Source organism: Mustela lutreola, chromosome 1 (genome assembly GCF_030435805.1).
Source record: "Mustela lutreola isolate mMusLut2 chromosome 1, mMusLut2.pri, whole genome shotgun sequence".
In the NCBI taxonomy this organism is placed as follows: domain Eukaryota; kingdom Metazoa; phylum Chordata; class Mammalia; order Carnivora; family Mustelidae; genus Mustela; species Mustela lutreola.
In genome coordinates, this window is record NC_081290.1 from 255,754,847 (window position 1) to 255,826,935 (window position 72,089).

Sequence of the window (72,089 nt, forward strand, 5' to 3'; positions counted from 1 at the left end):
AGTGAAATAGTAATTCTTTTATGTCATTATTCTTCCTCAAAAACATATCAAGGTCTTCAGTATTATTGACATTTCCTTGGAAAGAGAACACTTTTTAAAATGAAATCTTTTCTCCTAAGGCCAAGTATCATATATCCTAGACTTCCTGATGGAGATGGTAGAAATGAGGCAGTGGAGGGAAACCAGAAAAGGAGTGTAGGCTCACCAGGTGTGTGTCAGCTCACTACAGATGTGTCATTCAAGTAGCTAATCCCATAATAGCGAAAACACACCTAACCAGGTCAGTTTCTTCAAATTAAATATTGAGTCATTTTCTTCAAATAATTATTTTTTGAGCATCTACTTCATGCCAAAGTGCGCTAGGCTGTATAAAAAGAAATACACGTTTTAAAAAGATGTCTTTATTTATTTTACAGAGAGAGAAAGAATGAGAGGGGGAGGGACAAAAAGGAGAGGAAGAGAGTCTTCTGCAGACTCCACGTGGAGCGCAGAGTCTGACGTGGGGCTCGATCTCACGACGCTGAGATTATGACCCGAGCTGAAACCAAGAATGAGATGCTTAATCATCTGTACCACACAGGCACTCCAGAGTTGGATGCTTAACCAACTGCACCACCCAGGCGTCCCAGGCAATAAATTTTATTCACAAAAATAGATAAGATTTACAGAACAGAAACCATTAAGCACAGTGGCCAAGTGCATGGAGCCAGACTAGCTACTCAACGAGCTGTGTGACTTTGAGCAAGGTATCTTAGGTCCTTTGTGTAAAGTGGGGCTGAATAGTAGTTGCTGTGAGGTTCCTGAGTTTAAAGAATATCAGGTGCTTACTGTGTCTGGCACACAGTAAGTGCCATATTAGGTGTGATTTCACACGTATTTTCTGAGTGTCCCAGCAACCTTACGAAGTTGGTACCATCCACCTTTTACCGAGGAGCAAACTGAAGCTGAGAGATCAAGTAACCTTTCCAATGTCACCCAGAAACCAGTGGCAGAGCCAGGATGGAAGCCCAGGTCTGTCTAATAGCTGGACTTCATACCCACTGTGCCCTGTGCTACCCTCAGAAGCAGATCTTGCTCTCAGGAAAGCACTTATTATGTTCTAGGAGCACTATCGCACTAAGTGCCTCTAGGGAGGTCAAACCCAAGTGGGACAGAGATTGTTTCTAGCCTAGGAAATAGGAGAAGCTTCAAGGAGGAAGTGGCATTGGAGATGAGTCTTGAAGGATTTATTTATGCAGACTCAGGAGTGAGAAAGGACAAGAAAAGGGTCAGGGGTGGGAAGAGCATTGTAGAAGTGGGAAGCAGGTAGTGGCTGTTTCAGTAAAAGTAGATCTTGGGTATGTGCAGGAGAGCAGAGAGGGACATGGCTGGAAACCCTCAGTGAAGCCAGATCACAAGGGGCCTCAAGGACGACGCTAAAGAGTGTACATCTAAAGTTGAAGATCCCTAAAATGGCTCTTAAAAAGACCAAATGGGAAGAGAATAAAAATTTGAAGTAAGACCTAAGCCTTAGAGACATGGTGAATGGTTATCAGTAAGAATTGGCAAAATATTTTTCTAATCAATTATCTTCAGAAAAAGTTACTTTAGTTTACCAGAATAAAACCTTTTTCTTTTTAACCACAAAGGGGGCTGCCTTTGCAAACACCATACTTGTTCATCTGAAGAGCTTTCTCTATGAAATATAATTTGTGAATTCCTTGGCTCCCTTCTTCTTCCTTTCTTCTCTCCCTTCCTTCCTTCAGCTTGCATTTGAGCTTGGTCCACAACTTGGTTCTTCGACAACTGGTGTCTTGTTGATCTTCAATTCTTATCACTCCTTCATATTATGGATGTTGTCCTACACTCAAATATTACATTCATTGTGACATAAACCTTCAGCCATTAGGGCACCCAATGACTCTAAAATGGCCGAGCTGAAAGGGATGGTAGAAAGAATGTACTCGAACATCAGATGACAGCTAAGAAGAACAGGACCCAGAGAGGGAGTACAACTTTTTCCAGAACACAGAGCCAGTTCAAGATGGAACTGTGTCCTATCCAGTGCTCATTTGGATGCACTGTTTGAGCACATGTGTGGGAAGGACTTGAGGGAAGAATTTTGTTTCTTAAGAGTGGTTCACAGGGTCTCAACAGACCTCTCATATACTGTGCCAAGACTTAAAATCCATGGAGCATTTAGAGCTTGAAGGAATTTTAAGATCATCGAATTCAGTGTGTTCCTTTTGTAGAGGACATGACCAAGGCTCAAAGAAGTAAGGTGGGGATTCCAGATCACACAGCAGGAAGGGCAGAACAAGGTCAGGGATTCCAATCTGCTGACTCCCCGGCCCGTGTTTTCTCTCTGTTCATGCTCATCCTTACTTTTCGAAGTGTCCTTTTCAAGAATCCATCTCTTTACAGTCACATACACTGAAAGGAATTCTGCTTCACAATGGCTGGAAGAGCTTCAAGTGGAATGTAGCCAAACCAGAAGGTTGCCATTTCCTTGGTTATTCTCTGGTTAGGTCAGGTTGGTGTGTGGTAGGGATGGAGGTGTGGAAAGCTGGCCAGTTCTACTTTAGTGAGGTTTTTATCCTTTCAAACCCAAAATGTATCACCATGATTGACTTCTTGGTGAAACCCGAAACCAAAAGAGTTGGGAACTGGTGGAGCAATGCCCAGCCCAACCAAACCCAAGACTGCATGTTTGCATAGCACTTCCGTAGTCCCCTTGTTCTTCATACTCACAAGGTGAACACCTAGCAAAGGCTCAATGGCCAGAATGTGCTGTAGGTGTGGCATGTGTCTATATGTGTGTGAAAGCTCTTTGTAAACTGTAAAACACATACAAAAGGAAAACAAAATAAAACAGAAAGCCATAGCTCTCCCTCATCTTATCCCATTATCTCTTCTGTGTCTTCCATTAGACCTAGAGAACTGTGTCAGTCCAATTCTCTAGAAACCAACCATAATTTTCAACCTTGCTACCCAATAAAATCATCTGGGAGCTTTGAAAATAATATGGATGCCTGAATCCCAAATATTTTAATTCGCTTGACCTGGGTTGTTGTCTAGACATGGTGATTTTTAAAAGAAACTCTCCAGATGTCTGACATGCAAATGGGAAGAAGAATCACTCAATTGGACTGTCCAGTAGCTTTACCTGGCTGCTGGGATTGGTTCCTTATGCTCCTTTTTTTGTAGCTACATAGAGCTAAATGCATTTAAAATGTGTGTCACATTGCGTCATTCAATTTAATTGATGCTTATTGAATACTTTCTTGGGCATAGCTAGGCACACTGTGGTGGGTACACACATGAATGAAATATCCATGGCCCTAGAGAAGCATGGGGTATGACAAGAGGTTTAATCACCTATACAAGTAACTACTGCCTGGGAAAGGAGAAATTCCCTTTTCCTAGGAAAACCCTAAAGGCCTCATGGAATCGAACTTTAAAGATTCTATAAACATGGGAACACTTTTTATCTTCTTAGTAGATGGTTCCTTTGTATGGAGGGGCATGCTCAATTGAAAAGTTGCTTTGGTAAATTCACCATTGTGTGCAAAACAGCCTTGGACCATAGCTTGGGTTTGGAAAATGGAAGCTTCTCTGCATAATAAAGAATGGGAACAGAGCTGAATGCTACATAAGAAAGAGGTCAGAAGAATATTTGGTGACTTTTTGACCAAGAACAGAGTATCCTGAGGCCATTTTTAGTAAGAACTTTTGAGACAAAATGTGAGGTATTATCGAATGTAAACTCCATCTTCCATATTTACTAAGAAACCCGCAGTAAAATACACATTGTTTACCATGATTTGGTGAGAGTGAATTCTGTATGGAAAATACAAAAGAGCGCTGAACCCCACTTTGAGATGGGCAGAGTAAAATCAGAGGATACATATATGGTAACATCTTAGGAGTAGTTTTGCTAGATTGGTCAAATAAAATTGTGAGGCACAGAGTTAAATTTGAATTGAAATAAACACAAATGATTTTTTAATTTATATATGTCCCATGCAGTATCTGGACATACCTATATTAAACAATTACTCATTATTTACTTGAAATTCAAATTTACCTGGGCATCCTGTACTGTATCTGGCAATCCCACAACAGGTTACGGTTAGGTGGACTTTCTACAAATAGAGAGGAAAACCGGAAGTGCACAAAGGCACAGAAGAGCAAGAGTACAATGTGCATGGGAGGATTGGGAGGGACAGTGTAGGGACTGTTGGGAATTGTCTGGACAATGAAGGAGGAAAATAATGTAAAACTACATCCTAGAAGGCTATGGAGGTCAGTGTGATGGATTTCTGCTTTGTCAGCGATGGAGAGCCCTTCACTATGTAAAAGGGAGGGAAATATGCTCTATCCATTCATCCCCCCACGCATCCATGGAGCCATCCATCAATGTATCAGTATGGTGCACTGGAAAGCATGTGTCCTTTAAATACGTGTTTATGCTGTGCACTCACTGAGTGATATTTGGCAAGTCAACTAGCCACTCGTGTCCTCAGTTCTTTAAGAAATGGGCCTGATTAGATCTCTACCCTACAATTCTTACCAGGATCATCATAATGACATACAATTGCAGAGCAGACAAGCCCACCTTGAATGCCTTTGGAAGATTTGTTTGAATTTTCCAATACTGTGTGCACAAATTCATCGCCTTGTTACCCTCTCAGTTATTCCTCTCAGTCTGTCTATTTCATTGTTTTGCAAAAGCCCTGGACTTTATCCCTATGTCTTCACCCCCGAGGAAGAACTGCATCCCCGTCTCCTGCCAAGTCAGCAAATTTGTATGTAGGTGGGTGTTGCTATTTGCATCGTGTGTTGCAAAGCGTTTTCACATTCGTTATTCCCATTGAAACGTGTTATCAGGAGAGGGTAGACTGGGGTAGGGGGCACAGATTAAAGGTAGAGAAACCCACAGAGGGTGCTGTGAGAGTCCAGGAGAGAGCGAATGAAGGCCTGAACTGGAGTGGTGGGAAGGTAAACTGAAAATGAAAGGAACAGATGAAAAGAAATGACGCAGAAATAAAAACAAAGGGAAGTTGTGACACCCGCGTTTTGGTCTCCTTGAGATCGCTTCCATTTTCTCTAGGTACGTGTCCTGGATAAGGGTGAAACCGGATGCTCCCTGGCAGTTTCAGATGACACCCCTGACTTTCCACTGGATAAAGGATGCCCAAAATAGCCTCTGGTCCCACAGCCTGGTGGTTACTGGGACTCTGATCCCTGTTCTGAAAACATGGGGAAAAAGCCAGGCACTTGCCCACTTACCTTCTAACCAGCTGACCTGGGGCTTTCGCACCCTGGTGCCTGCTGACGCAGAGCATTTGCCAATTTCGAGATACTGATTTAACTTACCCAGGGTGTGGTCTGGGCATAGTTTTGTTGTTGTTGTTGTTTTGTTTTAATTCCCTGATTCAAATATGTATAGATCAAGATCTAGAACCACTGGTCTGGTGGTTAAGATTAGGGGCATTGGCTTTGTGCCGTGACCTTGAGGGTATCATGCCAAGTGAAATAAGTCAGACAGAGAAACACTTAGACTGGATGCTCTTACTTATATGTGGAATCTAGGAAATCTGAACTCCTAGAACTAGACTAGACTGGTGGCTACAAGGGGCTGGGGTGGTGGGGGGAGAGAACAAATGTTGGTTAAAGAGTGCAGACTTCCAGCTCTAAGATGAGTAAGCTCTGGGAAATCAAATGTACAGCTTGACGACTGCCATTAACAACCCTGCATTGTCTACCTCAAAGCTGCTAAGAGAATAGATCTTTAATGTTCTTAGCATGAGGATGAGATGGTAATTACGAGAGGGGGTGTAGGTATTAACCAACACTATGGTGGTAATCATTTTGCAATGTAAGTGTATCAAATCATCGCCTTGTGCATCTTAAACTTTCACAATGTATGGGTCAATTACATCTCAGTAAAGCTGGGAGGTTTGGGGGGATATGCCAGAAAACATGGGGTTACACTGCAAATGCTAAGAGATTATTAATATAAAGGCAACTGTAAATTTACCAAGAATTTTTAGATAGGACATAAACAATGAAAGAAAATTAAAAATGCTGATGTTTAAAATATCGGGGACCTTGGGATCATAGAGATGTGGATTCAAATCTGAACATGACATTTATTACTGTATGACCTTGGGGCAACTTATCCGGGATTGTGTGTTGTTAGTTTCCTTATCTCCTTAATCACTCCCATATCATGATTGACATGCATTTTAGATAGCATGCAAATCATCTACCACGGTATCTTGTACAAAATACTTGAGGGATATAATATTACTGCCTATTGCCAGACTTTTTTCCTTGTGTTCAGCCACTTCTTCATGTCATCACCCTTTCCTGGGCTTCTCACCTTTGGATCATCTGCCCAAAACCCATGGATACCACTCTTTACATACCTGGAGAACATTCTTGACCCTTTCACACCCCAATTCTGCTCCAGCCTGCTGGGCACATTCAGACCTTGGCACTTGACTTTGTTGCTTGATCTATCCCAGTACCTATGGGATCTATTCTTGCGAAACTGAGGAAACCAGGACAGCCAACGGAGTTCGTCTTTTGGGTCAGTTACATTCAATTGGCAGTGACCACACAAAGCCCCATTTTGAGGATTCTTCTTCCAACGAAGCTCAGCGAGGACTTATTAGTGGTGTCTGCCATACTCAGAAGGGGCAGGGTGATGGGGAGGGGGTGTCTGGGTTATACCTGCATCGTGTTGTCCAAGACTGTTGCAGACCCTGCAGGGTCTGGGCCGGGCCCTTGCTCTCCTCCACCCATCTCAAACACAGTAACTTCATAAGTGTTTCACCTGAGGGAGAATGGGGGCGTTCCTGAGTTTAGCAAGTGGTTCCAGAAAACTCTGTCCACCCACGCCAGGCAGCTCACAGGAAACCCTTCCGATGTGCTATGAGGTTGAAGGGGGCGGCAGCTGCCCCATTTCCAGGTATCGGAAACAGCTGGCCCAAAGCTCTCGTAACCCTGCCCTCAGATTGTTTAGCACAGAGCAGTGGCCCGTCCACTCGTGAAAGGGCCTCTGTGCAACCCGAGACTCTGCACATTAACCCTTAAAAGAGCCAGCCAGTGATCTCTTGAGAGCTAGAAACTAAAAGCACCACTAGGGCTCTTCCTTTTCCATGGAAACCCAAATCTTTGAAGACACACAGCTACTTTCCATTTCTTTTGTTTCTGTTTTCCCCCAGTGTTCTTTACACTCTTCCAATGTTGCAGCTATTAGGCAAGTAGCTCCGGATTGAGACCGCGTGAATTCCGGGTCCTGCTCTGCTTTTCCCTAGTGCTGTGATCTTGGGCAACTCCGCGGAACTCTCTGCATCTTCCCCTCCTCACCTCTAAAACGGGAGTACGAATATTGCCACCTAGATCTGCACACGGTGCCTGGAACCGTGCTTGCTTAAGGACAGCATGAGTCCTTATCACTGTGTCATGGTCTGGGTGACCAGAGGCTGAAGGACAAGATAGGATCCTCCTGACGTGCCATGGCTATTTTTAGAAACGTGGCTGTGGCTCCTTGTTTCTCCTTCCGACTCCGTGAGTTCATCCACTTTGCCCTGGCTTCAGTCCGTCCTGTTCAGCTGCAATGGACACTTAAGGATAATGGGTTTCATTTGGATTGTACAGTCTAGAAAAATGCCTTTTATTGTAGCGTGTCTCCTCCATTTGCCTAAGTGTGTGTATTGGCCACAGCTTAACGGCCAAGGAGTACTGTTAGTGGGTACACAAGAGCTGCCTCTCTCTGAGTTTTCCAGAAAAGACAAAGTGCTCCGGCTACTAATGAAACACAGATGGAATGGGATCCCCTCTAAGAGTCGGAGAATATCAGAGAAGAATCTCTCATGTCTGGGGTAGGTGAGCCCAGGTCATTGCCGATCAATAGAATAAGAGTTTGTAAAAGCTTCTTGAGACTTTTGCATGGGCCCATCATTTTTCTAAGTGTTTTGTGTGTATTAACTTATTTGTCACAAAAGTCCCGTAAGGTAGGTGGTAGTATTTTCGCCTGTCCTTTAGAAGGAGTTTGGGGCACAGAGAAGTTAAGGAACTTGCCCACAGAAACACAGCCCTATTAGCAGAGCTGGGATTCAGACCCCAGCAGTCAGGCTCCAGAATCTATAGTCTTAACTACCCTACTATGCTCTGAGAGGTGAGAAGTTGGATTCTGGAAGAAACAACCCCTTGGGTTGCTCGGAATGGAGGATGGGCATACACCGGGAGCAGAAGCAGATTGAACCAGAAAGAAAATACAGGTTTCTCAGAGATTGAGGCCTAAAGGACTCTAGGTCAGGAATAAGCCAAAGTTAGGTGGCCGGCATGAGGCCTTCCAGACTCTCCTGTGCCCAGGAGATTTGTCTCCTAGACTCAACTTGGAACCACCATCCCTCAAGGTTGGCTCTGCAGAAGTGTGCTCTTGGGTTTAGCGTTGCCCTGGTTTATCACTTGACACCCTTGTCTTCAAGGCCATTGACTCAAGAAAGAGGATATATCCAGAGTGCTGGTGCGGCTGTGAGGCAAGTTGATCGCTGCATGTCACTGTTGAAGTGACAAGCCCAGCAGAAAGGAGATGCAAGCCCTGTTTGTTTCGGGGTTCCATACACAGGGACTACGGGAAGCCAACCCTGACACTGGCCCCAGGGTTTCCTGACAGCCACCGTAGGATAGGAAGTGGCATAAAACCAGCAACTATGACTCGTCTGGCTTTGAAGTGAAGTTTAGAAGAAGTTTGTACCTTGACTGATATTTGGGCACCTTCCCCAAGGGATTTTCTGTCTGATGGTCAAACAGCTGGTAACATTCTCTTAGTCACAAAAACCTTCCCCGGGGCCTGTTGCCACTTCCTCAACTCCCGCGCATACCCAAATGCCTCTTGATTTCCACTTTGTGGCAAGTGGCCAGCAGCAAGGGCCTCAGTGACGGACACAGGAGATGGGTGGTGAATTCTCATCTTGTTCCCCACCTTTAAGTGCTTCCTCTTTAATCTCTTTTTACCACAAGTAATAAAGTAGGGAGAACAGGATGGCAGACTCTTGGAGCTGAAATTTACCTCCGACGCAGTCCAATCTGTTCCTAGGACAGATTGAGGGAAGGCTTGAAGGTTCAGAGACCAGACATGGCGTGGCTGACTTGGTTAACTGGAGCTGCTGGGACTCCTGGTCCCTCCCGCAGGCTTGCCGGAATTCAGGTTTCCACATCGCCCAGTCAATGGGTAACATATCTGGACACCTCCACCACAGCCCACAAACCAAAAACCTTCTAATGCTCTTGGTGGTGTCTGAAATGTGCAGGAATGGGCGCACACACAAGACATACACGTGCACACAGCAATGGGGAGGGCCTGGGAATACATGACTCTCCAGTCCTTGTTTCCAGAAAACAGTTCCTACAATCAGGAAAAGGCTGGCCACAAAGCCTGGAGAAGCCCTTTTTGTTTATAATCTGGTCATTCTGGAGGGGTGAACCTTGGACTCCTCAGCTGGGTGTTAATAGCTGATTAATTCAGGAAGCTTATTTAATTTGTGACCAATATAGCTCTGTTTCCCAGAGAGAGGGCTGTGTTGGCAGGTGCAGAGCCCAGCTCCCCAGATGGAATAATCTCTTCCTTATTAATTTGCTGCGTGTTGCTTCTCATTTCTCGCAGTCGTTCCAAATGTGTTACAAACGACTACATGCTCTGGGTCCTTAATCCACGACTGCTGTAGCTTTGAAAGGAAAGAAAAAAATTGTTGACTATAAACTGTGCTGAGCTTTCCCGGCACACATTTACGTGCTTGCTTTGAAATCATTAGTGTCTTCTTCCAGCGCAGAGCGAGGCTCTGCCTGGGAGCACCCACTGCTCTTGTGAGGAAATGAAAAGCTCGATGGTTTGAAGGATGTTTTCGGGGTCCTGGAAAGAGGTAGTAGCATGCTTGGGATTTGAACTCACAGTTCCAATGTCTTGGGCTGTGCTATCTTCCTATGATTTAGAATATGGGGTGGGGTGGGAGGTGGGGGGCGGTGGGCTGGAAGCTGATTGCCTACATCCCTTAGTCCAGTGATTCTAAACGTGTGGGCCTGAGCTGCTCCTGGAGGGTCTGTTAAAAACACAGATTTGCTGTCTCCACCCCCAGAGCTTATGACTCTAGCAGGTCTAGGGTGGGGCCTGGGAATGTGCATTCCTAACACATTCCCAGAGAACGCTGCTGATTGCAGAGCCTGAGAACCATGGCAATTAGTCCAAGTAGACCACAGCATGGACCCCCTATCTCCAAGTGGTGGTCCTGTGTGATACCTGTTGGAGGTCTCCCGTTTAGAGTTTCGACTTTGCTTTATGACTTTTCCTCTTTCCCCGCTAGATATACACCAAATTCCAGTCTAGAAAAAAAATTTTTTTAATGTTAGGTAGGGCTCAGTGGAGAATGTAGCTCAACTAAATTAATTTGAGTATGTACTGCAACACTTGATATGGATTTTTCCAAAATGTGAGTACTTAAGCGAGACAAAAATATTTCCCCTGGGTTCAGCCATTCTATGCAGACCAGCTCCTGGTTTCTAAGGAACCGTCTGAACAGAATACAATCCCAAAGTGCTGTGCTGCAGACGCATCCTTATGATGATTTCTAAATGTAGAACATGCACTTCCAGCTCAGTCTTCCCATCAACATTTTTTGGTCATTTACTGGCCTAAGACATGCCCCGTCATTAAGCTGCAGTGTTTTGTGCGGGATATTTTAGGACAGAAGGAAGGGCTTATTTTTCCAAAGGGAAAACACATTTGCTTTTCCAGATAGAAGAAATTAGTGACTCACACAAATATATAATGAATGTAAAGGTCGTGTGTGTGTGTGTGTGTGTGTGTGTGTGTGTGTATGCACGCATGATAATTAGAAGACACTATCCTTATTCAGACAAGCAAATGCCCGGTTGGGGAGCCCCTGATCCAGGGTTTTGTGCCTAGCAAATAATTAGAGGGGTTGAGGTGAGGGCCTATGCAAAGCCTACACTGTTGCAGAAAGAGCTCTTTCTTAATGAGGAATATAATGATGTGTAAGATCATAATTTTTTTCTTGTTAATATTTAGACATTCTTCAGGCAATTTACTGCATTTAGTCACTGATCAAAAGATGAGGAGGTGGTCTTTCTGCTTTTCTATCAAGAATTAAAGTGGTGTCTGGAATTGGGGGAGTGGATGAAGATACTCCGGCCTGGGAACAGAGGTGAGGGAGGGGAGGCATTTATTAGTTGCAACGTACAGAGGCTGGCTGGTTCGGAGAGGCTGCACCTGCTCTAGTCGCTCAGCTTGGCTCTTAGGTGATGATTCACGAACCCATCACCAGTTGGCTTAATGTAACCAACAAGAGTCAGATTCCCAACCCTCCTTGCCCCCAAATTGCCAACCAACTAACCTTTAAACCAAGAGTTAACCCACAGCTAAAAAAACCCCCCAAAACAAAAACCAAAACAAAAAACCAAAAACTGAAAACCAAAAATTTTTCTAAAAGGGCCCACATTCCATCACTAATTTTGCTGTCCAACCATTTGATTTTGGGTCAAATCCATGGACGAATTTTCTCCAGGCTAAATACTTTGTCTATCTACATGTATGTACATAGATTATGTCTTGCTTCACAGCAGCTTCTCAAAATATGCAGCCGCTTCAACTCGGACGGACTCCTAGAACAGGCTTGATGAGAGAATGCAGAGAAGGTACCTATGTTTTGCAGGAGACCCCAACATATACCCCAACGCTGCCTCTGTAGTGGCTGAGCTGACCCCATACTGAAAACCCTTTGGTTGCAGTTAATAAGGTGTTAGGCATCTTATCCAGAGTCTAGTAATCATGTAAATGAGTAAGAGAAGATGTGGCATGGACCCACTCTAGTCATCCGTTCAGAATGTCCCAACTGAGGTAGCATTCACGGAATTAGTACCGCTGGTAAGAAACTATCATAGATGCTTCCAATAACCACAGAGGGCTCTCAATATGGTGAAAAACAATGGATCTGAGAAAGCAAAGATTCTGGGTTATTTGTAGGCCTCCCAATGACTGAACAGATTTAACTGCTTGTACCCGATGCACAGAGTACAAATGGACTAGTCCTGTCAACTCCAACTTGGTTAATTTGGTCTATCCTCCGCTTTTTGTTTGCTTCTCTGGCCTCATCTTCTTATGAAAACTCCCTGTACTGTTTACCACACCCCTTTAACTTCAAGCACTCTGAAAGCCGTACTTCCTTCTCTTCTTTTTACAAAAAATATCTTAGTCTTCCTCCACTATGAAAATTGGTGAAGCCTGAGGTTTACCCAAGATCTCATTCCACTGCTGGGCTCATGCCCTGGCAGCCAGGCAGGGTCTTCCCTTAGAGTTTGGAGTACTTTGCAAGCTCCCTGGACAGATTAGGATCGAGTAATTCATCTCATTGGATCTGTTCTTCCATATACACAACACAAGTCAATGTTTGTTATGACTTTCTTGATCCTTATTTATAAGACAATACAAGAGGAAACCATGTGTGTATATTTGAAATAGAAATGATACATTGCACAGATATAGTTCACCACGTTCTGGGATGCGTTGTCAGTGTTCAAATGGGGAGTCTGAAGAGTAGGAACAGATGCTTTTTTTCCTTAATGGCTCTTTCTCTAATTTAAAATCCTTCCATTTATTTCCCTAAGATTTAGTGATAACTTTAAACACTTTAACTAAATTACCCAGCGGCTTGGCAGCCATCACAGAGGCAAATCTTTTTAGAAATCCTAGCAATCTGTTAGATCATGGGTACTATGATACAAAATCTGCATGCTTCACATACAAAAATTAAATCAGTGCAATGGATACAAATACATAATGCAAATGGCACCATTTCCAAACTGAGGGTACATGACCTGCTTCCAAATATTGAATTTCTATGTTTTCTTTCCGTCATTGACTTTCTAAATTTGGGCCAATTTATTCTCATTATTCCTAAGTAAACCTACTTTGATTTTTTTTTTTTTAACAGTTATTTTATAATCAAATAGAGCCAGCCAGCCCTGATTCATGGATCCTGAGGTTGCTAGGATACATGGTTTCGTACTCGATGAAAGTGTATCACTTCAAAGGAGAAAACTTTCAAGTGTCCTAGAATATGACACGCCCGTCTTCCACTGTGGAAGACAGGCCCAATCCTAGAGCTTCTTGGAAGCTCACAGGCTGTAGGATTGGCCTCCCCTGCTTTGAAATAAGCATCCTCTCTGGGGGGCTGTGCAATTGCTAAAACTAGTCAGGTTGGTCTTCAAGCAAGGAACACACGTATTTATAATAAAACACGTTTTCATGTTTGGTTTTACAGTGAAGAGAAAAAACCCAGAACCCCCAGATTTTATGTACTTTGAAAATATATTTAAAAACATTAAAAATTCTATATTTAAAACATATATTATATGTTAATTAGTACACTTAAATAGAACTTATATTTACAATAGGCTTCTGATGCGGTTAAGTTTTAATGCCAATTTTTTTTCAATAACATAATTATATAAATATACTAAAATACAATAAATATTTTTTTGTTTTGTTTTACATGGTGAATAATATCTTTACCATAGAGAAAACAAGGCCACAGACATTTACTTACATTTTCAATGGGAATCACCATAAAAAAGCAACAGGCCTGCTCGCATGCATGAAACACTTCTGCCACAAAGAGACCACAGCGAGACTTAAAAAAACAAAAACAAAACAAAAAAACAGAACTGAACAGAACAAAAATGAACGGCAACAGAGAAAGAGTTTAACAAAATAAATCTTAGGTCAACATAAGCCACCAAGCATGTGACTGTGATATATCCTATGGGGTAAGGAGAGAGCCAGTGACCACACAATTGCTCAGTGTCTCCTATCAACCACCTAACAGATCTGGCCTTTGCCAGGACTTTGCAGGACTTTTGAGATTTTGAGACAGGGACTTCCTGTTTTATAATTTTGTCCCTCAGAAGCAAGCTGCAGAAACTTAACGTACAGCAAATATGTGTTACATGTCAAAAATAATTACAAAGAGTATTTTCAAACAGCACAAAACAAACCTCAACTAACATCTTCCCTCTTTTAAAGGCAGGTGTTCAGATGGTATCGTAAAGGATAGGTTCGGCTTGTTCTAAATGAAAGGCTGAACAAAGCAAAATTATTTGCTGATGGCATCTTTATTCCCTGGGTCATGGTGGATGTCCGCTTTTGCTGACCCCTCACCCAACTAAGAGCAGCAACTTCTGGAGGTTTTATGTTATTCAAGGACACTGGTCTAGGACATTTTCAGATTTGGATAGTGGACTGATTGGGTGAGTGGGTTTAGCACTATTTCTCCCAGGACCACTACTGCAGACCCCAACTTTACTTCTCCAAACCCAAGACGGCAGAGGTGAGGCAGGGACCCTCTCCATGGACAGACAGAATGGGTAGGAGGTTGCTGAGGTCTTCACTGGGGAGCAACACTTTGTCAGCTCTGTCCTGGCCTCTTCCATCGAGCAAGGCACCTTTCCAAGCCTGCGGTGTCCTAGATGTGCAGACACCTTGTTGAAGTCTTGTCTCTGGATAAGGTTTTCTGTCAGTAGCCTTGGTCATCCAACCTGAGTTTTGGGGCTTTTTCCTGTCCCTTCCCCGTTACCAAAAGTTCTCAGAAGACAAAACCCTGGTTTCCTCAAGTCTAATTTCAAAGCTTAAGTAAGTGTTCAGGTCACAAGGATATTCTCTTGCTTTGCATTAGTCTCAAGATCACAATGCCACATTTGGTTCTGAACCTGCTCCAGGCTTATCCAGCTTTAGGACAAATTACCCAGGGGTGGAGAGCATAAATCAGCCTGAGTGGGGTCCTCCAGCGAGAACCTCTTAGCACAGTTAGATAATGTAGGCACTTAAAGCGTGAGGTCCAAGCAACTTGACATAGTCATTCCAGAGCCACCTCTGAAAGGTCCTTCAGAGGCCTCCCTTCTGGAATGTCTCAAGTACCATTCCCCACCCTCACCTAGACCTCAGGATGGCCACTCAGAAATTCCTCCTGCACCACCCAGAAATGACATGTCAGCTCCACACAGCCTCCATAGGGCTGTTCAGTCTCATTTCACTGGCAGTGTGGACGCCTACCCTGATCTAGGCATTTCTGGGTCCTTACAGAACTCCACCTTTTGCTTGCAAGACAATTTGTAAGCCTTACCATGATTTTGTGAAGCCTTACAATGATTGACTGAATGTTTACCCCTCGTAAAAAAGAATCTTCGTTTTTATATTTTGTTGTTTTTTTCTCTTAAAAAAAAAAGGAAAAGAAAAGAAAAAGAAAAGAAAAGAAAAGAACGAAATCACTATTCTCCATGCTTATAGGAGTACGACAAGGACAAAATTGGTTCACTCGTTCATAGCAGTGGTAAAATATTTCAGAGCGCGCAACTGATTTTTCTTCTGAGAGAAAACAAAACAAAGAGGGGACCCAAGGGGGAGGGAGAGCAAAGAATGTGCTCTATGAAAATGTAGGTCTTTCTGATAAAAGGAGCCTCCCCTGACCAAGGCCCAAAGGGCGAGTGGGAGCCTAGGAGGTGCACTGTGGGAAGTGGGAGTGAGCACTTTGTTCAGTTGCCTTAATTTTTATTCATTTGCCGGTCATCTGATTGATATTGCAAACATCTTTACAACATACAAATAAATCCCTTATCAACCAGAATATATAGTTAAAGAATTCTTTCCCCATCCCTACTCCCTAGGGGAACTAAAAAACAAAACAAAACAAAACAACAAAACAAACGGAAAAAAAAAACACACAAAACAAACAAAAATATAGCCCTCCCATCCCCCATTCCCTAAGCCAGTAAAGCGATGACAACAGCACCTTGACATTGTTTTAATTCCAACGCTATCAGAAGTTAAAAGCAGTAAAACAGATAATAGTACTAACAAGAACGAAGATACTTACTGTCTAAAATGTAAACGGAATGTTTTGGTTCAAATTTTTGTCGTTTTTTTTTTTTTTTGTCTGTTTTCTGAAAGAGGACAGTTTATTATCAATTCACAATTAAAGCAGCATGCAATTTATTATTATTTTTTTTTAACTTTTTACGTTTTCAATTCTTGGCAACGGCAACAAACCACAACATTATCGAGGAATGTAATGCAGACTTTTTAAAGTTGTGCGCAAAATGACTGTTTCCCTTCTGGTCATGGATAGGTCCAATAAATAGACTGCAGAACCACTGTACTGTATAAACTTCATTTATACATGCAGTTCATAAAATTATTTTTCTTAACTGAATAATTTACCCTGTTATGTATATATACAAATAGATAATTTTTGTCTCAATATAATCTATACAACATAAATCAACTATCTTCCCCTTTTAATGGTCAATGTACATACACAGGAAGTGTCTATCCTTATGAATCGCCAGCCAATTCTCTTTTTGCTATCCATGGTAAGGGCCCGCACGTACGACTGGGTAGTTCGGCACTGGGAGTTCCAATGCCTTTTGTCGATGCCCCTGCAGCCCTCCTTTGTGTAACCCATGGGATTGCACTTGGTCTCATAGAAGTACTGCTTCAGCTGGCCTTTTGATACGGGGACTTTTTCAAGGACCGTGACCGTCCCGCCCGACATGTCCACTGCAGTCTTTTTATCCGCCGCCGTCACCCACTCGCTAATGCTGTCGCACACGCTCAGCTCCCCACGGCGGGCGGGGTCAGAGTGGCGCCGGACCCTCATAGACATGTTTGCAGCATCCAGGTAATTTTTGTATTCCTCGAGCAGAAACAGGAGAGGCGGCTCCAAAGGCACTTGACTACTAAGCATTACCCTGGAAGTGTACAAGTCCGCGTCCTTATTGTTCTCTTCGTTGGGCCGCACTTTCTGGTCCTCGTCCAACAGCTCTTCTATCACGTGTTCAAAAGTGTCAGCCAAGGAAGTCAGGCCTCTCGAGCCTGCCTTGGGCCCATTCATGCTCTCCAGAGTCCCATGGGTCCGCACACCTGGGTAGGTCAAGCTGCCTTGTCCTCGGACGTTTGCTTCCTTCATAGGGGCAGCCTTCATGCAACCGAAGTATGAAATAACCATAGTAAGGAAAAGGATGGTCATCACTCTTCTCACCTGGTGGAACTGCAGGGAGAAAGCAGAAAGGAGACACAGAGCTCGTTAGGGCTTGCTTCCGCCGGGCAGGGTGGGGGGGGGGGGGGGGAAGCAGTGCCACTGCACGATGCAGTGCGAAACAGGGGATTGTAATTCCAGGCCATTCTGCAGGGTCAAGGGTTTTATGTACTGGTGATAAACTCCAGCTGCAGTAGGACACAAGTTAAATGTCAGGAGTGTGCTCTCTATGTGGTTTAATATAAACCAGAGACCGTGCTGTGTTTGCCCCAAGACGAGGCACTGAAACCCGAGGTTAGATGGCTTCTAAGCAAGTGAAAAAAAAAAAATGGTGCCTTCAAGGTCTCCTCCTTCCTCCCACTTTAGCAGCTTTGTAAGTTTAATTTTTAATGATCTCTGCTCAGGCTGTCATAAGAAACACAAAATCAGAAATGTTACTAAGCAACAACTGCAACTGTAATAGTCATTTTTTTTCCCCCTTTAGTTGGCAACATGGTCCTATTGAGGGAACATGTGACAGGAATGGTCGTGGCCCGAGGGGTCTGTGGGGGCCTTCCTAGCCTTGTGATATCTAGGCTTGGGAAGCATCATAAAAAAGAAGTCAGGGAGCTGTAAAGAGCCTTTACATGGACTTTTTTTCCCCCCCCTCCCCTAGAGATAATCTATCAGAATAAAGTAGAAAGATAATTCCATCAAGCCATCCTGCTTTACAGATAAGGAAACCAAAGGATTTGTTTCCTGTCCTGAAGAAAGTTTATATTAGAGCCTGGGGCTCCCAGCATCAGCTCCAGAGTTTCCCTACTACACCTGGGTGGTCACAACTGAAAATGTTTTGCTTATTTCCAAACACAAATCATTTTCTACCCGTTGATTTTAATGGTGTGTCTATGCCTGGGGCTGATATGAAAACAATGTGTCTGCTTAAGAGAGAACTGGAAAAGTCTGCATTAAAAAGGCACTGAAGTCAATTTCAAATGCCTCCCAGATGCAGATCCACAGTTATCTCCAGCAACTCTCTGAGCTCCTCAGCCCTTGGCTTTCCTGGCTCACGTACAGACAGCCCCATCTCAGAAAGCTCAGCTTCTCCTTCCACTGAAAATGTGGTCTGGTGTATATATGCGTATGAGAGGGCTCCGAGTTTATCACACCTTTAAAAAGCTGAGTGGCATTTTGCACATTTTGGAATAGGCAGCTAGTGCTTCTTTCTGTGCTTTTGAAGTTTTCTGGGAAGTCCCTTAACAGCACACCACAAAATTAATCTTTTCCTGTTTGCCAGAGGGTTTTCCAGTGTAAATTTGGCTGCATGTCTACAGGCAGGCTCTGGGAAGCCAATTAGAATGGGCGAACAAACAACATGAAAACATACCTACGGACCGACCCAAGGTTACCATCAGATGGTGAAGGACTTCAATGTCACTTACCTGAAGCTCTGGGTCCCTTAGCAAGAGACAGAAGCATCCCCCAGGTCCGACACTAACTACTCCTAGCTCTCAGTCCCAGAGCAAGGATTTACAAAGAGACACACACATGCCCTAGTTGTTACGCTGTGCTACCTGCTACCCATGGACTTCCTGTCCATTAAGTGTCACCGTACGGGAAGGCAACAACCTACCTCCTCCAGTCAATAGGTCACACTGTAGAAACGGCTGCAAATGCTGGTACGGAGAAACAATGCTTCTGTTCTCCGCTTTTATAAGAGAGAGCTATTACCATCCCCAAACACTCACAAATTTCCTTGTGGATTCATTCTCACTTTGCACAAAGAGCAAGCATTCTCAGGGCTGTCTGGACACACAAGGGTCTGCGGGTAGGAAGAGCACCCTGGTTTGTATGAACCACACCTGAACTTTTTGTGAATGTCCCGGATTTTTCACCATCGAAGAAATGCATCCTCTGAGGAACTTTGTACTCCTGGGCAGGTGGTATTACCACTGAAGGAAAACCCTTTTTCCTAATGTTCCCTGTTCAAATTAAAACCTCCACCTCAGATGGAGGTTGAGGAAAAAATGCCAATCTAGAATATTCTACCCCAGCCATCTATATCGCTCGGGTACAGATCTGCTGTGATCAGTCATCTTTCAATACTATTATTTCACTAAATCTAAGATATTGGCATTACAAAACACACCATTTTGTGTATCACTAAGAAATTAAAAATGCAGCCAAAAGTGCCTCCTTTATCATCCCAAACTGTTACTGTATACTTACCGAAGAGCTCTTTTAGACTTATTAGGACACATTTTATCACATATAATTTTTCTGCAAATGTAACAAAAGAAAACCAAGCAAAGTAAGTTGGTTAAGGTGATGACAGCTGTGCTGGGACTCCTTCCTACCTGGCCAACCAGAACAACAAAAGGACATCAACTGTAGGACACAAGCCATTTCGAAGATGTTAAAAATATGAATCAGAAAATGTTCATTTTGGAATTAATCAAAGAGAGTAAGTCTTGTAAATATTTACTAAGTGCCCACACAAACTGCTTAAAATGGGCCAAGTTCCTCAGGCATCTTCAACTACAGAGGTGAGACATTGCTTTTTTACCTCGACCACAGTGATGAGTCTCTTAATGACACCTTTTTCTACACTTGGTTTAAAGACGTTTATTTACCCTGCCTTTCACTGTTCTCATCTTTTTCTTAGTAACTTTTTGGTTACATAAGTAGTGAGTCCTTTATATATTCTTCTTAGCAGTTCCATAAGTAACTGTTTCAGAGGAACAAAGGCTATCTAAGTCAATAGAACTTGGCTTACATCCTGAAGCCCACACTGGGCGCACCTCTCAAAGCTGAACATCTGCAGAGAGTCAGTAATGAACTTTCTAGTGCTGAAGTCCAGCCCCCATCTCCAGCCCTGCCCAGAGGGACACTTCTGGGATGCTCACTGCCTATTCACTCACAAGGCCCAGTAATGCATCCAACACCCAACTCAGTACTTTTTGAGGGGACAATGTTACTCCCTAACTTTTCTGTTTCTGACAGTGATGGTGTCTGCCAACCACCGGCAGTCTTCAGTTAGATGATAAGCTCTCTGAGGGAATGGATCATGTCTGACCCAATTAATGCTTAACACAGAGTAATAGAATAATTCTCAGTAAAAACCTACTGATGAGTTGATTAAACCATGAGAAGACAGTTTTGACCTAATTTTCAGGGGAAGCCTTCCCATTTGAAAAGCACCAGTGAACCCAGGGAATTATTTGGTCAAGTACAGGCCATGCTAAACCCAAATTATAAGCTCGAGGAGATCTTATAGATGTCAATGATCAGCCATGAGGAATCTCTTCAGCTTCTCTCAGAGCTCAACACTTTACTTGGATGATTTCTAACAAGCAAATAACATGACATCATATGAACAGCCCCTATCATTTGTGTAGCTCTGTTTCTAACAAAAGACTTTGAAAAAGCAGCCAGTGACAATACTCATAGCAAAACTTGAACTTTTAAGTCTTGTAACTGCCTTTTTCGCTGTTAACCTCTTCAGTGAGTGATTTTATACACTGTCTCAGGAAATCCTAAACGTAAGTAAAAGCTTCCATGGTAATTCCAAACATTTTAGGCCCTTCAGATGAGACTTGGTTACGCCAAAGATGAGAGGCGGTGTGATACTGCTAAGTAGACAGTCTATATATCTCTTTATACGTAATAAATTCACTGGGGCTGTCTAATTCTGCTCCAAGGCTTACAACAATCAACTCAACCACATCTATAAAATGCTAGAGAGGATTTCTTTTTTAGCCTCATTCTCAAAAAATTAAATATAGTACACCAGGCTAAAAAGAAAATCTACAAAATAGAAGGAAAGTTAGTTTTAAGCATGACTCACAAGTCTTAAACATTCAACCAGATGAATATCCATGACAGCATGCTATAGTAATAACTTAACATTTCTCTTAAAGACTGTAGAACACTCACAAGTATGATCTAATTTGCCTGTTAAAAGGAGATAAGGCAGGTATTATTATCCACATTAAACAGATGAGACAGTTATGGTTCAGAGAGGTTTACAGGTTAGCTCTTCGTCCAGGTTTTTAACCATCAGGACAGGCTGCTGGGTTTACAATATTTAACGGCAGGGAGAAGAGAGGCTCTGCTACAGAGGGTGGTCAGAGAAGGAGCTTCTAAAATGTAGCCAGAGCTCTCGGCAGGTGTGTGTATCCTGGAGCCCGACTTTGTAAAGGCAGCACCACTGAGATGCTGCTTTGCAGTACTGGATAATTGTGACCCGTAAGACCCTTTGACTTTAATGCCATTCCAGTGGATGGAATTTCAGACAACATGGCCTTCCTCTAAAGGAAAGCTCTACAAAAACTTAGGCACCCTAGAACAACATTTCCATGGCCAAAGCTAAGAAGGGAAAGCAAACAGTAATAGGGGTCATTCAGGCAAACAGGAGAAAACACACAAAGTGTTCCTTGTTGCTAATCCCTTAGCGTTTTGTCTATGAGCATGTAATCAAAAGTTTAAAGATATGGCGGCTCATCTTAGTCTTATAAGTAACAAGGATAACTGTAACGTTGAAGAAATTATCGATTAATATTTAATTCCTAACATACATGATGCAAGCCTATAAAGAGATCACCTCAATGCAATCTTGCAAATCAATGTAAATAATCTTTAATTTGTATCCAGTTTCACTCTATGCATATATTAGCCTTTGTTTGTTCATTCATCACCCAAAGAATCGACCTTCAAATCTTATGGTCTAGGAGGGAAGCAGGACATATATTTAAGTAACGAAAACAAAAAGGTAGAAAAGACCCAGGAAAAGTAAAAAAAAAAAATTGTGTAAAGAGAAAGAGGTTACTTCCAGTTAGAGAATGAAGAATGCTCTGTGAAGAGGAAGGGGAGGATAGGGAGGGTTTAGATGTGTCCAGAAAAGACACCACTGGATGGGTGGAGGCTTGGTTGGAGTCAAAGAGCACATTTCAAGAGAAAAGAACTCTTTAAGGGAATAGTGAGAAGTAACAGTGAGTGACTGTCCGATTCAGAAAGGCTCTCAGGAGGATGCTAATGAACTCTGACCCTGCTTTGCAGACATGGAAGAGCCAGTGAAGAGTTTCTGAGCAGGAAAACGCTTCTAGAAGCCCAGTTTATCAGCAGGTACAGGAGGGCCTGAAAGAATGATCCAGTGGGAAAGACCAGTTAATTCACTGATTTTCTTGGTGCCTGTTGAACTTCAGAAATAAATAGTGAGGGGTGCCTTGGGTGGCTTAGTTGGTTAAGTAGCTGACTCCTGATTTCGGCTCAGGTCATGATCTCAGGGTCGTTGAGACCGGCTCCACAGTAGGCTTGGAACTTGTTTAAGATTCTTGCTCTTTCTTGGGGCGCCTGGGTGGCTCAGTGGGCTAAACCTCTGCCTTCAACTCAGGTCATGGTCTCAGGGTCCTGGGATCGAGCCCCGCATCGGGCTCCCTGCTCAGTGGGCAGCCTGCTTCCTCCTCTCTCTCTGCCTGCCTCTCTGCCTACTTGTGATTTCTGTCTGTCAAATACATAAATTCAAAAAAAAAATCTTAAAAAAAAAAAGAGATTCTTGCTCTTTCTCTCTCTCCCTCTACCTCAGCCATTCCTTTCCCCAGCCCTGTGCGCGCACACACACTTGCTAAACAAATAGATAAATTCTGAGTAGTTACTTAAGTAAGATTAGAGTCAAGTTTTAACTTCATTTATTTCTATTTATTTTAACTTTCTTTTCTTTTCTATTCTTTTTCTTTTTCTATTTCTTTTAACTTAATTTAGTTCTATTTATTTATTTTTAGGCTGAAGTGGGTTGCAAAAGAGAAGGGGTTAGAGAGAAGTATGCAGACATGAGTGTGAACCACCGGTCAAGTCCGGGTTGGCTAAAAGAACATCATGGAGGGTGGATGAGGGAAGGCAGCAATCGAGATTCTCATTCCAATTATAATTACACTGAACTTGGATTCCACTGCTCAGCACTTTTAATTCAAAGATCTCCAAATACTTTGCAAATATTAACTAATTAAGACTCACAGGGCCCTAGAGGTGCAGGTAACTATAATTACCCCCCTTTTGTACAGGCGGAAAGGGGACCAGAGTTTTTAATCAACTCATCCATTTGCTGTGGTTCCCCTGATAGAACAAGGTCAGAACCTCAGATTCCAAAGGAAAACTAGGCCTTCAACTACAGAAACCAGTTTTTTTTTCCTTCATTTCTCTGCATTTTCCCCACTAGGTATATACTGCTTAGCCGAGAATTTAAAAAACAAACAAAAACAACAACAAACAAACAAATAGCTTCACACTCCTGAGGGAAAACAATTGGCAGTTGGAATCCCTGAGTAAAATGGCAGTGTGGGCCTAATGATCACGACAGATATTTAGTTACTTCCCTGAATGACCGATCAACTGAAACTAATACATTATTTTAGTAATGAAATCGGATGAGGCAGATGTTCCAAAGCTTTGAAGGAAGTGCCTTTAAAAATGTAGTTTTCAATCATAATGTAGTTTATGTTCATGGGTATCCAACTATGCATTCTACACAGCACAGTCCTTCACACCAGAGGACTCTCTGATCCCCAGTGGGTGCACGGTATTGTGACACACACGGGCATTACTTAGCTTAAGAATGACAGAGAAATTGCTGGTTCTTAAGACCCAGAATAATACATACATGTAATTATTGCATAAAAAAGTATATTGCAACTGAATTATTAATTTGATAAATTTACATACATCTTTGATAGAAAGCACAGCAGCTCTGGTCTTTTAGTAACACCTTCTATCCCATACTCCGTCCTTGAAAAAAGCAAATATTTTTCTACTGGTCAGACACCCAGCTTATTGAGGAGTAACACCAGACCATATTCCCCATTAGGATGGGGAGGGGTCTTCTCCTCTAAATTACAATTTGTACAGTACCTTGTACAACGCGCCTGGCCCAAGGCAGAGAACACCCTACCAAGCATCCCAATCCCAGGCACAGCTGCCACCATCCAAAGGTCTTCAAGTGCCTTTTTAACCCAACTGCCCCAATAAACCTACTGGTCTGTGGTAACCAAGGAAGAATCCCTGGAAGCCAGAGCCACCCATAGCTAACGGTCCTATCCATGTTCACCTCCTCGTCAAAGAGTAATACTGTCCAAAGAGCGCACACCTCTGTGGTAAAGTCAAGCATGCACAAGTCAATTGCCCATCAAATGAACAGACAACCAAAATTTTTCTTTTTAAAATACAGTTTTAAACTATTTTTGAAACTTTTTTCTTAAAGATTTTATTTATTTGAGAGACAGAGACTGAGAAAGGGAGAGCATGAGAGTGCGGAGCGTCAGAGGGAGAAGCCAACTGCCCGTTGAGCATGGATCCCGATGCGGGACTCCATCCCAGGACTCCAGGATCATGACCTGAGCCAAAGGCAGTTGCTTAACCAACTCAGCCACTCAGGTGCCCCTAAACTATTTTTTTTTTTTTTTCATTTCTTTTTTTTTAAATTTTTAAATTTTTTATAAACATAATACATTTTTATCCCCAGGGGTACAGGTCTGTGAATTGCCAGGTTTACACACTTCACAGCATTCACCATAGCACACACCCTCCCCAATGTCCATAACCCCACCCCCCTTGCCCCTAAACTATTTTTAAAAAAGATTTTGTATACTTATTTGAGAGAGAGAGTATGTGAGTGCTCACATGCACAGGGGAAGGGAAAAGGGAGAGAATCGCAGTCAGACTCGTGCTGAGTGTGGAGCCCAACACCAGGTTGGCTCTCACCACCCTGAGATCATGACCAGAGATGGACACTTAACCAACTCACCATCCAGGCATCTCTTAAACTGCTGTTTTTTAGATTACGGAACAAAATGGCAGTTAACATCCAATTAAAAGCTTAATCTCTTTAATTAGGATTCTGTTTTCTTTAGAATTTTAGGTGAGATTTGGTTATAATTAAGTTCAGACTTAATACTGTTCTATTACTATTATTCTCAACTTGTTAAGCCTCTTACTTTAAGTACAGTTAATTAACACACCGTGCTATGTTAGTTTCAAGTGTGCAACACACTGATTCAATAATTCCATACATGACCCCATGCTCATCATGGTTAAGTGCACTCCTTAATGCCCATCATCTGTTTAACCCATCCCCCCATGACTCTCCCCGCTAGTAACCATCCAGTCTGTTCTCTGTGGTTAAGAGTCTGTTTCTTGATTTATCTCTCTCTCTCTTTTCCCCCCTTGGCTTGTTTGTTTTATTTCTTAAATTCCACATGAAATCATATGGTATTTGTCATTGTCTGAACAATGTTCTATTAAATTGCAAAAAAAAAAAAGCATTATTAAATTCCCCTAACATTGCAGATAGTAATGTTAATTGTGATATGATCTACCAGGTTCCATTAAGTTTTAATAACCTACTTTCCAAGGACCTGAACAAAATTAAATGAAACCTTGCCTCTCAAAGGGATATCCATGGACCAGCAGCATTACCATCGCCTAAGAGCTCACAAGACATGAAGACTCTCAGGGTGCCTGGATGGCTTAGTCAGTTAAGCATCTGCCTTCAGCTCCGGCCTTGATCCCGGGGTCTTGGGATGGAGTCCTGTCTCAAGCTTCTTACTCAATGGCGATTCTGCTTCTCCCTCTCACTTGTCCTCTGTGCTTTCCTCTCTCTCTCAAATAAATAAATAAAATCTTTAAAAAAAAAAAAAAAAAGCAGCTCAGCTTCCCTTCCTCTATTCCATCCACCCTGTCCACTAAAACAGCATCTGTACTTTGACAAGATTCATGTACTTCAAGGTGATTTATATACTTATTAAAGTTGGGAAACATTGGACTGTAAATGATAAAGAGGAAGGAAGCTACTTAGGCTCAGGAAATGAAAGGGCTGTCGACTTACGTATTTGTCGTGCATTCTGAGCCATGTCATGGGCTTACCTGCCATCTCTTCATTGGTTCCACTTGTTTTATTAGGACATTTATTATGTAGGAAAATAATTTTGCTTTTGTAATGGTAATAAATAAATCTGGGTTCCCTTTATATGTCACCTGGCTTTCCCACTATTGTGCTTATACAGTAAAGCACAGGGTACCCATAAATGTGATTCATTGAGAATTTATATTGTACTACTGACCTAAACCTGGACTTCTACTCAATCACTAATTTTTAATCTCAATGTCACGAGCCATGTGCACGCAAAATTGGCCTCCCTGAAGACTTAGAAGGCCTAACATTTCTCCCTCGATCAGAATCAGACTGGAAATGACACCAACGGCATTGGCAGGTGATAGATTTCCACACACATGAATATTCCTTTCAGCCAGATGTCTCTGATGGTGAAACCAAGACAAAGGCAGGGAAAACTGACTCACTCACTCAATGAAGATTTATTTCTAAGTTTGCCCTAAAACTAACAGCTCTAATACCTAAATAAAACCCACGAAACAACAGCAATGGCAGCAACAACAAAACCCTAAAACATATCCATATATCAAGTATCCAAATCCCCTATCCAACCCAAATTCGTCTTTATCTCAGTAAGGTACCCAGCAGGCAACCCAATTTCTCAGTTGGGTTCCAACAACTAGGATCATTTGCTTCAAGACCGAAGGAGGAAACATGGTTAAAAAAAAAAAAAAAAAAAAAAGTTTTCTAAAGAAAAGTCTAAAACTTCTTGAGTTACAGGGACATCCTCAGGGAGTTGATGGGGTAGTTTCATCAACAGAACTGGAGATTGCTTCACTGTTTAGGTTTTTTGCGAAGGATTGCAGAGACAGCTAGTTCCCAAACACCGAGTCACCAAGTCACCAATACGTACACAAATGACTCACACTGGGAACCCTGATGGTGTTGCTGTTAGATCACCTGCAAATGGGTGGGGCTGAGATGACACAGAACCACCTTTTCCCAGGGGGAATCCTAAGTATTACTGGGTTCCACTTTGAGCCCCACATGGTACAGATGTGAACACAGCTAAAGGGGTGCCTCCTCCAAATGACGAACACAGCACACCTACTATCGGGGATGCTGTGAAAGTGCAGCAGAGCACGGTCTTCCAAGTTCTGGGATTGAGGAATAAGCATGCTCTGTACTTTAAAAGAGTGCAAGGGTGACGTAACTGTGCTCTTTGTCCCTAAGGGGAGAGAACATGCAGTAACTCTCTCAAGCCAGAGGATAAAAGGAATCCCCCCTCAAGAAGTTTGCCATAATGCGGACATTGAGAACAAGCCAGAACCATGACAATTAAAACCAAAAACCAAAAACAAACAAAAGAGACTATATTTCAGTCTTTCCTCAGAATTGGAAACTTCAAATCAACAGGTTGCTTGTAAGGTGTTGCGGACACCCTGGAGTTCCTGCGGTGAGATGCTATGGGAATTTCGACAGCTGTGAGTCACCGCCCACGAGACACGGTCCCCACACAAACACACTCTTAATGGACCCCGGAGCTGTGGTAACAGCCTGCCCTTCCCAGTTTTTCCACAGATGGTGCTCCTGAAATTTTCCACAGCCCATGTATTCCTGTGGTTAATTAGTTATCTGAGTGAATTCCATCACAAAACTATCTGTTCGTAATTAGAGCCATCTTAGGTCCAAACTGGAAGCCTTCAATGTCATTACTTTAGAAGGGGTAAAATGAGAAAGGGGACAGATGATTCTCAGCTGATGAAGAGACCTCTGTCTAGTTTAGATCCCATCCTCTGAACTACAACAGAGAACATTAATTTTTACAAAGCAAGAGGTGAAAAATAGGTGGGAGAAGAAACTGGACAGAGACAGTGCCCCTAGGACAAAGACTAGGTTTTAAAAGCACTATGGAAATCCCAAGGGAAAGATGAAATTAGCAAGAGAATGCCATTAGCTCTCCGTTGCTCACCTTGATGAGACCATTTTCAGGAATCGGTTTGTTAAATTCCACATGCCGCAGCCCTTCTTCTGGGATGCACAGTCACACCGTACTGAAGCGTGTGGGCAGATGCCAAGACGTGTGCGGACACGCAGCCCTCTCTATAGAAACTCAGTGTTCCGAGCGTTAACGAGGATTAACCTCCTGCGCATGTGGGGGAAAACTGGTGGTTCCACACATCCAGTTGTCCTTCGGGTTATTTTTGCATCTGACTCTATAATTTCTTTTAATGACTTATTGTACAGCACAGGAAAGTGCTCATTATTTGTAGCTTAATGCAGAGGCAAGAATAAGGGAGTATGTGCCCCTGCCCACGGCCCTACCACAGCCCCCAACTCTTGTACGTGTCCCTGTTCATGTGAGAAGCACAAGCAAGCCAGTTTCTGGGCCCTGCGCATAATGAGCCATGTGGACCCTGTTCCAGAAACTGGCCGTGTTCCAGAGCTATTATAAAATACAAGGAAAATATTAACATCTCAGACGACAAAAGATCCATATGGCCGGTCAGGAAATATCCACAGCGTTTAAGCCAATAGATGTACCTATATGGAAACATTTGATTCTGTCTCATGAGCATCAGGACTGTGGGAACATCTGCGTGTCTCCATCCCTTTTCACTAAACATTGATTCCTACAAAATACATGCAAACGGAAACACCAACATATTTAATCCAAGCAGTGGGATGAGGGACGTTTCTAGCTACACAGTATTTTTAAATAAACATAGTACTGGAGGTAATGGTGTGTGTCCGGGGTGGGGGTGATTTGGGGAGAAGCTGTACAATTGGATAAATAAGTAATATAATCTTCTCTTTGTATTAAAAATGATTAAAAATAATAGCTAACATTTCTGAGTGGCACAGTAGGTAACCGAGTTATCCGCAGCTTATAGCTAAGAAAACTGAGGCTCAGAGAGGTTCAATAAATTGCCTAAAATCACATGCCGCCTGCCCCCCCCCCAAAAAAAACATACACCCAGCATGTGGTAGAAATGGAATTTGCACCAGAGATGGCTTGCATGCTTCTTTCCATACGGGGTCAGATGTGGATGTGGTCTTACATTTTGAGGGAGGTCTCCTTGGCAGAGACAGCCCACAAACCCTATGTATCAATTTCTTATTTATTTAAGCAAAGCCCTCTACGATCATTCCTGGTAAGCAGTTTATTTACACACTAATTTCACAAACATTGACTACCACTCTAATGTTTCTGCTTTACTGTGTCTTCCCCATACTGAAGCATTCCCTCAAGGTATCAATCGTACATGCATACGTGGGCATAGTGGTGTCAGAACAATGCCCAGAGGAAATTTTGCTTGAAATGTCAGAACATCTTCCCCTGAGAAGATCTCACTGGGTCTCGAACAGAACCCCATGGTTTTTAGATCATTAACCACAACTGCCAAATAATCCTGTGTCAACTCTACTTGAGTAAGAATGATCTCAATCAAGACCCAAGTGCCAATGTGCCTTCAGGAAACAACAACAACAACAACAACAACAACAACAAAACCAACTTAGGATGTAAAGTCTTTCTATTTAGTACCCCAACCTAATACCCTCAAAATCTAGAGGACTGGTTCCTAGGCTACCCCACTTGACTTGTGCCATGGTCCTGTTACTCAAGAACAGAGCTGAGGGGCTGAGACAAGAGTGGCAAAAAAGGTATGGCGGGACAGTCTCAAATTTATTCTCAAGGAGTAGTTCCTATAACTAGGTAGGACCACGAAGACCACAGAACAGAGGATCCAACATGGACAGAGCAGCAGACTCTCAGTGTGCCCACAAGGGCAACCAAGCTGAAACAGCCCAAGGAACAAAGGTCATAGGGTGAAAGACTTCACAGGGGTTCCCTGCCTCCAAACAGGTGCCCAGAGGCTGTTGGCATGAATGGCAAAGGGAAAGCCAACCCAAGAGCCACACTGAGTGGATACAGAACACGTACCCAAGATGACCTCCTGAATGTGTGTGGCAGGTTGGAGGCACAATGGCACAAAACACAGGATACCTGGCTTCTGGCCACAGTCAACCCTTGGATGATAGCAGACTTCTAGAGAAGTAGCTGCAAAGAGCCTGAGAACAGAACTGGAAATGCCTGTTGTGAAAGCCTTCGCAGGTATCAACAAAAGAAAATGGGTCTTTGTCAGGGGTGTGTCAGCTAGCTTCTGGCCGTCCACCCATATGCCGAGGAAGTATTTTTTTGTGTAGCTACATACAGTCATCACTGCAACTCCCCAACTGCAACCAGGCCATATACAGGAACAGGACAGGTTTTCCCTTTTAAAGGGGCCCCCTCAAAAATTCAGTGAAAAAGAACGCTTGTTTGAATGGAATAACCATTCTGCCAGGCTCTTTTTAACCACACTTTTCTAGGCAGTAGAGCTAAAGGAATTTTTTTTCCCTCCATAGAGCATTTTGTCTGCAGAGGAAAGTAAGACTAAGAATTGATCTTTCCAACGAGAATGAGAGTCAGGTGAACGTGACCTGGAATATGTGCTTTTTGAAACATGGAGATGCTAGTTGGGCTACAAATCCCGTGTTTTTATAGGATTCCCTATTTGTATGATGCAGGAGACCGCCTGCCAATTTTGAGGGAAAAGTGTGACCATACTGTGTCACAGTTTTGTGTTTACATTGTACTTCCACCAGCTTTAATTCATCTTACAAAGTACTAATTATTGAATTACACATCTTTAGGAAAGTGCAAAATCATTCCTCAAAAGTGCTTCCCCTTGGGTGTGAAAGTTCTAAACTCGGCAAGACCTCGTCTGTGATTTGGGAGATATCTTCTGAACTCAGTACCTAGAAATAAGGCTAACAGCTGCGAAATGAGCACTGAAAGCCTGATACACAGAGCGTTGTGGTGGGACAATTTCCTTTTCTGTTCTACTAAACACTGTTGTGGTCTTTAGATTTATGACTGCTAGTTAGGTGAATAATGAGTGCATGCTCAAATTTCCATTGCATGAGCTTCTACAAGTAGCAACTGGGTCCATTCTGTGTGTGTCACCGGAGCTGGCATAAACCCATGGCCATGGTGAAGCAGTATTTCCACTGGAATTGGTGTCTTCACCAAGTGTGGGACTGTGCAATATTCCCACTGCAAACTAGAGGCAAGGTGGGAGACGGAGATCTCACAAAGAAGTTTGCTTTCCACTTTTCATTGTTCAGATTGACATCTACTCTGCTGGCAATGCTGTGAAGAAATAGCCATTCTCATACGTTGAGGGTGGGAACACAAAGGGTTCGAGCTCTCTGTTTTGTTTTGTTTTTTCTTAAAAACTGTACTTATTTAGTTGAGAGAAAGAGAGATGTTACTGTGAGCAAGGGGAGAGGAAGAAGCAGGCTCCCCACTCAGCAGGGAGCCCAGTGCAGGGCTCGATCCCACGGTCCCAGGATCATGACCTGAGCAGAAGACGCCGACGCTTAACCAACCAACAGAGCCACCCAGGCACCCCAGGGTCCAAACCCTCTGCAGGACCCTTAGGCAGCATCAATCAAAATTATAAATGAAAAAAATAAAAATAAATTATAAATGAATTTTCCTGCTGACCCAGCAATTCCACTTCTGAGAATGTACCTATATAGGTAGGTACACACATACAAGATGATGTATACCCAACATTCGTAATTGCAACAGGCATATAACATCAAAAAGACTAGATTGCCCAATTTCCAGTTGCAAGAAAACAGATAAACTATACAGCACATATGCAGTAGAATCCATGCAACTATAAAGAACAACTGGCTGCTTATATACTGAAATATAAGCTTTCTGAAATATACTGGCAGGTAATAAAAGCAAGGTGCAGAACAGTGTACGTAGAGTATATTACCTTTTGTTTAAAAAATGGGGGAAATTACGGACACCTGGATGGCTTAGTCAGAAAAGCACGTGACTTGATCTCAGGGTCATGAGTTTGATATCCACGTTGTAGGTAGAGATTACTTTAAAAAAAATGGCTTCAACACTGGGGAGGGAACCTTAAAATAAATTTTTAAAATAAATTTTTGAAAGTGGGGGAAAATAACAATATATTCATATTTACTTATGTTTTCATAAAACACTATGAAGGATTCACATGAGATTAGTACAAATGATCTCCTATATATGGTATGTGCTAGGTGGGGAAGTGGAGGCGGGCAAGATGCCTCAACATAGGCTTTTAAACACTTGTTTGATTTTGAGTCATAGAAGTAAATTAAGTATCAAGAAATTAAATTAAAACTAACCAATTTTTTAAAAAAGTTGAACCTACTGACTTCACCTTTGACACCAATGACTCTCCCACACTGCTCTGGTGCAACAGACACTCAAGAAATGTTTGCCAGTTCCTTTGCTATGTCCCAGTAGTGACTAAAATCAAGAAGTCTGTTGAGTGCCATCTCAATTTCTGGGACATTTCCTGGAAGAGACCAGCACAAGATGGGGCAGTTGGGTATAGAGGGTAGTCCCTGGGACTGGGGAATGAAGATCTAAGTTCTGGGTCTACCTTTTCCACTTGTTTTTAAGTTGATCCTATGAAGTGGCTGATAATCGGCCATTTCTTAACTAAGAAACTGGGGAAAATCACAGATGAATCACCATGGATGAGCCAATGGAAGGACCTGCTGCCTCAGCTCTGTGATAGGAGGATAAGAAATCCCACCTTGCCTGAATCACAGCATCATGCCAAGGGTCATCAACACATGGAAAGGGGCTTTATAAACTGTAAAGGGCAACTGTACAAACAACTGTTGTTAACCACACCACCAGCCAGAGGGGTGACCATCCATAGCCAAACACAGGAGGGGAACAAGACCCATTCCCAAAAGTTTCTGAGACACTGAGATGGTGTGTGTGTTGGGGGGGGGAGTGGGAATGGAAAGGAAATCTCCAAAATAATCTTGCAATGTCAACAGAAAACAAGAGTGGGCTGACAAAAACAGACTTGAAGAAGACATGCGGTTAAATGACTCCATATGTAGTCATCTACAAATGGATATACTGGAAATTCCATAAGCCTAACAGGGAAATTAGGGAGACATGACATATACGTGAGAAAACTTCAAGAATACAGACTTTAATACACAAATGCAAAATCAGTGTCAAATCCCAAATCCAAATCCAAAACGATGGTCCTTTATCCCTTGTGATCAGTAGAGATGTTGGAGACAGGTGCCTGTTCCACCCAGGTGGGCTCCCAACTTTCATCCAAAATCAGATGTAAACTTCAAATACTTCTGAAAATACTCCCTAGGGGACCTTACCTCAAATTTAGAGACCGGAAAAAAAAAAATCTACTCTCCGTATATATCCTCATCTGGAAAGCAGATCTCTCACTAAAGGAATGGTCAAGGCCCCACCAAGATGTTAAACTAATCAGGAAAACCCAAGTGTGGCTTTCCACACCAGAGGTGCAACATTCCCAAAGGCAGGAAACAACTACAGGAGTAAGTTCACAGGAGGCGCTCTACTTGGTACTGCTCCCTAGATGGCTGGAGAGAAGCCAGAAGACTCTATGGAACTCAGAAAAAGAAAGCGAAGAACACCTTTCTATTCTGAAGGCCCTGTGCAAGGTTGCTGGTTCCAGCTGGTCTTAGGTAGTCTATATGGTGCAGCACATTCTGCGATCACCTCTTAATGAAATCAATCTTGACTTTGGGCCACTCTGAGAAATTCCAATGCCTCTTTGGATTGAAGTACAATGCCCTCACCTCCACCTTCATGTCTCAGAGAAGCCCATGTTTCCTTACAATTTATCTAGGGGACTACTAACCTATAGTATTTCAAGTCAGAGTCTCTTCCTTAAGAGTGGTAAACTATCTCTGATTAAGAAAGTAGAGGCGCCTGGGTGGCTCAGTGGGTTAAGCCTCTGCCTTCGGCTCATGTCATGAAGCCAGGTCAGGCTCTCTGCTCAGTGGGGAGCCTGCATCCTCCTCTCTCTCTGCCTGCCCCTCTGCCTACTTGTGATCTCTGTCCAATAAATAAAAATCTTAAAAAAAAAAAAAGAAAGTATTACATACCTGTTAGTTAATGATTCATTTATTTCTTTAGCAAATGTTATTAAAACTTAGAGTTTAGATGTATTTGTTTAAGGAAAATAGTTTTCAAGACTGCTTCATGTAAAGTGGGAATAATCAATTTGGCAACTCTTTTTTTTTTTTTTTTTTTTTAAAGTAAGCTCTATGCCCAACATAGGGCTTGAACTCACAACCCCAAGATCAAGAGTCAAATGCTCTCCTGACTGAGCCAGTTAGGTACCCCTTGACTGGTTAATAACTCTTAATGAAGTCTTCAAGTGACTGAATCCTGAGTATAAACTGTCACTGACCTTTTTTTTTTTTTTAAACAGGCAGCAATATTTATTTTTTTCTATTTTTAAATTTAAATTCAATTAGATAACGTATACTATATTATTGTTTTCAGAATCATAGGTTAGTGATTCATCAGTCTTATATAAAATCCAGTACTCATTACATCACATACCTTCCTTAATGTCCATCACCCAGTTACCCAATCCCCCCACCTCCCTCCCCTCCAGTAATCCTCAGTTTTTTTCCTATGATTTAGAGTCTCTTATGGTTTGTCTCATTTTATTTTAGCTCTCTTCCCCCATGATGCTGTTTTGTTTCTTAAATTCCACCTATCAGTGAGATCATATAATTGTCTTTCTCTGATTGACTTCACTTAGCATAATACCCTCTGGTTTCTTCCATACCATTGCAAATAGCAATTATTTCATTTTTGATGGCTGAACAGGATCCCCACTGTATGTATATGTGTGTGTGTGTGTATACACACACACCATGTCTTCCTTATTCATTCATGGACATCTGGGCTCTTTCCAGAGTTTGGCTATGGTGGACGTTGCCACTACAAACACTGGGGTGCAGGTCACTTCCCCCCACTTCAGACCACTACATTTGTATCTTCAGGGTAAATACTCAGTAGTGCAATTACTAGGTCATAGGGTAGCCCTATTTTCAACTTTTTGAGGAATCGCCATACTGTTTTCCAGAGTGGCTGCACCAGCTTGCGTTCCCACCAACAGTAGGAGGGTTCTCCTTTCTCCACATCTTCACCAACATCTGTTGTTTCCTGAAATTGTCACTGACTTTTAAGTATGACAAGAAAATCTAAGACTTACAGAGGTGGGTGCACTTCCAGCTGCTGGTAGCTTTCAAGGAAGTGTTTCAGTGTTACCCCAAGTGGTTAATTTTATACAGTCAATCAGCTAGAGGCTCACAAATAAAAAGTTATTTATGGGAACACAGGGACAATGAGGTGACACCTCTGAGGTATACATCAGAGTCATGGACTCAAGCACATATTTAATCAGCAGAGCTCTGGTCAGCTGTGTTTCTGTCATTCTCTCATGTGAAGAAACTCAGAGGCAGATCATGAGTATTCCATGAGGGAAAAAAACCCACAAAGATTTTTAAAGCTCCATTTCTGCCTTTTCTCCTTTCAGAGACATGAAGGTCATCCATCCTTCTGTGGCTGGGTTATCCTTGAAAGCCTTTCATTGGGGTCAATGTGTTAAACTCACAGCTTAAGAGGACTGTGACTTAGCCGATTCCTAACATCTGTGCTTTAACAATCTCTGAACACAGAGGCCAGGGACACCATGATGAATGAGGCAGAATCCCTGCCTTTGAGACGGGATGGGGTTAGATACAGATTAAATCAACAACTACTGTTCATTATGGAACATGCTGTCATTGGCATGTCCCCAAGAACAGTCCCAAAAGAGGGAATGAAAGGGAGGAGGGGTAACAGAGAACAGGAGACTTTGACCTAGGTTTTTGTTCAGTGTCAATCATATTCTGTAGAGCAGAAGATTACATTATCTGATCTGTTTAACCTCTTAGCACCTACCAAGCCATAAAGCATGAAAATTGCCCATAAAGAGTTCAATGTTGGTGAGCTTCTGGGCCATAAAAGCTGGAAATCAAGACTCATTTATGGCCATTTACCTAGACATGGTTTCCCATTCACAGTGCTTTCCTAGCTGACCATGACAATGCTGAAGTCTTTTCCATGCCTGAAGGAGATGTTGACTTATTGAGCAACTACCACGGGCACCACAATCAGCTATATGCTATGGGAACTAAGACAATGTATAACACATAGGTTTTGCTTTCAAAGGGTTTACAATTTCAACTGCAGAACTGAGACAAAAATGCATTGTTGCTGAATCACTATATTGTATACCTGTAACTGTATAGAACACTTTATGTTATATAATACATAACTGTATATAACACTGTATGTTAATTAATTGGAATTAAAATAAAAACTTAAAAAGACAAATATAGCTAACAAAAAGACAAATAAAGCTAACTTACAAGATAGGTGTTTGGGGACAAGGACCATAACTCCCATAACTTTGAAAAAAATTACCATTTAGGGCACCTGGGTGGCTCAGTGGGTTAAAGCCTTTGCCTTTGGCTTGGGTCATGATCCCAGGGTCTTGGGATGGAGCCCCACATCGGGCTCTCTGCTTAGCAGGGAGACTGCTTCCTCCTCTCTCTCTCTGCCTGTCTCTCTGCCTACTTGTGATCTCTGTCTGTCAAATAAATAAAATCTTCAGAAAAAATTACCATTTATTCAACTTTTTACTTAATAGTACATATTTGGGGTAACCATACCTCCTCCCTTTGGAAGCCTGAATTGAGAACAGAATAGGAACACACTGCCAAGAGGGAATCAAAATATAGAGCTGGCCTCATGTTAGCACAGCTGGGTTAGAAAACACGGTGGGCACAGGTGTCGGCAGGGCCTGAAGAAGCCAGCCCAGCATTTACTGCTTAAGGCATTACGGCTAGAATGCCAAGAACCTACACAATTGGACATGGTGCTTCCACAGAGCAAGAGAGTGCTGGGCTCAATTTCAGCACCAGCAGTCCATTGCTTTGACTTACGTAGTATACACTCCAGGAGAGGACAGGTTTAGTAAGGTACCACCAATCAGATTGATCACCACTTCTCACAGAAAGGAACAAGTAACAGGGATGAGAAAAGACTTCTTATGCATTTTAGGAAGTAGGTGCCCTTGTGGAACCACAGGATGGGGGGAAAGTATTTCCCTCAGCATTGCTCAAGCCATGGAGAATTTAGGCAACTTGCCCGAGATCACAGGTCTACTAAGTGGTGGACCTGGAATCCAACTCTATCACTCCAACTGGGTCTTGAAGAATGAGTAGGATTTAAATGGATGAAGGGGGAAGAAAGTCATTAATAAACAAATTAGACTCCAAAGATTACAGTAAAACAGAGTCTCGGTCTCGTCAACTTTGGTACAAAGTGAAGCAAATTTATGCAGGAAGCATGTTAATAAAGTTTTTAATTGTCTTGATAATAAGTCACAAATGGTGCTATTTTGGGCTGGAAAGTGCCAACAGCAACAACAGTGACTGAAACTGATTAAGCCCTTATTACGCCAAGCAGTGTTCCAAGCACTTTACTAATATTAACACATTTAATCCCTACCACTACCCCGTTGAGAGGCTGAGGCACAGAGAGTTTAAGTGTAAGTATAAGGTCACAATTCTAGTAAGTGATGGATCTACAATCTAACTTGATCACTGGGCTGGGGAATATTGTCCCAGGTTTTCTGCTCTCAAGATTTTTTTCTGAGGAAATATCCTTTGAGTCAAAAGATCTTCAACAGGCTTCCCATCTCAAGGCCTCTGAACTTCTGATTATTTACAAGGCCCCAAATCCCTTCTCACCATGCCCTAACCCACATATTTGAACAATGAAGTGAATGATGTCTTTCTACATCACAGGATAGTAAATTTATTTGGCTTTTCATTCAGCAATTCTTAAACTTTCCTGCTTATCTCAACCACCTATGGACATTTCTAACCATAATCTATGTCCAGGCTCTGTCCCAAACCTATGAGTATCAAGGACTAGTACCTGTTATCTGTATTTTTTTTTTTTTTTTTACAGTTTCAAAGGCAATTCTGATGTTCACCATGTTGGGGAACCTCCCCCTCTGTTCTGTTCTTCTATGGCTCACATACCAGGATTCTCAGCTTTAAGTAAAATTTTAACAAAGAAACTCAAGGAACAAGACATCAAAAAATCATATATTCTATTCCTCTCTCTTCAAGAGTTATTTTTTTTTTCCCCTTAAAAAAGGGGTGGGGGAGGAACTACATTTAAAAACTCTATTAAACATTTTTGTTATCTTCCCATCATTATTTTCCTCCTTGGCACACAGAAGGTCACCAATCTCTGCTCTATAGAGGGCTAACAATATCGGCCTATACCTGTGCCAGATTCACATTAATGTACCAAGGGTTTGAAATATGAAACCATAAAAAATATGGTTTCTTATGTGAATACTGTACATTATGGTTGGCAACAGTCAGCGATGGCATGAGGGCTAAGGTAGAAGTCACTGAGTTGCAATCCTTGCTCGAGTTCTAGAGTTGTGCGTCTTGGATCAAGTTATTTCAGGACTCTGAACTTCTGTTTCCCCATCTATTATGTGGGAATCATGTCTGCTCAATCTTTTTCAGAGGATTATTTGTAGGATCAAATGGAATGAAACTTGAGAACTCATTTTTAAAATATGAATCAAGATTTTGGACAAAATGCCTATTGAAGTGTGCAGCCTTGTCTACGTATGATGTCAGCCAAGAAAATCATGTAGGAATGTTAGTGATGACAAACCAACCAAATTTTTGTTCTAGTACCAATGCTTACTGCATTAAGGTGAATTTTCACATCCTTTAATAATGCTTGGAATAGCGATGGTGAGAGTTCCCTGAGATTTTTACATGAGAGTGACCCTGAAGAACAATCAGAGGCTCTGGAATAAGAAACTTCTAAGAAAGTCGTTCTCGGGATTGTGAAAACCAGGAAAATACACTGATATTTTAGGAAAAGCAATTTAAAATATATTTTATTAATCATGATCCATTTTAATGATTAACAAAATCTTTACATTAAGGTCATCCCTCATTGCTTCTCAACCATTACCCACCTACGATTATTTCTAAAAACTCATGCATGGGAAACATTTCATGTAGGAGCATTTCCTTTATCAAGTTCCACTTGTGACTACCCTGAACAAGCAGAAGAACACCTCAACGCAAGAGGACTGGCCAAGGAATGGGCAGGAGGACAGTCTTTTTCACAAAAAAAAAAAAAGGAAGGAAGATTTAGGACTTTGGGATTTCTGTGTGATGACTTTTACCTAGAGAAACAGTTTTCCACCTGGGTTTCATAGGTGTGTCCAGCAGAGTCAAGGTGCCTCTTGCAAGGGACAAAACTGATCAAGGTCAAAGGGGCAGACCCTGATGCTCCCGCCTCTACTTCAACTAGAACAGCCCTGCTTATTTTTGTTTTACATACTCAAGTTCCATATATGATTTTGTTAGCGGTGGGGGAGTCCTACAATTCACTTATTTATATTTATACCACTAGTTTTGAGGTTAGTGCACATGGGTTTATCTCTTTGCGTTTGTCTCAAAATGCAAAGCATCGAGTGTTCTCTGGCACTATTCACTCTTAGCTGCCCTGCTCAGGAGTGAAACGAAGTTGGGAGCATGGCTGTAAGTCTGGCATAGGAGAAGGAAAGTGGGACCTATTACCCCTTCCTAATCCACTTCCTGATTTTTCTGAAATTCACAGAACTACATGAAAATTTGCTTCCTTGTTATGTATCAAGAGGTTAAACATTCCTTTCGGAGTTGACGGTGCCAAACTGCTCGTGGTTACACTGGCATATTTACATGACCCGTGAACACCACATACGGACTCTTACTTCTACCACACATTTGAGCAAAAATATCTCCTGACTTCACCATGAATGGAGGTCCTACGGATTAAAAAGCGGTTTTTAGTAAACTCTAAAGACATGCATTACTAAACTTAAACATGTTACTGACTAATCTTTAAAGGCAAGATAGTATTCACTAAAATGACTTTTCCATCTTTTCCTTACTCAGCATAATCATGAAACCAGCTTCCAGGAAATGGAAGCATTCTCACAATTTAAATTTATATACATACAGCATTTATAAACACTGTCAAATGAAAGACACATTCCTGAATACAAAGAGGCCCAAGCATGTCCTCGTATGTAAGGGAAAAAAATCCATCATCAAGTCAGTGGAAATGAACCAGCATCTTTGGTTCAGAAGTTCTGCTGTGCTTTTTCCAGCATCTAGCACAAAGAGCTCCTCAGGAAATATCTTCTAGAAGCAAAATGTTTAAGGCAACGTCTAACAAGCATATTTTTGGTTATCTGAATATGAAATGACACCTGAAAATCAAGGGATAAGAAGGATCAACTCTTAAAAGAGAAATAAGTTATTTTAAAATGTCACAGCCCATCGCTGAAAATATAGTATGGACAGGAAGTTGAGAATTTGCTCAACAGATTTTTTTCCTTCTAAAGATCAGACCTCTTTTGAAGTGAGTATATGAAGAGGTAATGGAAGCCTTATATGGGAAAATCAATGGAGTTCCCTAACAGGTAGCACCGAAAGATGAATGGATCCATACAGGGAAAAGAAACCCCCATGTAGCCTAGTGCCTGGCACCCCCTAGGCACTCAATTTATGCTTGGTGAATTCATGAGTAACATAATCATCCCCTGTGTATAACACTCTTACTATTTTAAAAGAAAAGCTTTGAAACAGGAGAAAAGATACATGTAGCAACACAAAATATGTGATGTCCTAAATGGGATGTAAATAGTAAACTGATAAGCTGACAATATGAATACTTGAAAGCAGTCTGAGAGATCAATCATAAAGAATAAATATTCATGAGTACTGGAGTGGGCTGTACACCCCACACTCCCAATGTGCATTTTAATGACACACCCATGTGGATTAATCTCCAACCATTCTACCCAAGAGCAAAGTAAGTTATAAAAAAGAAATTTACGTTGAAACTTGATGGGTTGGGAAAGGGGTCCATTTGTTTGACTTTATATTTAAAAAGAGAAACTGTAGAACAAACTGTCTTATCTGAAGATCTCATGGTTCCCAGAAGGGGAAGGTAAACATTGAGAAGGTTTTTTCAGTTCAGCCCCTGAACTCTGTAGAAAATCTAATGTCGAAAGTTAATTTCTTAAGCCATTTGGGCATCTGAATCTGATCAGGCCTCTTTTTAGAAACATTCTGGTTAGTTTGATCCAAAGCAAAAAAGAACTACTTTTGAGAATCCTGATGAAAGTATGGGAAAAATAAAAGTGCAGCACTTTGCAAAAACAAACAAACAAACAAACAACAAACAGAAAGCATTTCCTGATACTCAATTCAGGATGCTGCAAAAGTAGAGGATTAAAAAACAAAGGTATGGGGTGCCTGGGTGGCTCAGTGGGTTAAAGCCTCTGCTTTCAGCTCAGGTCAAGATTCAGGGTCCTGAGATCGAGCCCCACATCGGGCTCTCTGCTCAGGAGGGAGCCTGTTTCCTCCTCTCTCTCTGCCTGTCTCTCTGCCTACTTGTGATCTCTGTCAAGTAAATAAATTTAAAAAAAAAATCTTAAAAAACCACCAAAGATATGTGATTATCATTATTGGAATTATATGTTAACTAAAAATAGGGAGGACACTTCAGGATATGATCAACGTGTATGAAAAACTTAGGAGGACAAAGGTACTTCAGATCCCATATACCTAGCTCCAGCCTCCCACATTAGCATGCACCCTTTCTGTATGGTTTACAACCTCTGCTTAAACATCTACAAAACATCTAAAAAAGCCTCTTTTTTTTGTTAGATTATAAATCACCCCCCAATGAAGTGCTTTGTATGCAGTAAGCATTCAATATTTGCTGAAATTAAATGGAACTTAAAATACCTCTAGACACTACGTATGGTTCCCTACATTTGTATGTCTGGTCCTAGATTTGCTCTCTGGGGTGACATAAAATGAACCTACTCCCTCCTCCACATGTGAAGACTGTCCTGTAAATAAGGATGTCAAAAACATGATCACACAGTCTGCGACTAATCCCTCTGCCATGGCGTCCATTAGCAGTCAGAACATTCTTTTTCTTTGAGCCTGGACAGCTTCAGAATTCTTAAGCCAGCATTCCAGGTAGCTAGAATCATGTGATGGGAGTTGCTAAGAGAGACCAACCCCCCCCCCCCCAAACAAAACAAAAAAACCACCAAAACAAAACCCCCAAACCCCAACCCATTTGCCAGTCCAGCCTAAGCTTTTCTGTCCCCAGCCACCCCTACCGAATTCCCTCAACCATTCCTCACATGCCCTCACATGCCTCACATGATTTCAAATGCCCTGTGCCTCTGTGTCACCAAGATCTCAGCAGATGAAAGCAATTTCAGTTCCTTGAAGATAGTATCCTATATATAGTCTATCTAAAAAGTGGAGGAGAATTATCAGCTTCCCCATTTGAGGGTTATGCTTCTACTAGTGCAGACCAAAATTTTCAGTAGCTATGTGCACTGCCTGTAGTAACACCTCCCGCTTACAGTGAACCTGTGATTATTTAAAACACCTAGGATTCCTTTGTGTAGTCTGGTAAGTCATCTCCCCAAACCTTTTCCCAACTCCCTATTCTATCCTGTATTTATACAATTGATTTTAACCGAATCATCCTATTTTACATCTAAGTAAGTGTAAATGATCCAGATTCTATGATTCAACAGACTGTCTCCTGGCTTTACGTTTCAATACGATAAACATATCATCTGCGCTTTAGATACACTATCAGCCAACATGTTAATGCTAGATGTACTTTCCCAGTGTTGCAGAACAGACAGCACCTTTGACAGTTTGGTCTAGGAACGAAGCCTGGGACTCTGCCCAGCATCCCTTCCAGCGGCGTGAAGCGAACTGCTTGACCTTCAGATTCTTTATGATGTAAAAGAAATTTATCTGTTTTAAAAACACTTCCCATAACTCAAGAAATAAACAAACATGTGAGAAGATAGAGAAACTTGTTTCGATTTGGGCATAGTTTCAGTTTTCAGAAACACAGGAAGGCAGAAGGAACATCAGAAAATGCAGCAAATGCTGATGCCTGCAGCTGGCAAACCAAGGCTGACTAGACTCCATCTCATGTGGCAAAAATTACACTCAATGCGTTTCCTCCTTCCTTCTCTCTTTTTCTAGTGTTCCCCCTTCCCCAAAAGTTTTCCACACCTGTGCATGACACAAAATACAGACAATATAATGACTTTCTTTGGTTATCTGCTTACCAGAAAAAACGGGCACTAATTTAACATATACTTTTAAGACACATATACACACTCTTCCACTCCCTGAAGCACAGCAGCTGACATCCAAAACTTTGAAAACGATGAAATGAACATCAACCAGGAAGTGTAGAGCTGCTACTGCATAAATCAACACTAACATTTCCTATGTTCCAAACATGATTGATTTTATAAAAGAATAAAACTGTGCATAAGAAATTTCAGAACTAAGCCAACTACAGGACATCAACCACCAGTACCAGAAACAAAGTAGCACTACACTCAAGTTCTTCCAGCTTCTGCTTCTCTGCCAGCAAAACACTTTTCTGCAATTATGAAGTTTCTTCATTGTCTACATTGCAGGACAATAGACTCTGAAGCAACTATTAATCAATCTATTTGCTCATTCAACAGTATTTGTCCAAGTGTCTCTTTTGCTACCAGCACTGTTTTGGATGCTACTGTGGGAGCATGCAAAAATGAATTAAACACAGATATTTGTCATCAAAGAATTTTAAGCTAATTTGTAATTATTGGTGCCTTGGCTCCCCTACTATCTTTTGGTGCTGGCTCATTTGTCTATCTTTATCTATGCCAAGGCTGAGGCAGCCCTTATAATTTCCTTCTCCTTGTCTATTTTTCCCCTCTACTTTTTTGGTGTTTAAAGCCATGCTACATATATGACCCTTTATTTTATTCTTAATCCTCCTCAAATCATTAAAGTTAAAATTGGATCTCAGATCAAAGACTTCTTAAGGGCTCTCTACTCAATTTATTTGGTGTTATTGTATCTCAGAAAGAGCAGTGAACTGCAAGTGAATAAAGTCAGAACCTTTGTACTCAATGCTTCAATATACATAAATAAAAATAATAAATATTAAAAAAAAAAAGGCCAGCTTTTATTCCTTGCAGGCTAATCTACATTTGGCTACTATACTAACATGCAAAAATGACTTCGTGTATGCATTGAGCTGTGGATCTGCCAGTTTTAAAATCTCATCTACAATCCCAAATGCATAGTAAACCTTCACGCCCCACCGGCCCCCACACTCACCAAATCGGAAGGGTAGCAAGCAAATCCTAGTGACTAGCCTTTAATCTAACTATTGCCTGAAGAGAAAGGGTTCATATGGCAAAAGAGCCATTTGGCTTGGTAAAGCTGGTGATTTTGTTCTCTAGGTGGCACTATTACTTCAACTTTTGATGACTTCCTTAAATTTCTTGAAAATGCCGCTTTATTTTCGCTTCAGTCAGACCAAAGGAATCAAGATGAAAGCACATTTAAGAGCTACTAGGTTCTGTGAGCTTTCAAAATCAGGACATTACTACCATGACAACCAATGAAAAGTTCTTTCAAGTGAACCTTTGGGGAAAACTGCATAATGTTCTTTACTCTCTGGGATCTGGAAATAAACTTGTGCTATATTATGGTTGTCACTGAAGCTTGTAAATTTACTCTGCTTCCAACTCAGTCACTCTTCCTGGTCCTGCATCCGCCCCTTCCGATTCATTTAAAGGATCCCATCCTCAAGCTCCTGACCATGTGCAAATGAGACATCCGGACAATGAACCACTTCTTAGCATCCAGCACATTTGGTCAGATTTGTTTCCCCAAGAGCCTACCAGTCCCAGAGTCTGAACCTGAATTTGAGTATCTGCATTTAAATGAAAGCTTCCCTACTTATCTGATCACATTCTCGTGTCTTTCTACTGAAACAAGAATGTTTCAGTAGAATGTTTCTTTCTACCTTTCTGTTCCACTTCGGGAACACCCACATTTACCATCCTTTACCGACCCCCCCGCCAAGCTTTCAAAATAAATATATTAGCGAGCTTCATTGTTTCATGTCTGCCATGAATGATCCCATATATTTAATAACTGGGTCCATCACTTATTCTAAGGGTTTACTGTAAGTGTTCTGGAAAGCCAGAGATGCGTTTAAGTGAAAAATTATTTAGGACTCAACAATTCTATGCTTCAGTGGAAGTTTAAGGGGACTTTGAGGACACATATGCCTAAGCTTAAAAACACCAAAGCCTTCTTCTGTTTCCTAGGGTTAAACCCCATATACAAATGACATACGGATTTCATTTGCCAACATCATTTATTGCTTAACATTACTCCATACTAAACACAGTAAATGGATGCAGAGAGTAACCAATAAGTTTGGTTATTCACTTTTGAAGCCCATCTGGGTATGTTATTCATCCTAGTAAAGACAATGTATCACAACGCAACTTAATGTGATTCTTGTTCAAATGATTTCTTCCTCCACCAAACAGCCAGCATTTACCTAGAATTCCCCTGAATTCTCTCCTCCATTCCTCTTTAAAATGCAATTCACAGCTTGAGATTACAGAGCCTGCCAGTGGCTGAATGGCGGCTCTAGACGGCTGAGAGTCCTTCAATTAAGCAGCAATTTTGCAATTAGTGGAAACTGAGTGCTCCATAACAATCGTTTGAAAACAAGTTGAGAAAAGTTAGCAATTACCCTATTAAAGGGACATATTCACTCGCATTTGGCTGAGCTGGCCCCCTCACACAAATTGCAATCATCCATACAGGGAGATGGCAGATGAAAATTGTTTCAACCATTAAAATAAATTCGCTATTATCGACATCAAAATGGGAGTGCCCTTCATTTTAAAAGATCTTCAGAGTTTAGCTCTCATACAATTTCTATGCTCTCTGTTTTCATTTACGAAACTGAGAATTATTCTCTCCACTCTGGGACTCGCTTCCTAGATCTCAAAATGTTAATGAACTGCGCGCATGTGACCTTTCTATTGTTTACATCTTCAATATTCTTGAAGCTTAGTAGAAGAGTTAAGTCCATGATTGAGACCCAAAGCTGCTGGCTGTTAAATTCCACAAGTTCACTACCTGGATGTAGAATACAGAGCTGTGTGCTCTGTTTGAAGGGTGGTGGTGGTTTAAGGGATATTTATTTACAGAGAGTTTAAACACAAATGTAAAAACATGTAACAGAGCTTTTTGCTATTATCAGGTGGGCGTGCCCAGTATGCAGTGTGTTCTGAGCTACAAACTAGAGCTATTTGTGTTTCAAAGAAATGAGATTATCACTTATCTGCATTTTGACTTCAGAAAAGTGAGATTCCAGGAAGAAAGGAATAGTTTACATTCTAATGGTGTCCCTATTAAACAGGAAACCAAAGGACTTTACTCCAGATTTTATAAATTTGCATTTACAAGATCCCCCCCCCCCTTGTAAATCACAATGAGCCAGCAATATTCCAGCACCTCCCCACCCCACTTTGGCCATTAGGAGCATTAGACAATTAATTCACTTAGTATAAATGAACCATTTGCTTCATTTTCTCAGTTCCTCTTGTTCGAAAGTAAAAGTTACACTTAATGAGAAGACATCCTAAAACAGATTTCCTTAATGCTTTATTCTGAATGTTGACCTACTTTATACCTTAAATGACCTTGAATATCACCTTCAAATAAACGTGATTTCCAGTTACTAATTCAGTTCTGAATGGGCTATGAATGGCTCCAAATGTATGTGAAAAATTACGTTGTTATTTCGCTTTTTAAAAAATGTGATGTCTAAGTGTTCTAATGCTTCAAAAACATGTACGTAAGTCTTGTTTATCTGGAAATCATTTCTTTCTGCTTACATCATTTATAAATAGAATACGTTCCGTAATAACTTAAAATAGCCCTACCTACATAACAATTCTCCTATCAAAATACTTATTACCAGTCTGTATTTACCAACATTTATCATATATTGCAAAATAATGTAGAAAAAAAAAAGACAACGATTTTATGGCCCTGGAATTCCAGCAATGGTGACCAACATGTTTTAAATTCCAGTAGAAGTTATGGTTACATTTTAACAAGTGTCTCTTTCCTTTCTCTTACCTCTGCTGCTAGTCCAGGGGTAAACTCATAAAAGAAAAATCTTAAACAAGATGTTTGCAGAATAAGGGAAGAGGAGTTAGTGAGTGTTTTAAAGGGGTGCTGGTCCAAGGGCCAAGACTAGGCAATCTCTCTGTGCAATGTGGGATGTGATCAACACGGCGCACTACGTGTCATGATAATCTCAGAAACTCCAACTTAAAAATGATAATGTTTTGCAGGAGGTAAACACTGAGGATTCCCACGTTCAGACAAAATAAACCTGTAATTATACCTCAATAAATAAAAATTTTTTAAAAAGTATATAATTTTAAGACCAATATGTCTTTTGACCTTATAATAAACACATATACAAATAAATTTTTGTATAAAAATAGAGAAGGGGTATTTTCCAAGAAGTAGAGCCAGTCTGAAGCTCTTATTTAACAGCATAACACATCTCATATGCAGTTTAAAAACAAAAACGTCCTCAATTAGACACTGGTTTGCTTTAAGAAATCACTATACTAGAATTAATAAACACTCAGAAATATGATTTCCTTTGCTTCTGGCCAAGAACATTCCTGCATTCCTGTCAAAAAATGTTCACTGGCTACTACTGACATTGAGGAGTAAGTGTAAGATACCTGAAGAATCCAAAAATAAGATCCAGGGAGCCCTAACACACCACCAATCTTAGTCCATCATAACTCCCCCCGGGAGAGGAAAACTTTTTGCACTGGAGCCAAAGAGGAGCCACGGGTCAACTACATCCGAATCGAGTGTCAGAAGCATCATTCAACAAGTCCCTCCTACCAGCTCCCGAAGGGATCCCGAAGTCATCCTTTAACCGCTTCCCCACCCCCAACCTCCCGGGCCCCAGCAGCTGCTCTGGGTAGCTTCGCCGGCAGAGGGCACCCTCTACCTTCCCTAGCACCAAGCTCCCTGCCCCCTCCTCCTCGCCCCCCAACCCCTGCCTCCCTCCAAGCCGCTCCACCCCCAACACATAAACGCAGTATCCTTCCACCACGACTTCAGTTCATTCTAGCAACCCCAGGACTTTTCTCCCCTGGGGGTGCCCCCTGACTGCAATTTCCATTCTCAGCCCGTCGGGCGTAAAGCCCCCAACGCTCAGCTCTTGCTTTCCCGGCACGGCTCACCCATTCCTTCTTCCCGGCTTTGCATCCCCAGAGACCCACCCGAGTCAAGACAGCCCATCCTGCTCCCGAAAGTCAAAACTTGTAATTCCCTGGTAGGTGTTCCAAGGGAGAGGCGCGGGATGGGAAGAAGTGTGGGCGCAGCCAGCCCCAGGGTCCTGCAGCCCCTTTCAGGTCCGAGCTGCAGAAGTGTCTCAAGTTTTCCGAGATACACTACACTGGACCTGTGTTAAGTCCGCGTTGGTCTCAACTCCTGAGGCGCAGGTGACGGTGTGCAGCCCGGTTGGAGCCCCGGGGGGCGGTGTTGTGGGCTGAGGGAGCCAGGGACCCCCTAAAATCTGCGCGGGGACCGCCCAGCCCATAGAAAAGATTCATACCCCAGCTCCGACACAGTCACCGCAGTCAGGGCCCCCGACAGCTGGCGCCCTAAATCTCTCTCACGACCCCGGCTGTGCTAGGGGAGGGTTTCGGGGGATCCCCGGGGCTCCGACTCCGCTCCCGCTGTGCAGCTCCGCCTCTCCTCTAGGCTTTTTCTCCCCCAACTTCAGGGCTGCCTGGGGTCCCTTTCCCTCAGGGGGTCCTGGTTGCCTTCTGGGCCGCGGGATGCCGAGGAGAAAGCTCCGCCAGAGCAACATCAAGTCCCCTTTCTCCTGGAGGGGAGGAAGGGAGTTCCAACCTCTTCCTACAACTTCGGGGTCTCCCAGCCAACTTTCCCCTGCGGACGGGCGGCTCCCGCGCCAAGCCCCAACGCCTGCTACTTGCCTACCTCGGAGTCCACACAAAGCTCACGGGTCCCCGGCGGAGGAGTCACATCGTTATCTCGCTCCTGGCCCCTGCGCCCAGCCCCGATCCCCGTCGCGGAGCCGCTGGCCGCCCGCCCCACAGCAGCGGTGGCAACTGCAGTTCAAGTGTCTCATCAAAGCTTCCCGAAGAGGAGGCGGGGGGCACGCCGGGCCGGCTCCTCGGCCCCGCCCGGGAGCCCGCGGCGCGACGTGGGGCGCGGGACAGCGAGCGGGCGGGTGCGCCCGGGCGCGGCGGCGGCGAGGACCAGGAGCTCCAGCCTGCGCCTCGAGCTCGGGTCAGACATTATTTAGCTCTTCGGTTGAGCTTCGATTGGTCAAACCGCGCCGCCCCCCGCCCCCCTCCCCCGGCTCGCCCGCGCCACCGATACCCGTGCGGGGCGGCCGCTTAAAGGGAACGCCGCGCCTTTTCCTCGCTCCCGCTCAGCTCCTGGGACTCCCGGGGCTCCCCGGGTCCGCGCATCGCACTCCGCCTGTCCCTGGGACCCCACGACGTGGCCCCGCAAGCCCCGCGCCAGCCGGGGGTGGCTGGGCAGAATGTAAGCGCCGCACCCGCCGCCTCGAAGGGCAACCTACCCCCCGCCCGGGGGAACCCCGCATCCGCGCCCTTCGCGGAAACCCCGGCTGGGCGCGCTGGGGCGGGCAGGAGCTGGTGCGAATCCCGCGTCCCCGGGGTCTTGCTCCCCTCCCTGGCAACTCCCTCCGCCCCATCCCAGCACCCAAGTTCTGCGGGAGAGGGCGTGCGTTAACCGGGCCATGAGACACACCTTCCCGCACCTTCCCGCACGACGGAGCTGCAAACGCGAGCACACAATGAAATCTCACGGAGCATGGGGGCTCTTGGTTTACTCCGCTGCCTTAAACACGCCGGCTTAAACAGAGTTCGTGCACTGACCTCTCCAGAGTTTGCCTAATAGGAATTCAATCAAGATAATAACGGCATTTTTTATTAATGAATGCCCCCAGATAACATTACACCAAGTTACTTGCTCCAGCTAGGAAGCCGAGGCAATGACAGACCTCACCAAAGCCAAACGCTTTCTAGCTGACCAAAGAGAGAAAAACGGAAAGAGAAAGAAAGAAAAGGAACCCACCTTTTCAGTCACTACTTGTCAAAGTAAACATCAAGGCAGCTGCTCTGGGGAAGACTTCAGCCCCAAAACTCCCAGACTCTATTTTTTTTTTTTCCTTCTTCTTTTTCTCACGTTCCCTTTCGTTAAAAAAGAAGTCGGGGGTGGGAGTCTTTGGTGCCCGGTATGTACTCCTTCTGTTCCGCAGCAAAGAAGTTAAATTATTGATAGTGGAAATTGCATGGCGGAGGTAATACTCGCACCCCCTGAGCGAGGAGCTCCATTTGATCTCGGCAGGGGCAGGGAGATTTCATGCTAGCTCGCCAGGGGGAGCGGCAGCGCGAGCAGCCCTCTCCGCGGTGAATGGGAAAGTGGGTGGGAGTCCACGAGAGGGCTCCACGGTGCCTTGACGTGCGGTGTCATATGATACCTCCGCTGCCTCGAAATAGACACTCTAGTGCACGAATTACCAGAATCAAAATTCAGCGCATTTAAAATGATACATCTTTTATTAGAAGAGTTCCGTTCCAGGGCATTGCATGGTTTTGCAGATGTTTTCCCTTCCCTCCCTGCAAACTTACACACATAAACCAATCCTTTTAATAATGAACCTGGGCAGCAAAGATAAAGAGACTTCTGTTCTTACCTGTGTGTGTGTGTGTGTGTGTGTGGTGTGAGGGAGGAGGGGGGAGGGGGAGAAGCAGTTGGCTCAGTTAATCCTCCCCTTGCGCCCCTCCCCCACCCAGCGAAGAGCAGTCTGTAGAGTGCAGGTAGCCAAGACCCTCGGAGAGAACTTAAACAGCTAGGGTCGAGAGGACTATTTTCAATTTGCCATTGGACGGACACTGTCAACCGTCTACCTAGGTTCCTGTGTTGAAGCTGAATTTTCTTCCCATTAGTTCAACCGGTTCGTACGCTACCGGGGGAAAACCTTAAAATACAAAATAAGGAACAAGAGGGCAGTACTTAATTTGTAGTCCTTGGACCTTCCGCAAGCATACAAATCATCTGTGTGCCTGCAAAACCCCAGATTTCTTCTCCTGAATTTGTGATTTAGTAAGGGTGGGGCCGTGTCTAGGAATTAACGTTTTAACAAGCACCTCAGGCAATTCGGATGCAGAAAATGAGGTCACACTCTGAAAAACGCTTTCTTAAGGGTGTCAGAGGAACCCCCCATCCAATCCCCCAAATTTGGTAGGCAGTTTTATGTGTATATGCATTTTTCTCTTATCTCAGAGGGGTTTGACCCAATAATTGCTAAGACTCATTGCTGTAAGAATTTTCCTAAACATTCCAACATTAATTTGGGGAAAGGGAAAGATTTATAAACAGTTTCCTTTCTTGGACCCTCCTGTGGTTATCAAGAATGTGCTGGTGAGCTGAGTATATAATATTATATCTAAGGGTTTACAGTCAACAAAATGTATTCACTTATATTAGCTGTTTTAAAGCTTCTTAAGACTAGTGACAGAAACAATTACTTTATAAATGAAGACGTTGAGGCTCAATGCCATGAAATATTCTGCCCAAATTCGCGCAGCTAAATGCCAGGGACAAGATTTCAATGAACTCAGGAACTCCAGCTAGAAATATCCCTGCTTCTCCCCACATCAAAATAAACAAAGCTATCTGTTCTTTGGAAGTGTTATCAGAAGGATTTTGCAAATTGGTGCACTGAGTAGTCAAATCGTTCAAAAACATGCATAGTCTTAGAGTGTCAGACATGTAGCTTTGCACCTCTATCAACGTGACAGGACACATGACCAATACAAACTACCCTACAGCACAGATGATGAGGTTTATTGTGGGCTATTTAATGCATGTGAAATCTGCAGGCTAGCCAGAAGCAATAAAGGACAGTGGGCATTGAAGCTGGGCTTGGCCACCCAAGAGAACCTCTGCATTGATTCCCAGGGGTGTAGGCTGAATGCAGACACAATTTCTTTTAATACTGCAAAACAATTTAAGAGACTAGATTTACAAATTACACACACACACACACACACACACACACATCTTGTACTATATAAAGTACTAGAGGAGCCTTACCTAAACTTTTTAAAATAACTTTATGCTAACTTCAAACCCATGCTTTCCAACTTTAAATTTGCTTGAAAATTAGTTATTTCCCAAGTTTTAAAGCTCAATTATAATTCACTTTCTTCAGGAAAAATACCTACCAAGTTAAAGTTAAGATCTTTGCATTCTCAGTGCTGCTCAGTTAGAAGTTACAACAAATCTTCTACCTGCTAAATCCACATTGCCACATCAGCATTTTTGCAGAAGGAAAAAGTGTTCTCATTTCCGAGACTCTGATTGTGTCTACGGCCAATCTTCTTATTCTTACTCCCTTGATGTTGTACAAATAAATGTTTCTATCTCTACTTTCCAGTGTGTGGTGCAGTTTTACTGAGGAAAAGACAGAGTCAGAAATGGCAGGAATATTTAGATATAAAAGAAGACAAAATGCCAATTCAGATAAACGCTTTGATGAATCAGACCTCTTGACATTTCTGAGCATTTTGAAACTTTCTGATTTGTGATTACAGTGTTACCAAAACAATAAAAGACCTGACTTAAATTACTTTATTTGCCTTAAAAGTACATCTTACATTCAAAAACAATGAAGCTATGATAAACTGAAGTTGTACTGGTGTGTTGCACGGAATTCTGAATAATTCTTTTTCTTTGTTTAGTTCAGGTAGCGTATATGGAGATAGTGCTAAAAGCCAAAGGTCAAACTTTTTACAAAATTATTTTCCTATTATGATCAAGAGTGATGCTGAGAATACAGAGCAAACATTTCTGATTCTCCTTAAAGATTAGTCTCTTGCATGTTTGATATGTTAAGAACAAAGTTCCAAAATTCATGATCTGAACATTTTTTCAATCACCCAAAGTTGGAAAAACTTGACTGCTTGAAAAGAAAATGCTCCCTATTTCACTTTTGGGGGGCTTAAAAATTGATTTTAAATTTGTTAAAATATTTATTTATTTTTGGTTATGGGTTAATTCTATCCTAACCCAATGTTCTAGAAGGACAAAGGTCAGGAAGAAATGTGAATTCCCATCTATTCTTTCAGGAAACATAAGCTAATCCTCATTACCCACGTGGGAACAGAGGCAGTAGACTCAGATTTGACACTGACATATTTTTTTCTATTAATAATTTTAATTGGCTGAGGTCAATTCTATTATCGTTATAGGCATTTTATGTTTAATTATGTTTACTTAAGTTTCCTAGTTACTTCTGCCTTCAATCCTCATGCAAAAAAAAAGAAAAATAGTCATCTAGAATCAAATGAATTGACCTCAAAAACTGTTGAAAATCTTAGTAATTAGCATAGTGAAAATAATAAATAAACAGAAAACTCTCCTGGTTAGCGTAGTGTCAAAGGTATTTTCATAGTCATGCTGCATGATTTCAAAGGCCCAATCCAGCCTGAACTATATTACTTCTAATCCTACAAATTATTGAATAAGGTCTGTCCTGAGAAAAATCTTAAAAGAGAAATAATATTCCTGTTTATTAAATGGTACTTTAATATGGGGTGTATTTCTTCTCTGTCAGCTTTTCTTGAACCATAAGAAAAGCTTCTAGGGGCGCCTGGGTGGCTCAGTGGGTTAAGCCGCTGCCTTCGGCTCAGGTCATGATCTCAGGGTCCTGGGATCGAGTCCCGCATCGGGCTCTCTGCTCGGCAGGGAGCCTGCTTCCCTCTCTCTCTCTCTCTGCCTGCCTCTCCATCTACTTGTGATTTCTCTCTGTCAAATAAATAAATAAAATCTTTAAAAAAAAAAAAAGAAAAGCTTCTAAAGGGTACCTGGGTGGCTCAGTGGGTTAAGCCTCTGCCTTCGGCTCAGATCATGGTCCCAGGGTTCTGGGATTGAGCCCCGCTTCAGGCTCTCTGCTCGGCAGGGAGCTCTCTTCCCCCCCTCTCTCTGCCTGCTTGTGATCTCTCTCTCTGTCAAGTAAATAAATAAAATCTTTTTAAAAAATAGCTTTTAAGCCATAATCAATTGTGTCCAAATTGGCCAACACCTGTTACAGGAGAATTATGTAAGCAGGCATGACCATTAAGTGGCAAACAAACAAACAAACAAACAAAAGAAAGGAGCTACAATATGAAAATGTTAGAAGGGCCAAGATTAGGAGAATAGAACAAGAAGGTCAAAAACCGATCCCACCTGGGAATAATATTTTGTTGGATCAAGAGAAACAGCATCGAAACCATTATAAAACAACTGAGACTAACCCCCAAACATATGAGAGTCATCAACTTGGAACCCTCAGAGTTACCAGATTTTCCCTGAGAACATTCAAAAATTAATAGTGAAGAATAAATTGGTTTACTCATTGTAATGTTTCTGTAAGCATGGTCAAAGGGCTGTGATTGTAGACTGAGACCAAAAGTTAGAACTGACAGTGAGAGCTACCTGTGGTATGTTGTTGGTTTTATTAGGAGAAAGTCATGAGAAGAATTAGCAAGTTTAAACCAGGGGGTTTCAGGACATTGAAACAAATTTTAAGAACAGATTACCTTATTTTTGTGACTTAACTATTTAGGCTGTTTGATGATGGCAGTAAGAGATTTTCTACTATTAAATTTCATATTCTTCATGGAGAAGTTAGAAACGTGCAAAAAGAGAATTTAGAAAAAGCCATTGAACTTCATAAAGCTGTATAAAAAACAAAATCACACTAGGAATTTGGCCCTTTTTATATGATTCTGAATCTATACAGTGTCTATCTTGAATGGTCTCTGATGAAGGACCTGAGCAGGACGTGCAGCTGGCTCTCTTGTCTAAGTCCACCATGGTAGGAATAAAATCCTCAAAGCTACACGTGTGGCAACTAGGGTTGAGCCTTATATTTCTCTAGCATACAGCATCATTGGAAACATCTCAAACTCTCCATTTTCTCAACTTCAGTTAATCTTCAATTTACTACCTTCATATCATGGTTACATTCGATCAGTTGATGAAAACTTGCTGAATACCTACTACCAAACATTGGTCTACATTTTGTTTTGATTCTATTTTTTAAGTAATCTCTACATCTAACGTAGGGCTTGAACTTGCAACCCTAGATTTAAGAGTCCCATGCTCCAGGAACAGAGTCAACCAGGCGCCCTCACTCTTTTGGCTATGTTAAAGGCAGATGAATAAAACATATTTCAGCTCTTTAGAAACTCAAATTTTAGAACATAAGAATTGTCTTTTAACGCTTTGGGTCATTTGTGAATTAAAGGTTGGAAATTATATTTGGTTTTGTTTTCCCTTGTCATGGGTTTGGTGTATGAGAAGATGACCTTCAACATGCTGGCAGTGGTCAGAGATAGTAGTAATGAATAAGAAACTTGTTCCCAAAGCTGGAAGGGCACCTAGAATCTGGTTAGGGCCCATCATGACTGAACAGTGCCTTAGCTGCCCTTAGTTAGCAGCGTTTTACAGAAGGTAGACAAAGGATAAGGGATCATGATGTAAGCAGTGGTAGGAAGGAAATGGGGCACTGTTCAGGCAAATAATTTTTCTAGGTGCTTAGGTAAAAAGAGATCCAGAAGGGATCTTAAGAGATTATCTCATCCTTCTCTCCCCTCATAGGCTTATCATTTCAGACCAGTAAAGCAGATTCCACATTCTTCTTCTGAAGACCTTTCTAAGGACCCAGCAATTCTAGTGCTTGGAAGTTCCCACTTACAACACATTTTTGTTCTTGTTGCAATTTGTATCTTATTTCATTTCATCCAACCTTAGTGAAGATGAAGAACAGCTGCTTACTAACCTCCTTGTGTTATTAAGTCACTACTCGGACTTTTCTCATAACAAGAAATCAGATCTCACAACCTTTCTTCATAAACTCCAACTTCCAATCCATTAATCATTTCCCTTGGTCTACCCTGGACCTCCTCCAAGATCTCCATATTCTTCTGAAAATGTGGAGCCCCATACTAGACATGTGTGTGAAATTATCCAGGGCTCAGGAAACACAGGAGTCACGAATTATCTGAACACAGCTGTTGGGAAAAACTAAAGGGGAGATTCAATCAGATTGACAAATCCTTCCCTTGCAGCTTAGAGACAGAAGTGGTTTGTTCCATGAAAAGATGAGCCTTCATGTCAAAGCTGGATCTTCTATCCTTAGTTTTTAGATGAAGCACTTTGCAAAAGAAACAGATCTTAAACAGGATATTTAGCTTTTATTTCTTTTCTTCTCAATAAAATTGTTTAAGAGCAAGTGATTTTTCTGTAGTCCACATAATATCCTAAATTGGGAACCTTTATCTGTTAAAAGTGGGATAGTGCTTATATATTCTCAAGTGTTTATTTCGATGTAACTTCTCTCAGAAGGTAAGGACTACAAAACACTACACTACTTTTTAAGCTTCTACTTTCTCCTAATTTGAGAGAGTTCTCCTATTTTCATTTTTGTCTGCATATAAAGCCTACTTAGAATAGAGTAAAACTAAACTGAAGTCCATACAAGAGAATCAGGTTAACCTACATGATATCTAGAAGCAAGTTTAACTGATTATTTCACTTGTCATTTATATCTCTGTTATGACCTCACAACCCAGCATGACCAAATATTTTGGGCCTTTTCATTCTTTATAGCCCAGATGAAGAACATAGGATCAGCAGAAATACCATTTCCACTACTCATGGTTGTCTCTTTAGGGTATGTTTAGGGTATTCAATGGTGACTACAAACTCAATCTAGTAGTCCCAAGAAGAAATTGGGCAGTCATGGAATGAAATCAACACTTTAAAAAGAAACTGAATAGGAGATGAGCACATTTATTTCCCCTTCATAATATAATTTTGAGAAGTTGTCAAGGGACTCTGTGACCAAAAGAAGACTACTGGGCTAGGAGTATTTGCTCTAAGCAGGCACTTCTGAAACCTCTGTCTATCAATGTAGGGCACCAAGAGTGATAAGTCTAGTTGGATCTAAGAAAGGGTGATGTTGATGCAGATGGATAGGACAAATATAATGTTTCATAAATGTTGAGGACAGAGAGATGGAACAGAATGGGGAATGAATGGGGGAAACACATTCCAAGACCCCTACATTGATTTTTTTTTTTTTTTTTTTTTTTTTTTTTTTTTGTCAGTCATTGCTATATATACACTCAAAGAAAACTATTTTTCTCTGCTTGGACAGCAGTTATGATCTGGGAAAGGTGGATGATGTGTGTGAGGTAGTGGGGTATGTGGTTAGATATCCAATTTTGGAAGTCAGACGTTGATTCCATGATAGAAATTAAATATGTTTCTGGGATGCAAATTCAGACCACAGTCAGTTTTCCTTGAGACAGCCTCTATGCCGAATTAGAAAAATGAAGACCCAACACATTAGTACCAAATTTCATGCCTCCCCCAAATGCAGTACAATGTTTAGGACTGAGGATCCTTTATTTCATAGACATGCTTTCCTGGAGTACTTGGGAAGAATGAGCCAATACTATTATATATTCTGACCTTTTTAATTTTAAAAAAGAAAAAGTTCCCAGGATAAATAACTGAAGTTAGCTTGCATTGCTCATTGCTTTATGTCTATACTGAATGCTAATTTGAATTACCATTCTCACATAATAAACATATTCTTATGGCATTACAACCAGATTGTGGATGTAGATCATCTTAGAACTACTTTGCAAGCCAAATTTCCATTGCCTTCCATTTTATCTGCACACAAAAACTAATTAAAGTGAGTAAAAATAAGTTGAATTCCATAAAAGAGAATCATGCTAACCTACATGATGCCAATTTGTCTCAAAAAATATATAGAAGTTTGACATATTCTTGACTATTTTCTTGGCTAATTAACATTTTTAATATTACTTTTTGTTATTGTATTTTTGATAACTCATATTGTTGTTATTTATTTATATAAACTGCATTCTTCATTTTTAGGAAGAATTTATAAATATCTAATTTACCCATCAATTAATTGGTTTTTACAAATGCACACCTTCAGAACAGTACTTAATAATAGGAATTAATCACAAAAGTGGAATGATGTGTATGGATGTCATATGAAGAACAAAGAAACAGCCTTAAAGTGTATTTCTTAGGGGCGCCTGGCTGGCTTAGTTAGTGGAGCTTGCATATCTTGATCTTGGCATCATGAGTTCAAGCCCAATGTTGGGTGTAGAGCTTACCCCTGCCTCGAAAAAAAGAAAAAGAGTACTACTTTGAAAAATGATGTGGGTTAAAAAATATAAAGTTTAAATTAGCAAACATTTCCCTAACTAGGGAATTTAAGAAGTATAATTAATATTATAATTCCCCTCTTATTTTTGATCATTTTAAGGGGAAAAAATCAATTTTTTGTTCCATTTTGTTTTCATAGAGGGAGTGGGGAGGAAGCTACAAAAATTGTCACTGTAAACCAAACAAAACTGTTTTCAAATCTCAGATAAGAACTGAGAACCAAACAAAGTAACTGAAAACTCAGGGAATAATATAGGAATCAATGAAAATTTGAGGTTTCAATTCATCTTGTTTTAGCTAGTATCTCAATAATCCTAAAGTAATGGTGGAGTGCTGAAGAAATTTAAAATATAATTAGTTTTGTCCCATCAGTTTAAAGTTAACAAAGTCTTATTAGAATACTATCAATATCTTGTTAATTATGTTTCTGTTTTAGTAATTAATATAAATTGTATATAAATTTAGGCATTCATTGTTTTATCTTTTTATTATTGGAAAATAGAAGAACTACCATTGTCACATGATGTGACTTTAAGGCCCATAGAGTAGTCAAGGGAGTTTAGGTCCTAGGTTAAACTTCATCACTTTCTGGCCATATGACCTGGGTAAGTCACTCCACTAGCCCTCATGGATACTAGAAGTTTCCTAGAAATGTTTGTTGAATAGGTTGAGAGATCGTCACTAGTGTGTACCCCAGGTGCCTGATCAATAGAATGAGGGCAGTGGGCTTTAAACAGGCAGCACATTCAGACCTTAGCGCAGAAAGAACAAATGATTCACATGATTTCAATGCACTAGAGGTACCTGTGAACTAAATCATCTTTAAGATACTTTTGCCCATCTACATTCAGACTCCTTTCAGGAATTGTCTATCACTTGGTAAACTAAACTTGAAACTCATGTAACTCTTTCTCCTGAAGTTAGAGCCCTGAGCCAAGGTAAGAATTCGTACTCTCCTGTCTTTCAGAGAATGCAGTTCTGACAAGGATTTTGGTGGTCTTTTTCATACATTAAAATGTCCTGTAAGATCATCCTTTCCTGGTGGAAATGGTTTCTGAGCTCCAGGATGTAACAAATATATTATGAGTTCAGACCATCCTTTCTTGCATAAATCAGAGGGGAGGCAGGATGATGTCTCCCCATCTTTGATTCCTTAACGTAACTTTGGCAGCTCTGCAAACACCATTGACTCATGCTAAGACTTACTAGTATGCCTCCAGTTCCTCATTTAAAGCTACATCTTTCTCGGAGTTGCTTTTCAGGAGGACGATGGATGCATTTTATCAGGAAGATGCTCATGTACAAGTATAACTCTCTTACCTGGACTACCTCTCAGCTTATTTCTAGAGCTGGTGTTCTGAATTCTGAGTTGGTGCAAAGACCCCAAGGACCCAGACACCAAGTTCTGCATCCTCCCAAATGAAATGTGACTTCCAGAGAAATCCCAAGTTTGGAGTGGAGCCTTTGGAAGAAGAACAGTGAATTGCACAAGGAAAGCCAATAAACATTTTAGTTGCTAACATGGGCTGTAAAGCCCTATAATTACATTCAGGATTGGACTTGTCCATCCTTCTCTTCTCCATATCTGTAAACAATGTGTTAGCTTTGGAGGTTTGTCATCCACTGTGTTTTTGGAAAGGGTGTGCCTCATCTCAGCATCTGCCGTGCTACAACCACTAACAGTTCGAAAAGGCAAACTTATGAAATGGCTTCAAAACACACTAAGTCCTAATCTAAACAATTTATAACGTTCCTTACTCAGTAACTCAATAACTCTCAGAATCAGCTAACTTGAACTGCCCTGAACAAGTTGAGAAAGGAATTAGACATCATCTGTTAAAGTAAGTGGAAGGAAAAACAGGCAGGTGAAGAGTTGCAGATACTCATCTTGCTCTTCAGTGGTGATATACTTATTTCTGGAAATTCTCTTTCTTGCTAGCGTTTCAAACACGAAATCAATTGTAATAAACAGCTAAGGGATTTACAGATTAGTTTACTGAGTAAAAGAAAGGGCTTTGGGATGAGACTGACCTGAGTTTGAATCAAGCTTTATCACTTATTGGCTCTGCTAATTTAGGACAGTTAATTAATTAACTGATGCCTCAGTTTCCTTATCTTTAAAATGGGAATAATAATAATCTCTGCCTAGAAAGATTGTTGTGAGGATTCAATTAACTGGAAGTATAAAATGCTCACCACAGTGAACTCAGTAACATTTGATTTTATTATTAATTTATTTGATCCCCACAAAACTCTAAGTATTATCACTGTCTCCTTTTGGTGAGTGTGAAAATGGGGCACCAGAAAAGATAGATGACAATGAGTGGTTTGAATGTCTTTCATTAGTTAGCAGAGATTCATTATAATTCTGGACTAGCACTTGTGGCTACCAATTTTGAGATTCCCAGCCATCTCAAAGGGCAGGTTAAAGATCTCTTAACAAAATATATGTGCAAACCTGAAAATGGGAGATGCAAATCCAATCTGGGTGGTAGCTACTACATAGGGAGTCATGATTTTATAATGGGCTTTAGAACCAGAGAACTTTAGGTTTGAATTTTAGCTTTTCCACTTAAGATTTGCTGTGTAATTTTGGGTACATCACTTAAACTCTCTGAGCACCACTCTCCTTATTGGTACCATTAGAATATAATCTATCTCAGGTCTCAGGGAGTTGCTTTGAGGGTTAAACAGTATATTCAAATGCAAAGCAAAGAATTTAGCACTGAGTAGTACAAAATAAATGTTATCCCTTCCCATGAAATTTGCATATAGTTTCCCATAGTACTATCACTATCTATGATACTATGTATCACTACAAAGTCTCTGTAGTTTATTGAGGTTGGTGAAGTCACACAAGGTGTCCCAGGCAATGCTGAATCTGAACTTTCTCTCTCTTTTTTAAAAGATTTTATTTATTTATTTGACACACAGAGAGAGAAATCACAAGTAGGCAGAGAAGCAGGCAGAGAGAAGGGGAAGCAGGCTCTCTGCTCAGCAGAGATGATGAAGGACTTGATCCCAGGACCCTGAGATCATGACCTGAGCCAAAGGCAGAAGCTTAACCCACTGAGCCACCCAGTGGACCAACTTTTTCCCTTTTTCAATACAGTAGTGGATTTCTAGGGCAGTGGGTTAGTGTGGGTGGTACTAAGGATAAACCTCAGAGTTACAGCAAGGTCAGCCAGTAGAAACATGTCACTCACTATACCCTAACCACATTATCAGTTGGTTCTTTCTCCACTTAACAAATTGTCTAATGGTAAAAGTATATTTTAAAAGTTTTCCCGAAATGCCAGTTTCCTTCTGCCAGAGAGAAAAACTCAATGGCTAATTCTGGAAGACATCAAGAGATAAGAATTTCTGAATCTATACCATGTTCATAAGCACCCCCCAACAGGTGTGCTGTTAAATGCTTGTGAAATGCTGCATCGTAGTATTTGTAGACTTTGTCACCAGTAGTAATCACAGACACCTTCATATCACTTGCCCATTGTTACAGACATCTCAAAATATGTTGATGCTTATCACTAGTTCAAAATTTTAGTATTTACATATTGTTAGACCTTATTTCATGCATTAAAAAAGCATATTCCTGTATCACATAATATACTATTTTAAAATATTTTTATGACTGTATTAAATATAACTGGCTTCCTTTGTAGCCTTATAATTTTTTATTTTACTTATTTAGAAACATTATTTTGAGAAGGGTTTACATAGGCTTGACCAGACTGCCAAGAGTGGAGTCCATGGCACAGAGTGGTTACAAAGCTCATGCTAATCTAACAGATTTCAAGGAGAAACATTAACAAGCTCATTTAAAAATATTCATTATGGAAGTTGTTAGGGGAAAAAGTAGCCCTTAGTGGAGGAGGATGGTAAAAGCAGAACAATTTCCTGTCAAAGTAACCAGAATAAGGAGCACGGATTGTGCAAATCTGTCTCAATGGACGAATGGCCTCAAGGAAAACTCAGAGGGGATACTTCCAGAATCCCTGTTTAATACTGATCCCATTTTGGCTTTTTATTTTCTCTGCTTAATTTTCTTCACTGTCATGTTTCTCTTTTCTATTCACTCACCCTATAAAGTCCTATCCCAAAGGCTTTAGATATGTGTGGAACCTTTGCATAATCACCCAGGTTGGGTATTTCCTCCTACAGTCCTCTGGGGGTAGGGTAGTAGGTAGTCGGTATTTTCCTTGAAGCTGGAGATAAGTCAATTCCAGTTCCTTGAAGCTGGGGATAAGTCAATTCCAATTCCTTCTAGTCCTGATAAGTATGGGACCTAGCATATTCTGAAGGAATTTCTAGAATTCCATACATTATAACATGCACTCTGAGCACAAAGATCTGAGTTTTTTTTTTTTTTTTTTTTTTTTTTTTGCTTTTTGGGGCAATTGATTGGATTTCTCTTTCCCAGTGTCAGTTTTTTTTTAGTGCATTTAATGTTTACTCAGGGGTTAAAAGCATCAGCAGAGTACTTTCAAACTCCTGTGGTGGTCCTGAAAATGCTTGCAATGTGACAAAATGTCTAATGTAGAGCACATTTCTCCCAGCTTCAGACGGAACTCTTAAAGTCAGGTGACATGTTGCTCAACTTCTGGTTTTTAGAAAATAGATTTTAAAGTTGTTTTTTTTTTTAATTTTTAAAATTAATACTTTGGAATATATTTTGCCATTTGTCTAAAATAGAATTCAAGAATGATATCTGTCATCCCTAGTGCATCAGAAGTTATTTTAAATATGGCATCTTTATAAAAGTCAATAGCTGCCTCATCAAAGGGCAATCATGTCCAGTGTGGGTGGCTGTGCCAATTGTTTTTGAACTACTGCAGCAAGCTAGCCAATCCCAGGGAATGGCTTGCAGCCTTCCTACACCCACATTTTTTCTTAATTATCTCTACCAGGCTGAGTTAGCTAAGGACAGATCTATAGCATTTCCTGGATGTCAAAATGCCCACACACCTTCTGCAATCCTTGAGCTACCAGATCCCTTTCATCTTTTTTCCTGGTTGGTCCATCTAATTATCTATTATCATGTGTATATGATGCATTATTCATGAGGCCCAGACAATTTCAAGATATAATATCTCTGATTTTAATAAGAAATGACCTGAATATTAACATTTATGCTTGCCCAAAGAAAATAAGCAATTAATTTGATAGTGAGTCAATCTCATCATCCCATACCTTTAAAAAATAATCTGTAGGAGTTCAGGATAATTGTTCAAATTAAAACTCTCCAAGTCATCATTTCTCAGAAAACGATAGGCTCAATATCTAGATTTCTTCTATGCTGGGTTTCAATAAGTTGCCTTCACTTCTCATAATGTGCTTCTTAACAAGTTAAAGACCCAGCAGCACCCCAAATTATAAATCATCAAATGTTAGGGTGACTTAGTACTTACCTTCTACCAAGAAAGAGTTATCCATTCTATCACTCAAACTTGGAGCTTAAGTGGAATTGAGAGTTTATCCTGAGAACATCTTCTTGTCATATGTGTGAAGAAATAGAGCTCGAGGGAGACAACTGATTTTTTCTCAGGTACTGACTAGTTGGGAGTAAAGCTTTAACTCGGGCTGTTCACTGTGTTCTCTTGAAAGATTCTAGCAGTTTGTCCCCTTCTAGGGATTAGAGCAAATTAAAGAACTAGTCAAGTCTCTAAACTATAAGCTCCACCAAGATAAGAACCATTTAGTCTTCCTTATTGCTGAATCTCCAGGTTGTCAGTTAATGCTTACCATATAAAATTATAAATTTTAGTGGGTCCATAGAAAATATACCTTTTGGGCCTGAAGTAGGAAATGGCCAGTCAAGCTCACAATCCCCATAAGTATCAGAATATCTACCAAGACAAGCAAGATTCCAGGAATCTAAAACTGGGGTGAAATTCCAGAGGCTTAGAAGGAAACAAGCCAGCCTGAATTCATGCATCAGAAATGGGCTGGGCTAAGTGACCTCTGAGGACCTTCCCAGCCCTCAGATTCTATGACTCACAAGTAAAAGCAAAATGATTCTCAGCTTTGGCTCTTCCTATTTTCTGTGTTGGTTTTGGGGGACTTAGTGATCGTTGGTTTTGGGGGACTTAGTGAAACGGGCGCGCCGCTACAGGAAGACTCTTGCCTTCTTTGAGCCTCCAATTGTCGGAGATTGAAATGGTTTAGGAAGGGAAGGTCATAGCAGAATTCTGGGAACTATTTGTAGATAATTTTTTTTTTTAATCAAAGAAATCAAAATAGAAGAAATAACATATAAAGTCCCATCAGATGCCTAAGTGGGATTTGAGGCAACATATTCTGGACAGGAACAAGCACAATCCTTGAAATTTGAAGAAAGAGATTCTGTCAGTCTTCACTGCTTACCAGCAACATGGTCTTGGACAACTCTGAATTTGAATTGCCTCATCTGTAAAAAGGTGACTGCTAATTCCTACCTCACACAATTGCTGAAGAGAACAAACAAGGAAACTTATTAAAAGCTATGATAGCACTACATGCCTACAAAACACGATTATCAGGAAATACAAATAAAGTCTGCATAATCGCAGAATTATTTGTAGGACGACTTTAGAATGTTAAGAAAAAAGAAAAAGCATTTAAAAGTCTGCCTAAATAAAAAAAAAAAAAAAAAAAAAAAACTCAGAATGAATGCTCTCAAAAATAGCCAAATGAAAATGGAGGCAGGGATAAAGAATTTAACATTCTGATCTTTTCAGCATGCTATTTTGGGGTATTAGTTTTCATGCAACATGTATATCTTCCTCAAGACACACTTACTAAAGCAGTAGCTTTAATTTCCTAAGTAAAAAAAGGAAGAGTTCCTGTTTTTGAAAGTATGATCACTCTTCAGTCAAAGGGGGGAGGAAATTTTCTTTTTATTGGTTAAGAATTTAATCTTTCTCCCCTTAAAGGCATTCCCCCTATTTCACTGGGTTTAATAATGGTAAGCTCTCACTAAGTGTTAATATTTATTTTCATTAAGTACCACACTCTGTTCTTTACATGGATTATGGCATGTAAACTTAAGAGATCTCTGCTTGTGAAATTCACCAGAAAACAGAGAGACAAACATGCCCATACACACACACACACACACACACACACACACAGCAGTAGTAGATCAGCAGAGAAAGACACGAGCCAAAGAAAGATAATTTGAGTTACTTCTGAGGTAGCAGTTGTAAAATTAAAATAGGCAACTCATTAAATTATCCATAGAGTGAAAAGAAAGCTACAAAAATAGATATTTTCCTGGCAAGTCAGTGCTTTTCAGAAAACAAAATTAGTTTTAAGCAGAATTTTAAAACCAGGTATCAGTTCATATTTATTAGAATCATTTAAATGGTTAGCTTGTCCTAATTAAAAGCAAAGAATAACTTTACTGGCCCTTGGTAGAAGAATATTTAATAAAAAATATGTTCAGTTAGACATCATTTTAACTGACAGATTGTAAGCAATTTGATCCTGTGAATGTTGTTTGAGCAAGTTGGAGCCTGGTCCCCAAATCATAGAATTAAAAACAAAAATCCCTTTTCAGTCATGCCTCAGCGCTGATTTTTCTTTATTTCTCTTTGTTGGTTTTTGTGGCTGATTATCTGTTTTGTGTCATCGAGGCCTTGCCTCTCACATTGCCTGATTTAGGGATGTTGTTTCTTACTAATGTTTCCCCTAGAGGACAGGCCAGGAAAAGAAAAAGAAACTAAATTCACTAGCTTCTCCTCTTATTAAGAATTTAGATGAGAGACTTGTTAGAAAAAGAGTCTGGCAAATAAATGAAGTTTATGTAGGTTGATTTTAGATCTTTCAAAGGCCTTCTTTCCAATTTACACTGATAGGCAATTAACAAATAATATTTTGTAAGCCAGGAAAAAACTTGCTTTTAAAATCCCCACTTTTTTACCTTAACCATACAAATCAAATGGTTATCTAAAAATAATTAGTACCCTGGTTCCATTAAATGAAAATGTGTCATGTAAAAAGAATGTCATAGTGATACCTCCCATTTATAGAGTGTCTGCTTCCCAGTTTGCAAAACCCTTTCAGACATTTTTTTTTCCCAATCCTCAAAAATTGCTGTGTTGTAGGTCTTACTATCAATGACACTGAAAAAGCTACAGGCAGGATGAATATATTTTCATCTGAATCAATACTGATATATTCCATTGGGGGAGCTAGACCAAGCTAAAATCTCACACACGGAAATATTAATATGCAAGACCAGGGGTATAGAAGTAGGCTAGAATACCGTTAATTTTTAGGGTTAAAAACACCCCCCCCCTCCCTTTCTTCCCCTATCACCTTCTAATCTTCCGTCTGATTTCAAACAGGAGAATTGAAATTTCTTGCCTCCGTGCTGAGCAGTTCTATGTAAATACACATAAACAGTGAATATCAGGCGCACATTCTTAAAGTGGCATTCATTTCCACGGCACTTTAGGCGAAACCATTTTATCTCATAAATCGAGGATGTGTGTGTGTGTATGTAAGAGAAGATGACGCGATACTTTGCAGGTTTAAGTGGTTGATGATGTCGAGGTTACAAGAATTAGACTGTTAAGCATTTTCCCTCCTTGCCTCCCAGAGCCACGAAATCTACAATTTTCTCGGTTCGACTGTCAGATAAATTGGCAAGTCGACTAAAAGGATAATATTCCCTTAACGATGCATTCATCTGAAGCCCTAGCAACTGTATTAGGCAGCAGTGAGTATTCGCTAGAAAGACATCTCGAGGAGAGAGAACTCTGCAATTTAGAGTGACAGATGATTTTTTTCTCATCCATCAAGCCGCCTCGAAATGTCACAATATTTACACCTCTTCCTTGGTGAATTAGAATCCAGACAGGCAGACAGGGGAAAAAAAAAAAAAAATCCGACCCGTTGCCGCTTGACTGGGGAAAAGCAAGCGTTGCACCTTTAAATTCTGCCCTACCATTCCCTGTGCCCCCCCTCCCTTCTCGGGATTTTGCAATAAATCTCCCAGTTCTGCGTTCAGCCCTGCAGATCCGTATTTAAAACAGCACCATCTGGGAAGGGTGGGTGGCGATGGTGATGCGGACTCCTTGGAGTTCCTTTGCAGCACGCTTGGAATTGCATCAGACTGATCAGAAATCCCCCCGCCCCCAAGACCAGCCCCTCCCGCCTAGCTCCCCTCCCTGCCCCTCCCCTCTCCTCCTTTCGCGTAGATCTGACTGAGAAAACGACTGGATCTCGGAACAATCTGTGCCCCATTCGCTGCTGCAGACTTGCTCCGTAAACCCTGCCCTACGCTCCCTTTGTGTGCGGAGCAGCCTATCACCGTCATCTGATCCTAGTGCCTCTTTTTTTTTTTTCCTTCTAAATACCCACAATATCCTCGCGTTGCCTATGAATCCGTCCCTTCCACCTGAGCAGAGTTGGGATTCTTTCGTTCGCGAGAATAGTCGAGTCTAGAGTTTCGGAAATAGGTTTTCCCCTACACTACCGCCCGCCCCCACCCCAAGCCCTAGACTCTTAATTAAGAAGGGCTGATCCGGGAAGGAGGAGTCCAGAACGCCCAAGCCCTGGGGCGAAAACTGCCAGTGGGTTTGGCTTGGCGGCCGGAACAAAGGGTCCGGGAAGGGGGTGGGCTGAGGTTTGTAAGAGTGTGGAAAGGGTGGTGGCCCACGCGCTGGGGCGCGCAATTCCCTGGGGTGCCAGAGGAGAGGCCAAAGGACAGTGCTGCCGCTGGCTCTGGCCGCTCCGGGTTCCCCCGGGGGCGGAGGCGGGGGAGGTGGAACGAAAGGTAGGGAGGCTCTGAGCAGTGTCGATCCTCCCCGCCTCCCGGCCCAGCGCGCCGGCGGCCCCGGCCCGGCGTGGAGCCGGCCGCCCTCCACCCGCGCCTCCGGGTGCATCCTGGCGGTGGCTAGGCAGTCTGAGCCCCAGCTGATTGGTGGCTCTGTCCAGCCGCCGAGCGGATCTGCGAGTGTTCTTCTCCATCGCCTCCAGCCACCCAGGCCCCCTCCTCCGGCCCGCTCCCTGGCTTTTCAGCCCGGAAAGGACCTTCTCCTCCCAAGCAGAGGCCCCCCCTTTCCTTAGTTACCCCGACTGACTCGGACCTGGGCTCAGTGAGGCATCCGGCCCGGCGGGGGAGCGGAGCGCGGTGTCGGCGGCTCCCCTTCCCTTGAGAAAGCGGGAGCCCTCTAAGCCAGCGCCCGAAACTCGTGGGGAGGGAGGGGAAAACACACACACACACACACACACACACACACGGAAAGAAACATCCAGCTAGGCGCGAGGGCGACAGAGGGGAAGAGATAGAATGAGGGAGGGATGGAGGCAGGAGGAGGGGGCGGGGTAGAAGAAGGGGGGGCGGGAAGGAGGGAGGGGGGAAGAGAGGGAGGGGGGAGAGATACATAGAGAATGAATTCTTCTCACTAGCAGAGCTGAAATTACCTTGATTCATTTTGTGTTGGAGATTTAGCGTTACCTCCTACCCTCTTCCCAACCTCCTCCTCCCCACCGTACACCACGACCACAGCCTAATTCTAAATGGTACAAAGTCAAAATTTAGGAAACTGAATGTTGTGTAAAAGCCTCATAATTAGTAATGAATCTACTGTACACACACACACGCACACACACACACCGGCAAAGAGAACGGAAAAGGAGGTGAAGGGGAGAAAAAGAGAAATCTTACATTTGAATCAGACATATGCAGGTCCAAGTTAACTAAACTCATTATATCCGCAGGAAGACTGAGCATTTTTTTTTCTTTATCCCCCCCACCCCCTTCTCGCTTTACCCCAAGGCTCTCACCTAGGGCAATCCAAACTGGGCAAATACCAGGAAACAACCCCCCTCTCATGCCCTCCTTCTACCTCCTCCCCTTCACCACAAGTCCTCTCGGGAAGACCGAGTATCAAAATAGCTCAAGAATTGGGGTTGCAGGGGGTCCCCGCCCCGATGCTTACCTTCTTTGCGGCTTACACCACCCCGGTGGCTAGATCCTGGAGATAAACACTTGCATTTCCCAAAGTTAACCCAGTATACCAACCCGGAGCTTGCCAAGAGTCTATTCCAGCCTACACCGCTAGGAAGCCAACTTCAGCGAGCTCAATGAGGGGACCAAACTGGGGCTCGCTTTCCAAACGCTCCGCTCCAAAATCTGACTCTCTCCAGCCCGATCTCGGTGTGAGCCGAACCTCAGAAAAGACGCTTCTTAAGGGCGACACGAAGCTGGCTTTACTGCGGGGCTAAGACGGCTACTTAGGGTACCACCACCTCGGACAAATCCGTTGGCTCTGTCCAAGGTGCTGAATGGACTCCGATCGCCCAATTACACACCCGGCGCAGCAGGAGGAAAAGGCTAAAAAAATCTCTAATTCAGTGATACTTGATATTGCTCTAGACGGTTTCTTCCACTTCCTTACGTTTTGTCACGTGTGGATGGCTTTGCCAAAGCCATCCTGTTAATAGTTGATCACATGTTGATGAGACCCTTTTCTTCTATGAGAAGATTACCCATTTCATTACCGGTGATATACACTTCTGACTTATTTCTCCCCCACCAACCCCACCCCCCATCCGCACCCAAACTCCCAGTCTCTACCCCATCCTTACCCCATCCACCCCCTAACCCCAACCTCTAGTAGCATTATTGTTTTTAGATGGAAATTAACCCCCCTGTGAATGCCAATTACATGCCCACAAATAAATCATAGAATATGCTCATACACCACACACATAGAGGAAAAGAATGGAATGCAAGAAGGCTGGGAGAGAAGCATCAGCCTTGAACAGCCAAGATAACACCCCCCCCCCAGCTCCAAGTTTGTTCCACGCAGTTCCACATTGCTGTGTTAAATCTCAAATGATTCCAATTAAAGTTGCACTATGTAAAAACCCGATTCTCCTGGCCTGAGTAGCTGCTGTTCTTTGGCGTGTTAAGTGCCAGGAAGAGCTGTGATATGCCCGTTGTTAAGCAACATGTCAAGATTTTTCAATTATAATGCGGGGTTTATTGCTACTCACCATTGTGCCTTTGCTGTCCTGGAGACTCAAGTGTCTTAAAATCCCGTCTCCCCAACAGATGCTGGAAGGTAATGTGTCTTGTTTGAAGTCATCATGTGAGAAGTTCGGCTTTGCTCAGTGGATCGCCCACCACTTGGTGTGACTTATGAATCTAATAACCCTTTGCAATATCCGCAAGCTTAAACTCTCAACCACCTTGGCGACTACAGAAGACAAAGCAACTGGCATCGAGGTTGAAAAACCTATAGATTTACGCAAACGCCCTCACTCCGAGAGACACGTTTTCTCTTGAGTTCTAAGGTAATTCTAATGAATGAGCGAGGTTACCAATGACTGCCCAACTGCCCTGCTAAATAGCGGGTGGTTCCTGGGGCTTCCTCCCAACCGCCCGTCGCTGGGTCCTGGCACAGAAAGTTCCCGGGGAAAGTGAGGAGTTTCAGGGTACCCTCATAAAAATAATCCAGCCTGCACACCGCTTCCTTGCCCACTGCTCAGGTCACACCTGGGGCTCTGGCAAAGCTGAGCTCTGCTCGGGAGATTTCCCTGTCGCCAGGTAAGAAAATCTTCGCCTTGTCAGGCTAGGGCGGGAAGACCGCTGGGGAACTTGTTGCTTATCAGCGCCAGGAGGCTACCGCTTTAATAATAATACAAGAAGAACGCAGGGGGAGGGGGTGGGGGGCGGCAACGAAGACTCTTCGTGCTGTTTACGTGACCAACTCACTGTGACGCCCTTGGTAGAAAGGAAACTTCTTAGAAAAGTTCGTGCCCCTCCCCCTTCCCCATCATGACTAAGGGTCTCCCGCTGATGAGGTCGTGAGTGATGATCAAGTGGGGGGTTGGGGGCTAGGCGGCGGGGGCTGTGGGTGAGGTGACTTGTCCTTGGGAACAACTGCCTGCGTCGAAGCGCGCATCAGCCCGGTAACTTTTCCTTTCCCTCTTAGGGACTGATGACTAGGCGAGAGGCACCGGGGCGAGCCACTAGTTGCCCACAGGAACCTGTGTAAACCGAGCTCTCGAGCGGCTGAGTTGAATGAAGTTATAACTGCGTTTGCTCTAATAGGTTATGGCTTCTCAAATGAGAGTTAACAGCCCCGGCGCGCAGCTAGGTCGGCCTGGCGCTCCGCGGACTGTAGAACCGCGGGCAAAGGCAGAGAGGGGTGCCACCGCAGCGGCTCGGCGCTCCGCGTCCGCTTGGTGCTTCTTCCCCGGAGTCGCTTCCGCATGGTCCGGGGGGCCCCTCGGCTGGCCGGGTGCTGGGTGAGCGCGGCGGGGAAGGGGAGCCACGCGCGGGTTGAACCTGGGCTGGGATTGCGAGCGGTGGGAGGGGTCTCTCCCAGGAAGCCCCGCGGTTTAGACCCGCGCTTCCTCACCAGTGGCTGCGCAGGCTGGGAAGTGGAGAGGTCACGTGTCGGCGGAAAGTAACTTAGAAAGGAAAGGATGAACTTCAAGGAGAAGAAAGAAAAAAAAAGCACGATAGAACAGACCACCTTGCCACTCCCTCACCCCCCGCCCCCCACCAACCCGGTGTAAAATAAAGGCCGGAGAGGTAGGAGAGGGGCCCCGCTCTATGAAGACTGGGGGAGAACTCGGGAAATCTCAGGCAACAAGCTATATAACTCGATCTTTGGCGACGTTTCCTCAGCCTAAGGAGGCGCTAACTCAAGGTATCTTTCCATTGAAGCTGCCCTTTGCCTTCCCTCAGCCGGTGCCTGCGAGCCGAGCAGAAGAAACGAAGAGGATTGTAAACCAGTTGTTATGGAGATGCCGGTCGCTCTGAGGAGCGCAAGTACCCCGGGAAGTCCCCAGAAGGATTTCAGGTTTCGATGTTTTGGCACCAACACCATGATTTTGCT

At 42.3% G+C, this 72,089-nt stretch overlaps 2 protein-coding genes across 2 annotated transcripts; one reads left to right on the forward strand and one right to left on the reverse strand.

Annotated features, from left to right (window-relative positions):
* Positions 1-15,852: 15,852 nt before the first annotated feature.
* On the reverse strand, positions 15,853-28,141 carry BDNF (brain derived neurotrophic factor). Its single transcript, XM_059138607.1, is given in 4 exon segments — positions 15,853-17,111; positions 27,932-27,975; positions 27,978-28,122; positions 28,124-28,141. Coding segments are annotated over 4 exon segments (972 nt in total). The 3' UTR covers positions 15,853-16,346.
* Positions 28,142-48,764: 20,623 nt separating this feature from the next.
* On the forward strand, positions 48,765-49,721 carry LOC131838880 (transcription initiation factor TFIID subunit 4-like). The gene has a single exon (XM_059185695.1). It carries the CDS (start codon positions 48,765-48,767, stop codon positions 49,719-49,721), a length of 957 nt encoding a protein of 318 aa, XP_059041678.1.
* Positions 49,722-72,089: the final 22,368 nt, after the last annotated feature.

Excerpts from the sequence above, each read along its gene's own strand:
- LOC131838880 (XM_059185695.1), top strand. The coding sequence starts at position 48,765 with ATGCCGAGGAGAAAGCTCCGCCAGAGCAACATCAAGTCCCCTTTCTCC.